This window comes from Carcharhinus amblyrhynchos, chromosome 1 (assembly GCF_965287045.1).
Source record: "Carcharhinus amblyrhynchos chromosome 1, sCarAmb.v2.hapA, whole genome shotgun sequence".
Classification (NCBI taxonomy): Eukaryota; Metazoa; Chordata; class Chondrichthyes; order Carcharhiniformes; family Carcharhinidae; genus Carcharhinus; species Carcharhinus amblyrhynchos.
Window position 1 is genome coordinate 94,863,585 of NC_137324.1, and position 72,089 is coordinate 94,935,673.

Consider the following 72,089-nt stretch of genomic DNA (forward strand, 5'->3'; position numbering starts at 1 on the left):
AGCAGAAGATTGATGAAGTTTTAAAACCAGCAAAGAACACTAAAAAAAGGGAAAAATTGAAGAATGAGAAAAAACTAGCAAGATATATAAAAATAATCAATGAAAGCATCTGTAAGATTACAAAAAAAGAAGAGTATCTGAAGTGAACATTTCTACCGTAGGGAGTTAATAATAGAAAATGAAGAAATGAGAGAAGCTTTGAACAAATCTTTTGTATCTGTCTTCACAGTGGACTACACACAAATCATAAAAAATCATGATGCAAAAGGGAGGGAGGAACTTAAACCAATTATTATCACTAGAGAGGAAATAATGTGAATATTCATGGAACTTAAAGCTGACAAGTCCCTTGGATCTGTTGGTTTGCATGCCAGGGTCTTAAAAGAAGTAGCTGCAGAGATAGTAGATGCAATGGTTGTGAAGGTAAATTGGATTGGAAAAGAAAGGAGGGAGACAGAAAGCAAGGAACTAGAGGCCATTAGCCTAACGTACGCTATTGAGGAAATGCTAAAATCCATTATTAAAGATATAAAAACAGGGCATTTGAGAAAATAATATTACTATCAGGCAAGTCAATGTGGTTTTATAAAAATGAAACGATATTTGACATATGTATTTGAGTTCTTTGAGGATGTAATGAGCAGGTGGATAAAAGGGAACCAGAAGAGTTGGATTTTTGAAAGACATTCAAAAATATACCACATAAAAGGTAAGAGCTTATAGCGCTGGGGGTGATATATTCGCATGGATAGAGGACTGGTTAACTAACAGTGTGCAGAGAATCAAGATAAGTGGGTTATTTTCAGAATGGAGAAGTGTAACAAGCGGAGCTTCACATGGATCAGTGCTCTACTATTTATGATGGATATCAATGAAGTTGATGAAGGGACTGACTATTGTAGCCAAATTTGCTATTGACACGGAGATAGGTAGGAAGGCAAGTTCTGAGGAGAATGCAAAGAGTTTGCAAAGGAATATAGATAGTTCAGGAGAATGGTCAAAAGAATTGGCAGATGGTGTATTATGTGGGAAAATATGGGATTTTCAACTTTGGTAAGACTATAGAAAACCAAATATCTCAATGGAGAACAACAGCAGAATGTTACAGTATGGTGAATCACAAAACATTGGCATGGAGGTACAGCAAGTAATTAGGACAGCAAATTGAACGTTGGCCTTTATTGCAAGGGGGATAGAGTATAAAAGTGAAAAAGTCTGTTAAAATTTGTAAGACCACTTTTTGAGTACTCAATGTTTTGGTCATCTTACTTAAGGAGGGACGTAAGTTAATTGGAAGCAATTCAGAGAAGGTTCATTACACCAATTTCTGCATGAATAGTTTGTCTTATGAGGAAAGATAGAGCAGGTTGGACTTGTATTCATTAGAGTTAAGAAGGATGAGAGGTGATCATTTTGAAACATATAAGATTCTGAGAGGGCTGAACAAGGTAGATGCTGAGAGGTTGTTGTCCCTCATGGGAAAATCCAGAGCAAGGGAGCACAGTTTCAAAATATGGGCCAAGATGTTCATAAAGTTGTGGAGAGTCCCATATCCTTTCAAAATGTCGGTGGGACCCGGATCCAGAAGTCACACTCTCATTTCTGACTGATCCAACTTTCACCTGGACTGAGGGCAAAGGGGAAGGGACGTGACTCACACAAACAAACCAGAACTCAGCAGGGCCATTTGAACCCAGTGATGGAACTGGAGGCCTCAGGAGAAAGGTCAGTTGTAGGGGATGCCAAATTGTGAAAGCTGCTGAGTAATTGGATCCAGAGGTTGACGTAAATAAAATCACTCATAACCTGAATACATTAAACACTTGTCTTGAAGGCACTGCTGGGTTTTCCAATGCTCAAGGATCCCAGCAATCCAGAGTTAAAATAGGAAAAAAGTGACAAAGTGATTCACAGTCTCATTATTGTATTTAAAGTTCCAAACTGCTGGAATGGATTGGCCAGTCATTGAACTTCCAGTCCCTGATAAAGCTGAAAGCTGGTGGGTTAGAACTGCATTTGGGTTTTCATATTTCAACCCCACAAATCATCCCTTTCATGTTATTTCCCCCTTGTGTTCACAGGACACGTTCTGAGAATTTGTTCTGCTGCTTTACAGCTCATTCACTTAGATCTGCATTTCCCTGCTCTCAGACTTCACAGCATGGAAGCAACTCTACCTTACATCCCTGAGGAGAAACAAGAGAACAACAACATCAACATCAAAAGCACCAGGAACAGCAGGAATAGGACCAACAGCAGTTGCCTTCTCCACAGCTATAGGCCGCTTCTCAGGACATGGGGCTGGACATTGAGCTTCAGCTGGAAGGAAACAATAACCCCAACGCAGGATATGCAGGCAAAGGATCAGCTTACCTAATATAATGAGACTTCAGTGCCTCAGGAGGCTCAGACTTACACCACAGGTCATTGCTGACATCTTCAATCTTATTTATGGCTATGCAGTATCCTTAAACTTTTCAAAGTTTCTGAGATGAGATATCAAATACGATTACCTGCTTTAAAAACAATGACTACAACAGACATGTAATAATAGAATTTCCCTGGAATTCACAGCTGGCAAGGTGACTTAAAAGGTTGTTACCAAGAGAGAGATATGATCAGAGTGCTGAACTGAAAGCAGGCTGCTAAGGGCTGTTTTGTCCTGTCTCTCTCTCTCTCTCTCTCTCACACTTTCTCAAAGGTTTTGTACCCAGATTTGCAAAGTAATCATCCTGAGAAGAACAATCAACTGTAAACCAAGACCTGTTCAAATAAAATATAGAAATCCATCTGCTCCATACAATTACATCCAGGAAGACATGGACAAAATGGCTGCAAAGTAACAAATTGAGAGTAGCCAAAGGACAGCTAACTATATACCACCTTCATCTAATCTTCACGAATTGTAAAAAATCCTTAACCTGTACTCTTATTCTGCCATCTGTACTAGTGCATGTATTGGCCACAGAAATGTGAGTGACAGCTGAATGGTGTTGCAATTACCCAGTTTTTTTCAAAATTCAGAGTTTCAATAAATACATCTTGTCCTGTATTTAACATTAGAAAACATATCAAATTGTTTGTAAGCTGAAAATGTAAATAATGCACCTCCTGAAGTATTAGCAAAACACATCTTCTCTAAATTCCATTATGGTCAGATCTGGAGTTGGAGAATAGGTGAGTCATTTTTACCCCTCCTCGTCTGGTTATAAAATTTCTCAGTGTTTGATCGAAAGAAATTTCTGCTCATCTAGAACTGATAATTTTGCAACAGTGGAGGAGTTAGAAGAAGTGGGAGTGAGGTAGAGCTGCCAGCCCTCAGCGTAAATGTGAGCTCAGATGCTGTATTCACAGATGATGCTGCTGAAGGTGAGAAATAAGAAGGAGCCAAGGATTGATCCTTGGGGGGAACATCAGAGGTAAAGGTGCTAAAGAGGGAAGAGAAGCCATTGCAAGTAATACCTTGAACTACAACTGGATAGATAAGAATGGAACCAGGTGAATGCAGTCCCATCCAGATAAATGAACCAGGACGAATGCAGTCCCATCCAGATAAATGAACCAGGACGAATGCAGTCCCATCCAGATAAATGGCAGTGAAGAGGTGTTGGAGACTGATGCTGTGGTCAACCATGCCAAAGGCTGAAGACTGGTTGGGAAGGGGTAGTTTTTCTTTGTCACAATCATGTAAAATGTCACCTTTGACTTTAATAAGAGCCATCATGGTACTTTTGTGGGGGTGGAAATCTGATTGAAGGGATTCAAACAAGACATTTTGGGAAAGATGGTTAGAGATTTGGGAGGCAACAACATGGTTCAGGGCTTTGGGGAAGAAAGGGAGGTTGGAGATGGGGTCATAGTTTTGGGAACTTGCAGTAGGCAATGTTCCAGTGCATCTGCTGCCCTTGTTCTTCTAGGTGGTAGAGGTTGGAAGGTGCCGTTGAAGGAACTTTGGTGAGTTGCTGCAGTGTACCTTGTACATAGAAGACAAATTGCTGTCACTATGCATCAATATGGAAGGAGAGAATGAATGTTGAAAGTGATAAGAACATAAGAACATAAGAAATAGGAGCAGGTGTAGGCCATCTAGCCCTTCGAGCCTGCCCCGCCATTCAATAAGATCATGGCTGATCTGAAGTGGATCAATTCCACTTACACGCCTGCTCCCCATAACCCTTAATTCCCTTGACTATCAGAAATCTATCAACCTGTGACTTAAACATATTCAACGAGGCAGCCTCCACCACTTCAATGGGCAGGGAATTCCAAAGATTCACCACCCTCTGAGAGAAGTTCCTCCTCCACTCTGTTCCAAACTGTGCCCCCTCCCCCCTTATTTTGAGGCTGTAGCCTCTAGTTCTGGTTTCCTTTCTAAGTGAAAAGAATGTCTCTACCTCTACCCTATCTAGCCCCTTCTTTATCTTGTTATTTTGTATAAGGTCCCCCCTCAGCCTTCTAAACTCCAACGAGTGCAGGCCCAGTCTATTTAATCCCTTCTTATAAGCTAATCCCCTCATCTCCGGTATCAGCCTGGTGAACCTTCTCTGTACTCCCTCCAAGGCCAATATATCTTTTTGCAAATAAAGGGACCAAAACTGCACACAGTGCTCCAGCTGCGGCCTCACCAGTGCCCTGTACAGTTGCAGCAAGACCTCCCTGATTTTATATTCTATCCCCCTCGCTATAAAGGCCAGCATTCCATTCACCTTCTTGATCACCTGCTGCACCTGCAGACTGAGTTTTTGCGATTCATGCACAAGGACCCCCAGGTCCCTTTGCACAGTAGCATGCTGCAACTTTTCACCATTTAAATAATATTCCCTCCTACTATTATTTCTACCAAAGTGGATAACCTCACATCTGCTAACGTTATAGTCCATCTGCCAGGTCCTTGCCCACTCACTCAGCCTATCCAAATCTCTCTGCAGACTTTCCACGTCCTCCATGCAATTTGCTTTTCCACTCATCTTCATGTCATCAGCAAATTTTGTTACCCTACACTCAGTCCCTCCTCCAGATCGTCTCTGTAAATGGTAAACAGTTGAGGCCCCAGCACAGATCCCTGTGACATGCCACTAGTCACCAACTGCCAACCAGAAAAGCACCCATTTATTCCAAATGGATGGACGGTGCGCTGATCAAACAAGTTGCTTTCTCCTGGATGGTATTGATCTTCTTAAGTTTTGTTGGAGATATACTCATCTAGGCAAATGGAGATTATTCCATTACACTCCTTACTTGTGTCTTGTATGTAGTGAATAGGCTTTGGGGAGTCAGGAGATGAGCTACGCATTACAGAATTCCTAGTCTCTGGCCTGTTCTTGTTGCCACAATATTTATAATGCAAGTCCAGTTCAATTTCTATCAATGATAATCCATTGGTAGAGGAGGATTCAGCAGTAGTAATGCATTTGAATGTCAAGGGGCAATGGTTAAATCGTCTCTTGCTGGAGATGATTATTGCCTGGCGCTTGCGTAGCATGAATGTTACTTGCCACTTATCAGCTCAAGCCTAAATGTTCAGGGCTCAGGCAGGAGGAACTTTAGAGAATCATAGAACACTACAGTGCAGAAAGAGGCCCTTCAGCCCATCGAGTCTGCACCGAACACAATCCTACCCAGGCCCTACCCCCGTATCCCTACATATTGTACCCACTAATCCCTCTAATTTACGCATCCCTGGACACTAAGGGGCAATTTCTTAGCATGGCTAATCAACCTAACCCACACATCTTTGGACTATGGGAGGAAACTGGAGTAAATCCACACAGACACGAGGAGAATGTGCAAACTCCACACAGACAGTGACCCGAGCTGAGAATCGAACCCAGGACCCTGGAGCTATGAAGCAGCAGTGTTAACCACTGTGCTACTGTGCCGCCCAGTATGTTTAGCATGGTGGGTTAGAGAAAGGGAGGGACGTGGCAGATTTAGCTGACTGGCTGGTGTCAATCTTAGTGACAAAAGAGCCCATAAATTTCTCACATTTATTATTACAAGTGTGGTTAAAGGAATAGTGGAGTTAGGTTTAAGAGGATGATTTATGGCTGAGAAAAGATGCCAGGGGTGATTTTTGCATTTTGGAATGATCCTGGAATAGTAAGCTGGTTTAGCAGAGGAGAACAGCACCCAATTAGTGTTTATTATGGCCCAGCCACATTCGATGAATCATTGACCCTGTTGACGTTATACCTGTTCACGCCTGCATTAATGGAGCAGAGATGAGAACAGGGATAAATGAGCAGAGTGAGCAAGAATGTTTTCATGGGGACTAGTACCTCAAAAGTAGAACTTAGTATATGGCTGAGCAAATCACTTGCTGCAGAATTATCACATCAAATGGAAGGTCAAACAACTAGGTAGTTGGGATTTTGAAAGTGGAGCCAGAAGACTCATCTACGCACGGTGCAGGTAACATGAATGTATAAAGCCTGAAGAGACACAATGTATGACCCCTCCCACAACACAAATCATTCCCAGAGTCAATAATCCCTGCATCTCATTCACAGACTTTGCTTATCCTCTAGACTGGTCACACCGTCCTGCTCAAGGTTAATGTCCATTTGGAAGGCAGAGAGCAGTAATGAAGATGAATGTGTAAAGGAGATTTACAATAGATTTCCTGACTCATTTACATTTTACAATGTATTAACACAGTGACAATCATATAAAACACAAATGAATCCTTTGTGGAACTAAACTTTTTCTCTTTTGTTATGTCTAGTTGGTGCCACCCGTGTGACTTTAGCAGAACTAGAAACAGGCTGCTTGAATCCCTACTCTAACAGATGACATGCTTATGCCTATGATGTCCTCTGTGTTTTTGGGCTGGCTCAGGTATTGAGGCAGGAGGCAGCATGTGGAGCTCCGACTGAAGGAGGGCCAGGTGTAGAGGCAAGGGATGAGAATGATAAAACCTTAAGTAGAGCTCCTTTTTCACGTGTTCTACCTTCATCTTGGTTAACCCACAGTCCCCTTCTATACAAAAGCTGGAGAGCACTTTGCTGCACCTCAGTAAACACTGGATGGCCAAAGTGAGATTTTCCTGCGCCCTATTTAAACTGACAGACTGTATTTGCAGGCCACTGGTAGGGGCAGGATGCCGTTATTTGTCTGCCACATTTGACGCTCTTTGCAGGTTGGCATCAAAGTAAGCTCCTGAGACATCACGGCACTCACGTTTGAGGTGAACTCCTCTGACCTCTTTCCAATGTGCATATTGCCTCTGGAAATGCTGACAGAATGTCTCCCATTTTCAATAGTGTCTACAAGTCAAAATGAAAGTCCTTGATTGTCTGTAAAACACTTTAGGTATTCATATGTCACGAAAAGTGCTACAGAATTGGAAGTCTTTCTTTTTATTTGATGTTGCTGCTTCAGAATAGAGCTTCTTGTGGATGATCTATGAGATTCAGGACCTGTTGCCCTGCTGAGTAACGCTTCGAGTGATTACACATCCCAACAGAGATTCTCCATTGTTGGCTCTGTCCACAACACATGTTTGCTCATGATGTGGCTCAGCATGTGAGAACCTAGTTATTCCCTTAGAGACCCCACTGAGGGTAAGGTATTTGGGCTAATGAAAAGTGTGCATAAGTCATGTGAAGGTGCTTTAAAAATCACTATTTTGCAGCTGCTCACATTTCGGTTAGCACTAACAGTAAATTAACATTAATGTTGCTATGCCCCAAGTGACAATGTAATCTCTAATTCAGCCGCCAGATAACTGGGAGACCACCATCTCTCCATTCACACACTCCAGCTGCTAGCTGCTCGTTGAAGTCTCCTCTTTTGCAGCGTCAGGATTGTTCCCAATGCTGGATTCCTTCTCTCTCCTTTGTTCTCAGCACTCTCTTCATCTGCAAGGCAATAAAGCAGAGAGTTACGTGTGCGAGGAATGGACTGTGTGGAGAGGACAGAATAGTAACATTTATGAAGAGTGACTGTGAGACATGTGTATGAGATGGCAATGAGATGAGGGTAAATGTGGGTGTCGGTTATTCGGATGGGGATATGAGGAGTTGCCTTGAGCTGCAAGGTCCGTTGGTCTGAGGAGTACTGTATAGGACAGAGTGTGAGGGTTGGCATCTGATGGTATCAGGCCATTCACATTTCCTACTCTGAAGGGCTCCTTGAACCTTTTGCAGCTCTGAAATCTGGTTCGAGGGAGACACTTCTTCAGCCACTACTATCCATTCCCGTTTGGTTGTATTGTGCACAGTTAATTCTAACTGTATGCTATGCCAATTAGACACAGTGTACATCATCATAAGACGTGATACAATGTCTCATGATCTTGCTCTTTCTTGTGAATTTCACGGTGGTATGATGGCACAATGCTTAGCATTGCTGCCCCACAGCATCAGGGGACCGAATTCGATTCCCAGCTTGGGTCACTGTCTGTGTGAAGTTTGCACATTCTCCCTGTGTCTGCATGGGTTTCCTCCCACAGTTCAAAGGTGTGCAGGTTAGGTTGATTGACCATGCTAAATTGCCCCTAGTTTCAGGGGGGATCATTAGGGTAAATATGTAGGGTTACGGGGATAGGGTGGGATTGTTGTCGGTGTAGGTTCGATGGGCTGAATGGCCTCCTTCTGGACTGTAGGGATTCTAGTATGCGGCAAGGAAGTCTGCAGTAAGAGATGTTCCAATAAAGTTGATATTTCCTTGCCTCAGCAGACCCTGTAAATATTCCGGGCAGGATTTTCCAGCTACGCTCGCCCCAAAGCCGGAAACTCTCACCTGAGGTCAACAGACCTTTGCAATGGTCTGCCAAATTTTCTCCCCCACCCACTATGATTTCCATGGCGGGTGAGATGGTAAAATTCTTCCCTTTGTGTTAGTCCAATGAGACCAAGAATGCCACAGGCTTGCAAGGCTGGCCTTTTCTGTCGGTCTGTGGGAAACTGCAGACCCTCACATTAGCCAACACTGGTGTAACGTGTGGGTCATTCCACACCCAATTTACACACTAATTTTCCCTATTGAATTATTTTTATTAATTACCCATTAAGTGAACAATAGATGTGGCATCACTTTGATGAAAGAAAACAGCAAGCCTCTCTGCTGTTAGAATGCAGTGTTATTAATTCTATTCTCCTGTAGCATATTAAAGTTTCATCTATGATAAGAAGTGATAGATGTGCAATGAAGTCAAGGATACCTAGAGAGATCTTATAACAGAAAATTAATAAAAGCTTGCCACACACCAGGGCCTCCACATTTATTCACACGTTCCGTCAATTAGTTACAGAACTAGCAAATTAGTTTGTGAGACAATGATTCTTTTTCTCTTCCCCTTACCTGCCTGCCTTGTAATGTCTCTGCTACTGCAATTTATATTTTTTTTCAATTTTAAATTAAAATTTATGCTCCTGCAAGGAAAGTTGCACCAATGTTTTTCAGCAGGTGCAGTTCAGTAATCCTTTAGTCCTAAGAACAATTTGACATCTCTCTTCACTTAGCTTCCGAGAACAAATAGAGAATGCAGGTTACCAGCCGTGTTACGAGATTTTAAAAGAAATAAAATGCTATAAAAGGCCATGCTCTACAGCCAACTTTGACTTTGCAGCTCACTGGTCAGGACCAATGTAACAAACATAAGTCAATTGTCTTTCCAGCTGAGCTCATATTCTTTGTTCTTTTGGTTTTGCACAACAAAGCTATTACTTTCACTATTCTTTCCCCATTATCCTAATCCCGATATTTCAGCACTAAATATTTCCTCTATGATCATTCCATCATAAATTTGGAGCTTTGCATACTAGCTATTTATAGATTTTTAAAAAACTCATCTGCCTTTTACCTCTGACAGCAATGGCTGGATTATGGAAAGGTGGTACAGAAGGTATTCGGGAGGCATTGGATGGTGCTTGGGAATGAACCGAGAGATCAGGGGATGGGGTGGTTATGGATTAGCTGCTTGGGTCCATTCGGAACAGTCCTGCTCCCCCCGTCCCAGAAGCAGTGCTAGAAAAGAATTTAGCTCATGGATCAGTCCTCTCTTGCCTCCTTTTATTGTTGGGTTTCCCAAACCAAGTCGTGCGATTATAAATATTACACTGAAGGCACACAACATATTTATAATGTTTAAATGACCAACTCAGTGAGAAGATCGGTCAGCCCACAACTCCATTAAAACCCAAAGTGAACTGGTCCGAGAGGGTTTCGGTTCCTCTCCCAGATAATTTGTCTTGCAAACCAAACAGGTGTGGATGGAAGTCGTCAAAGCAGTGAACAGGGAAATTATGGTTAATTATGGTTATCTAACAGGGTTAGATAGGGTAGATTCAGAAAGAATGTCCCCAATGGTGAGGAAGTCCAGAATTAGGGGTCATAGTTTGAGGATAAGGGGTAAACCTTCCAGAATTGAGGTGAGGAGAAATTTCTTCACCCAGAGGGTGGTGAATGTGTGGAATTTACTACCACAGAAAGTAGTTGAGGCCAAAAGATTGTGTGATTTCAAGAAGAAATTAGATATAGCTCTTGGGGCTACAGGACTAAGGGGGGAAAGGGAACAAGATGCTGAATTCGGTGATCAGCCATGATCAGGATGGATGGTGGAGCAGGCTCAAAGGGCTGAATGGCCACCTCCTATTTCTAGTTTCTATGAAACATTCTTTTCAGTTCCATCTTAGCAATGCTGTTCAGGATTTTACATACTTTAATCACACATCTGAACTCGAGTGGAAACAGACCAAGTGTCAAACCTATGCTTGTAAGACATTCCAGATGTCAATCTAGTAAGCCTCCTCTGAACTGCCTCCAATGTATTTACATTCTTCCTTAACTAAGGAGACTAGCAGTTCAGCAATTGTTCAAAATATTACTGAAGTGCCACTATCCCCACTACCCCGGCCATCCCACCCCAGCAGAGCGGCAATGGCTTTGTCAAGCACATGCCTATTGTTCCCTTTCAGAGTCACAATGTTTATTATCCCGCCACTGCAATCCCATCAGTCCCTTGCTGTTGCATGGAATTGAGGCTGGCAGTTTGGTCGGGCAAAGTGAATTATTTGGATGTTAAGCATGAATCCTGAGTGTCAGTGATTATTGATGGTGAGTGATGATGAGCACCATGAGAGGCTGGTGTGGTAGTGGGTTGTTGTTGTCATGTGAAGGTGATTTTCCTGACATTAACAATCTGGATGAGGTCATTAGATTTCTTTTGATATTGATGTCAGGTCCTTGAAACTAGACTCTGGTAAATTGTCTCCCAGGCCTAATTCATTATGAGGGTAGCCCTTGATTGTCCTCAGAACCATAGTGTTGCGCCATCTCTCCATGCCATAAGTATGTCAACTGTGGTCAGTTGGCAGAATTCTTGCCTCTGAATTACAAGGTTCTGGGTTCAAGTTCCATTCCAGGGCTACAGTAGCAAAATGAAGGCTGACACTTCAGTGCAGTATCAAGCGAATTGTTATGTCTGGGATAGGGCAGGTGGTGTAGCCTACTGTTCCACGGGTTGTACCATTTCTATGTTCTATGTTCTATTAGTTTAAAAATTTGATTCACTCAGCAAAATGGCCGATTGTTCACCTTTGCTACTGTTACTCAAAATAAATGAGACTTTAACCAGGCTTGGTATTTGTTTATTATAACACAGATCGTGGCAGGTTACACATCTGGTCTCCGAGTTGATCTGTGAAAGAATTGATGACTCTTGCATTGTTTTTCTGGCAGGACTGAGGCACATTTGCAGGTAGCCTACCCAGCATATACAGCAACATAGAAGCAGCTTCTGTGGACTGGCTGTGGACTTTGCTTTGAAAAAGCTTCTTTTCAAAGCAAAACCAAAACTAACTTTTAAACACAGTTTAACAGGCATGGCTTTTTTCATGGTGGCCCCCAATTCACCTAGGTCAGGAGGTTTCCAGCCTCTTTATAACAGCTCAATGACCTTTTCTTATAGAAGATCTCTTTTTAAGGAACAGCGAACAGAGTCCTGTATTAACCCTTTAAGACAGTCAGTGTAGGACTTTTAAAACACAAATATTGCCTTTTAAAACACAAATATTGCCTTTTAAAACACAAATATTTCCAGAATATTTTTGGTCCTTGAACATGAACCATTTTCTGTGAATAAAGTGTTCATGACAGAATATTGTATTTTTGGAGGTGCTGTCTTAGATGAGATGTTAATGTCATGCTATCTTCTTGGGTGGTTGTAGCAAATCATCAGCATTGTGTTGAGGGTGAACAGTGGAGTTACAACTGATGTCCTGGCCAATATTAATGCCTCAATTCACATCACAATAGCAAATTATCTGCCCCTTTTCACATTGCTGCATGTGTGAGTTTGCTGTGTACAATTTGGCTGTCTGGTTTGCTACATTATAACATTATTACACTTGAGAAACACTTCTTTGGCTGTAAAGTGTTTTGAGATGTCCAGTGGCAGTGAAAAACACAATGTAAATTGAGTCTTTATTTTTCTGAAGCCATGAGCATTCACGGCGAAAAAGTGCTCCACGATGACCATCCCCAACAAGAGAAAATCTTAGTACCATTTTAACTTAATGTTCAATAGCATTGCCATTATTGAATCCCCCACTATCAACATTCTGAGGAATTCCCATTGACCAGAAACTTAACTGCACTAACCATATAAATACTGTGGCTCCAACAACAGATCAAAGACATGGAACTTAGGAGTGAGTAACTCGCCTACTGACTTGCCAAAGTCTTCCTATCATCTATAGATACCAGTCAGGAGTATGCTGAATACACTCTAATTGCCTAGATGAGATGTGGCTCAGATAACACTCAAAAAGTTTGGTCCCATCCAGGACAAAGCAGCCCATTTGATGGACTATCCATCACCTTAAATATTCATTAATTCCACCACTAACGTGGGATTTGCAGCCTCTATCAGCTAGAAGAAGATGTGTGCTAAATTCATCACCTGCAAGATCCCCAACAAGTCAGGTACTATCTTAATTTGGAAATATATTATAGTTTCTTCATCTTTGGATCAAAAATCTGGAATGCTGTGTCTAACAGCACTTTGGGTGTAAATTTACCATACGTATTGCAATGGTTCAGGTAGGTCATTCATCATTACTTTCTCAAAGGCATCTTGGAATTGGAAATAAAAGGTGAACTTGCAGGCAATTATATAGGATAACTTAGGATATGCAGCACAAAAACAGGCTATTCTTCCCAATCAATCCAGGCCCATTATTTTATGCTCCACTCGGGGCTCCTCCCATCCCAAATCAACAACTGTAACCATCTATTCCCTTCTCTTTCAAATGCTTTTCTAGCTTTTCCTCAAATGCATATGATTCACTTCAAACACTTCCTGTGAAAATGGGTTGCACATTCTCAGGAACATATCAGCTCAGAGCACACCCTTTGAGCCTGCACCACCATTCTATAAGATTATGGCAGATCTGATTGTGGTTTCAACTCAACTTTTTCATCTCCGCACCCATCAATGCCGCACCCCTCTCTGCCCTCACTTCCCCAACCCTGGCCCCATTACCCTTGACTCCCTTGTCTGTCAAACATCTACCTCACTCACTTTTTGAATATATTCAATGAGCCAGTACCCACTAATCACTAGGAAATCAAAGGGAATTCCATAACCTGATGACCCTTTAAGAGAAGAAAATTTTCCTTATCTTCATCTAAAAGGGGACCTCTTATTCGAACAACTAAGGGTGAGGGGGGAGATGTATAATTTAGAAGTGAGAGGAAGGTTGTTTACGCAGAGAGTTGTGGGGGTATGGAACGTGCTACCGAGGAGGGTGATGGAGGCAGGAACGTTGCACTCGTTTAAGGTTCAGTTAAACAGACACATGAGTGAAACGAGGATGGAGGGTTATAGTAGGGGCTATTAAATAAGGTCAGAACCTCAGGAGACACCGGAAATGCAGGCTTGTAAGTTAACGTTTTTGTCTTTTTATTCCGCAGGTGGAGGTCCACCTCGTTGTCAAACGAGGGGCATGCACACGGTGGGTCGTGCGTGGGCTGCTCTTGGAGGTTCTGGGAGTGGCCTAGTACTTCGTGTCGGTGTGTGTGCTTGATCGTGGACTGGTAGACGGGCGCCGCAAAAGCTCGGTGACTAGCACTGCTAGCTGTGCAGATACATGGATTTGGGCCTGTGTCTGTGGGAGTTTGCGCATTCTCCCTGTGGTTGCGTGGGTTTCCTCCGGGCGCTCCGGTTTCCTCCCACACCCCAAAGATGTGCTCTTAGGCTGATTGGTTTACTAAATTGACACTATTCTCCCCTGAATCTGGCTAAGTTAGGGGTTCCATTCGTAGACACGCAGGGTAGAATAGGTGTAGGGTGATGCGGCGGCGCGGGCTTGTTGGGCCGAAGGGCCTGTTTCCCGTGCTGGGTTGTTCTTTGTTCTTTGTAACTCTTTATGTAAAGAGGTTTCTTCTGAATTCTGTATTGGATTTCTTGGTGACTGTTTTATATTGATGGCCTCTAGCTGTGCTCACCCCAACAAGTTGAAATACTCGATCAAAACATTTCACAATTTTAAATCTCTATACTAAGTTACCTTTCAGCCTTCCTGTCTCAAGGGGAGAGAAGCTCAACCTGTCAATCCTTTCCTGATATGTGTATCCATGCAGTTCGCAAGTTTTTAAAAATCCTCTCAGCACTTTCCAGTTCTTCCCTTTTTTTTTGTTGCAATTATATAAAGCCACATCTGGAGTTTTGTGTGCAGTTTTGGTTTCCTTATCCGAGAAAGGATATTCTTGCTGTGGAAAGGGTGCAGCAGAGGTTTACCAGGCTGAATCCTAGGATGGCTGAACTGATATTTTAAGGAAGGTTGAGTCAGTTAGGATTATATTCACTGGAGTTTAGAATGAGGGGGGACTTCTAGAAACCAATGAAATTCTAACAGGATAATCAGGGTAGATGCAGGGAGGATGTTCCTGAAGGTGGGAGCATCCAAAACCAGAGGCCATTGTCTAAGACTGTAGAATAAACTTTTTAGGACTGAGATGAAGAAAACTTTCTTGAGCCAGAGTGTAGAATTAGCTACCACAGAAGGTACGTGAGACCAAGACATTGTCGTCGGAATTCTACTGCCCCACCCATCAAGGAATCGGAGCGGGCGAGGGACAGACAATGGAAATGTCCATTAACCTCGGGCAGGATTTTTCAGCCTCGGGTCAAGAATCCCGCCCTGTATGGTTTTAAGAAGGAGTTGCAACAAAGGAGATCAAACAATATTGGGGGGAAGGCAGGATCAGGCAATTGAGTTGAATAATCAGCCATGACCATAATGAATGGTGGAACAGGCTCAAAGGGCTGAATTGTCTACTGCTGTTCCTAGTTTCTACAGTAATCTCTCCTTGTACGTCAGGAATCAGTCTGGTAAACCACTCCCTCTATAGCAAGAGCATCCTTCCTCAGCTAAGCAGGCCAAAATTGCACACAGTATTCTAGGTGTGGTCTCACCAAGGCCCTGTATACTTGCAACAATACATTACCTGCCCCTGTATTTGAATCCTCTCACAATGAAGACCAACATATCATTTGCATTCTTTACTGTCTGCTGCACCTGCATGTTTACTTTCAATGACTGGTGCACGAGGACACCAGGTCTCATTGTGCATTCTCTTTTCTTAATGTAAAGCCTTTTGATTACCATCTGCTTTCCTGTTTTTGCTAGCAAAGTGGATAACCTCACATTTATCCACATTACACTGCATCAGCCATGTCTCACTCACTCAGTTTGTCCACAAATTAAATGACGATGGGCAATTTAACTGGCTCAGCCCCTGGCCTTCCCAAGAATAGAACCCCAGGATGGAAATTCTGCCTGGGGAGTTGTCAGCTGATCTATTAAAGGGAATGGTAGCTACTCTTGATAATACTCCCATAGGGGCCTAGAATCTACAAGGGCATAGATCATAGTTGAGTGAGGAAAAGATGGTGGTCTTGGGGAAATGGTCAATGAGAGGGAGACAGGGAGTTAGAAAGGGCAGACTGTGGATTTCAGTGGACTCCCACCTCTAATGCTTTGTTCTTGGATCAGGCACGAAGTATCTTTGAGCAACAAACTGCCATTCCCTCTCCCACCCACTCCCCCTTTCCATTCCAGAAGTCTGCAGATAGAGCCGATAGAATTCACTCTTCTGGGTCACTCCCCTGCCCATTGCTAGTCAAATGCCAGCAGTGACTGGAAAAAGCTCCTTGTGGCTTCAAATCTCCACTGGGGGTGCAGTAAATTCTTACCTTGATGTAAATGCAATCCTCTTGTTCTCAACTGAAAATACTTTCAATGTAAATTATTCTAATCTATATTATTCTGACATTAGATTATGGAACATTTGCTCTTCCTTAAATTATTTGGAATTAGGTGAAAATACAAAATATGATAAAAACCATTATAAATTTACTTTTGAGGGATTTTACCCGACAACTATTGTTGAATGTTTCTAACTTTCATGCTGGAGCTTCTCAGGTTGAATTTTATGTATTTCACATACTCAATAGCACATCAATGAGAAATTTAATTTTCAGTATCAAAAGTATAATGTTATCTAAAATATAGGTTAATTCCTTTGGGATGCTGTTTGCTAAAAGCTAAATATAAATTTTGCCAGTTGAAATGCTAATACTGCGCTGTGAAGTATGTTCTAAAATAAGCTCAACATTTGTGGCAGGCATTCATAGTCGAAGACAATACTGCAATACTGATACTAATGTACTATTAATGATCTGTCATATGGCTCACGTTGCCAGATGATGTGTAACTAAAATTATAATGGAACTGTCATCTCATTATATGGACAGAATTGTTACAATGCAAAGATATATCAAGAAGTTTAAGTGATGCTTTTAACCATGAGGGTGTGATGAACTCTCCCTCACTTGAACAATGTTTTATAACGTTGAAAGAATGGGCTGGATTTAATGCACGATAGGAACAAGGTGGCCAAACCCACTTAATCACAAGAAGTGCCCCACATCATGAGAGGCAGTATTACATCCCCTTATTAAGACAGTGGGTAGAACGGTTCGATTCAGGGTTCCTGGTCACCACTAACAGGGTGTCAATTAGACTCATTAATGAGCTCATTATCCCTGTGGCCACCACAATTCAGTGGTGGGTGGTGCAAGGATTAAATATAAGTAGCATGACTTTCACACACCTCCCAAAGGTCATCCAGCAAATGCTGTTGGAAGCTCTTGTAGCGTAAGGGTGTCTGGCAGAGCAAAGGTTAATAAAGGACTGGGCACAGGGTGATGTAAAGAGATACATGAGTAGAGGGAGTTGTGGATTAGACAGAAATCTATGAAGAAGTTGACGTGGAGTTAGCTCCTAGCTTGGATGATACTCTTTATCTCAGTAAATAGTTAAGTGCTATCAATAAACATTTAAACAGTGATTTTGCACCCACGTTCACCATCAGCATGAACAGTGACGTGGATGCAAAATCTTGCAAGAATCAGAAAATGAGATACTTGCTGGTGAGATCTTGTTTCCTGATTATTCAAGCTCTTCACCGGTGATATAACAAGCTTCCTGCCTACAATTGGAGAGAACTTGATTGTGATACATTTTAATACACTATGATACAGTTAACAAGCCACCCCTGCCAATGATACCCCCCCAATGAATATTCATACCTTGCTGATGTGATGTTACATTGGCTAAGTTTATAACAGGCCCAGTCACGGGGAATCCCCCTGGGGACACAAAGAGAAGAAAAACTCCCGGGGGAGAGGAACATGATGGGCAATGCCCTGGCACTGCCTCTGGCACAAGTGGCACTGCCTCATGACACAGGTTGGCAGGGGTGGATCCTCTGGGGAACCCCATTGTGTGGGGTGTTCCTGTTGTGTTTGTCGTATGGGATGGGAGAACCCAGTTGCCTGTGCTATGGAGGTGGGGGGAACCCACAATGCTTGTGAAGAACCCTCTATGTTCAGGGTGGGAGCTGGGGAGTGTTTACTTTCAGTATTTACTAAAGATGATGCCCTGTTGAGCTGCCATTTCCAGCTTTATCAGCCCCACCCAAGCAGACTAATGGCAAAAGCCACACTCATTGATTTTTTTTAAGAGTGGCTGAAGATCTGGAGTGAAAACTGGGCTGTGCAGCTGGCGAGGTGCACACTGATTTTCTTTAGTTTTAGTTTAGTTTATTTATTAGTGTCACAAGTAGGCTTACATTAACACTGTCGTGAAGTTACTGTGAACATCCCCTAGTCTCCACATTCCAGCGCCTGTTCAGGTACACTGAGGGAGAATTTAGCACAGCCATTGTACGTAATCAGCGTGTCTTTCAGATTGCAGGAGGAAACCGGAGCACCCGGAGGAAACCTACGCAGACAAGGGGAGAATATGCAAACTCCACAGGCAGTGAACCAAGCCAGGAATCAAACACAGGTCCCTGGTCTGACATTTTGAAAAAAATGTTTAACCATTTAAGACTTAGAACCACTTCATGAGGCTTACTGAATGTACAACAAAAATCTGGTGGCAACACTGGAAAAACCCCAGAACCTCAGGGACACTGGAGCAGAAATTCAAAAGTTGGAAAATTAACAGAGCAGCAACCTGATGTGACTGAAATCACCTGGAGTGGAGGCACAGGGAGATTAACTGAGAGGAGCTCTATGGCAGAAATGAAATAGAAGTCTGAACTAAAATAAAACTAAATGTACAGCTCTGGACTCCATAAGCTCTGGGTGTCCTGTTTGAATATTCACAGATTGCAGAGTCAAAGGGCCTGCCAGGGTTGAGCAGTGTGAGCTTGGGATTCAAAGTCAACAATCAGGGTAATAGAATCCTACAGTGCAGAAGGAGGCCATTTGGCCCATCGTGTCTTCACTGACCACAATCCCACCTAGGCGCTATCTCCGTTACCCCCTGCATTTACTCTAGCTAGTCCCTCTAACACTAAAGACAATTTAGTATGGCCAATCCACCTAAACCACACATTTTTGGATTGTGGGAGGAAATCGGAGCATCTGGGGGAAACCCACGCAGACATAGGGAGAACATGCAAACTCCACACAATGATACGAGCTGGGAATTGAACACAGGTCCCTGGCATGGTGAAGCAGCAGTGTTAACCACTGTGTAACCGTGCAGTTCAGAGTCAACACCATACTGCATGGTGACTAAGTTCATCGCAAAGAGAAACAAAAACAATCTGCATTTGAAAAACCTCAACCAAAGCCAGGAAATGAAGTCAAAATACTGGAAAATCCATGGATATTGTAGAGAAGGCCCAGAACAGCCAATTAAAATAATCGCGGCACAAAACAAAAGACAAAGAGATTGGGACCACCATCGCAGTGAGAATCCACCAAAAATCTGAGGGGTAACGGCAGGCTCTTGGGTGAAAATGCTCACTGTGTTGCCATCTTTCAAATCTGTGCACCATTTAAAGCTGCACTCACACAAAAAAAAAACAACCATGGTTAATAAATCAACTTTATCAGAGCAGCTTAGACAGATTGAAGGCTTGGGCCAAGCACAAAATTGGGGACTTTAGTCTAAGACATACTTTCAATATTTAATTGCTTCAGGGTTCGACAAAAAGATAGAGGCTGAACAAAGGGATGCACTATTTAATCCAGTAGGTCCGATAGCTGATGCTTTTAAAGGAAAGCAAGGAACAAACTAATCCCCAGCTAAATGGATGAAGTCTTAAAATCATTTGGTACATTTTTAATTTGTGAAGCAACAAAATCTTAGCGAGAGCAATGTTCAACAAACATGTCCACCATCTTTGAGAACCGGCTGACTCTTTTATGCATGGACTGTGCAGATTGGCTCAAGACTGTGACTACATAAGGGCAAAGTTGTCCTTGGAGTGACTGATGATGGCCTTCAGGCATGCTTCAGGCCAACAAAAATCTGACTCTAGAGAAAGTTACCCAATAGTCAGATAATCTCAAATTCAACTACAACACCGATCCATTTTACATGACAAAAGCAAGCCATGGTATGCAACTGCCCCGCTGGTAAAACAGCAAAGGGACACTTTTAATCTATTGAACATACAATGTACAACAGCTCCCTGGTCATCAGGCATTCCATGTGTGTAGGACAGATAGACTGCAAGAACACTGAAAGCTATCCTCTTCTTTTCTCTCCAAACCCCCTCCCCTTCCTCCTCCAATCTGCACCCCTCGATCTGCATACACCCTGCCCTCACTCGCCTTTGGCCTCAGGTCCCTCACTGTCCCTAGGCTACTGGATGGGATGTTGTCAGCAGCTGCCACTGCTCTGGGTGGCACTGATGAACAACGGAGTGCTGCTGGTCTCTAATTAGTCGGCAACTGCCAGTGAGCAGGAATTCCACAACAAAGTCCTGAACCCCAGGACGGTGACCCTTTAAGGGACAGAAAGGCATTTACTACCATTGTGCCATGCCCCTGGAACTGACGAGGGTTCCCGTCACTTCATTGACCTGTGGGCAATATCCACATCAGGCCAACCAAATCCTGTCAAATTAAACTGAAAGAAACTGAGCTGGTGGTCATACAGAATACACAAGGAAGACTGTCTTTGGATATACGTACAAAACTGAGCAAATAGGAATGTCCAAACAAAGTTACTGTGACAATATATCCTGCTTTCTTCTCATGTCCTAAGATACATTATTTGTCTTCTTCACTTTGGTAGGGTGAAGCATTAGGGGAGCTTGACTATAATTCAAATCCAGGCCTCCAGCACTTATTCTGCGACTCTGCTGATTGAGCTGTTTTGTGGCTTAATTCCTTCCATCAGGTGGGATTAGTCATTTATTACTGGATATAGTGAAACTCACAAATACTTATGTCCTAAGATTATTATTAATATGATTACAATTAGGGGATAATCTAATTTGAATGAAAATGCTACCTGTTACGTTCACCGAACAAGTATATGCAGTGACAACTTAAAGAAGATGACTTGGACCTTTAGTTTATCAATGCAAGGATATTGGAGATATCAGTTGGACAGTGTGGAACAAGGCATTGTCAGAAAAAGGCCTGCGCCAACGCACATTGCTTGAGCTGGATTTTACACCCCCTACAGGCATATTTTCAGCAGAGGGGCACAGACAGTAGGGCAGGTGCCCAGCCCACCATCTTTCCACCAATCACCAAGCTCAGCGTCACAACACGGTACGTGGGCAATGTTAAAATCATATGTAAAATAATTAACAGCCAATTGAATTTGTTAATAAGTCCAAGTACAATGGACAAATGCTGTCCACGCCATAGGACAGTTGGTGTGGGCAGGTGGATGGCCCATCTTTGAAAAAAAGTTAAAGGGCGGGATGGAAGAGTTGAGGGTATTATCTTCAGGGGTTGCCCTTTGCGCTTTTGGGCAGCCCTCCTGCAATATAACCTGTTCTCCTTCCTACCACCCATTCACCAAAACTCACTACCTCCCACACCTCTACACTCTCCTAAAGCTAGTCATACTCTCCTAACACAATATTCCTGACTTAACTCACTCTGGGGTCCATTGAGTCTTCTTCATTGGACTGGTTAATTTATGAATTCTGGGGAATAAAATCCTTCTGTGCTGATAGATGAACAATTCTAGTGAACACTGGCCAAACTGGATGCAGTTGGGCACAGTTGAGCCTGACCTGGGAATGGATAAGAAATGAACTGAAGCACAGGTAATAACTGGCGCTTGTTACAGGCATCATGTCAAGATGAAGGAAGTGCTGAGGAGGACACCCAGAGATTAATGATAAGTTCAAAAGATCAGTGCAAATTAGTCAAATTTACAGATAAAATCAAGATAAAATGAATTGTTGATTCAGAAGAAGCAGCCTGGGACAACAAACATGAACAAGAGAACGTCTGACTATAACAGAATGAATGCAAGAAAAAATGTAAAAAAAAGTCGCCACATTGGAAGCATGTTTCAGAAATGTTTTACTCCATTTTGAAATAACTAAAGATAAAGTTGAAGAGGTCTTTTATTTTTAGTAGATTAGTTGGCCAATATGCCAATCATTGTAGATCAACAATCGAAAAAGTGAGTAGAATGCTGAAGTGTAAATCCATAGCAGAGAAACTCATGATCAATCTGTGCAGTACTCTGATCAGAACACACCAGCAGTACTCTGCTGTGTTTCAGTCACTAAAACAAAAGAGAAACTTTCAAAACTAGAGGAGGTCCCGACAAGAGCTATTAGACAAATGGCTAATTTCAAAATGCTACTAAGACAAACTGGAAGACATTAAAGGGTAATAGTGGCTGAGAGGACATCCCAGAGTGGTAAATAAAACAGCAAACATTGCTTTAAAAATGTAGATCCAAAATATTACTTCAGAATGGAACAGGAAAACAGGTGCAAATACAAAAAAGCAAATTCAGGTTTGATATGCGGAAGCTTTTTTTATCACCAGCAAGTGTTAAATATATGGAATGATCTTCCGATAGAGTAGTGCGGGTGAAAACTGGAATCATTCAAATGTCATGATGGTGGATGTGCAGGAGAGAATTCTAACACCTTCTGGGTGGACAAGCTAAGATGCATTTCAATATTTATATCTAACAAGCCACCTGAGCAGAGTTTTCGAAGGCTTGTATCAAGTGAAAACTATCTAAGCATCTATTTAATTTAGTTTCTATGCTGACTATGTCTGAAATATTTTCCAACCTTTTGAATGTGAAATCATCTTGTTCTCCTGCTCTTTCTGATAGTCACATTTCAAAGCTGTTACTTTTATTTGCAGCATACTACGTAAATTCAGGTATCAAAATAGCATGTATTGATATTAATGACTGACTTTATCTAATTATTGTGCATAAGGCATATTTTTGTTGTAGTCACAAGGGAGAATTGCACTGAGGAGACTGGTGTTACTATTTGTATTGAGGGTGATTATGGATTGTTTTCTTCCTGATGAGTCTTATTGTTAATTGGAGAGATTATTGCCATTTGGGGAAACAGCTCGTCTTTATATTTTTTAAGCGTTGACTTGAAGTTGGTAGGCTAGACAGTTAAATAGATTGCAATAATCAATCCTTGAATACCTAGTTATGTACATATTTAATAAAGTTATCTAAATTAGTGGTATTTTTGTCAGTACGAAATGCTGCAGAATGCACGTTATGCTGTTGAAGTATAAACAATTTCTGCAGCACTGACAACAATAGAGGTAGACTCTCAACTTTGCTCTCCAAGGTTTGAAACTGTAATGTTGATGGTCCTCAACCTTTGTGGTTCGTTGTCAGATTAATTGTTTTATTTCCCAATCTAAAGATTTGAAAGATCGACCATCCCCGCAGTAAATGAAAATTAATCTACTCTTCAGCAGGAAGCATGTAGCTAATGTTCATAATTGATGGTAAGCTCTAAGTTTAGTGGCTATAACATTAAGTTAATGAATTCCGAGTAGAAACTCATAATTGAAATCTCTCACTAATGCAGGAGACCGCAATAAAGTGAAGCTGAGAAGGGTTTTGCAGTTTGCTGAGACAACCTTTGCCATTGTATCAGTTTAGACACGGGTATGTAAGAATAAGAAAAGAAAGAACAATGGGTTAGAAAGATTGGGCCATCTCACTAAATTAGAGATTCATTTTTATTGCTTTACCTGAGAAATAAGTTCAAGACTTGAAGTTGGTGCTGATATTGAATTTCACTGCATGTGATGAGCTGCTGCACTGTTGTGATCATATATCCTGCTTGAAATTGATTTCTGCCTAGACATAACACTTCAGTGCTGCAGGGCAGCTAAGTGATTTATCTGTGACCTTATAAACGTGACTTTTAGCCAAGGAAGGCTTCATAGGATCATAGAATTTTATAACAGAGCAGGAGGATGCTCAGTCTATTTGTTTGTGTTAGCTCTCTGAAAAATATAACGAATTAATTCCATTCACTTGTCCTTTCCCTGCACCTTTTAATTTTCCTTCCTCAGATATTTATCCACTTCTCTTGTAAAAGCAGGAATTAATTCTATTTTCACTGTTATTCCTGACATGTTCAGATTTCTGTTTGCGTAAAGAAACTCTTCTAATCTAAAGTAATTTTGGGCGGCACGGTGGCACAGTGACCAGCACTGCTGCCTCACAGTGCCAGGGACCTGGGTTCCATTTCTGGCTTGGGTCACTGTCTGTGTGGAGTCTGCATGTTCTCCCCATATTTGCGTGGGTTTCCTCTGGGTGCTCCAGTTTCCCCCCACAGTCCAAAAATGTGCAGGTTAGATGGATTGGCCATGCTAAATTGCCCCTTAGTGTCAGGGGGACTAGCTAGGGTAAATGCATGGGGCTATGGGGAGAGGGCCTGGGTGAGATTGTGGTTGGTGCAGACTCAATGGGCCAAATGGCCTCCTTCTGCACTGTTGGATTCAATGATAGACTTTAATTTGGGTCCTCTAGATATCAATTTAACAATTAGTGGAAATACCTTTTCCTTTCCCACTGGGAATTTCCTGGAAATGAGAAGGCTTTCCAATTAGCCACCATAACTTAGGTGAAAGATCAATGGAAACCCGAATAGATGCATAAACGGGATTCCATCAAAGTTACGGTAGCACCAAGAAAGATCCAGTGACTGCTGATCTTATCCAAATTTCACATTGTTTTACCTCGATGACAGAGAAGGATGTTTCATTCGTGGTGACCATTCAAATCAGTTCTGGAGTGGGGCATCTCAAAATGCACACTGTTAGTTTCACATTTTCTGCATGCTTAGTTTGACATTTAGTTGTGTTGTATTTTGCTGGAAGTGTGAACTGACAATGACGTGATTATGATCAATGGGATTTTTAAATTCATTCTCAGGATCTGGATGCCTGTTGGCAAAGTCAACATTTATCATTCATCACTAACTGCCCTTGAGAAAGTGGCGGTGGTGTTGTATGGTGAAAGTAACTGGGTGTTACAATTATGAGATTTATGAAACTACGATGATTTGGACTATGTCTTTGAAATTAAGGTAAGGTGAAGTTGTGGGAGGGAAGGTATGTGGCCTTTCTGAAGTCTACCTGACAGTACGCTTATGCTGCTGGCTTGTTAGAGATCAAAAGAAGGTTTGGATTGTTTTACTGGGAAGGTGCAAGGTACTTATGCTTGGAGAAAATGGCAACAATCTCTGACCTCATAATGGGTAACCTCTAAAGCTCCCAAAGCTCCAGAAAAGTGTTGAAGGCTTGGGATAATAAACAGTCATGATGTAAATTGCCCATTTACTTTTAAAATGAAAGGGAGTTGGGGTCAAGTATCAGCATTTCTACCTGAAAGTGAGGTTTCACACTGATATAGCAAAGAAGGCAGAGAAAGTAGTTTTTGAGGTCAGGTTACAGGTCGGCTACAAATCGATGAATATCACAAACTGACACTTGTTCTGTGTGGGCAGTGGAAAAAAGAGGCTGTTTTAGCTTTGCCACAGCCAATTGTGGGAGTGAGGTAGTCGCTAGTAGAAGAGATTTATCATGCAACCATCTAAGGATTCCAAAAGGTTAATCCTGGCATAACCAAGTGTGAGAAAAATCATCACAACTGGCTACTCAAGAATTTAGGAAAGGCTGTGAAAACTAAGGAAAGCACCTGGAGATAGAGGTATGGAGATATGGGCACCAACTGGAAGCTACAGGCAAATATGGACAATTTGTGGAGGGCTGCAGTTCTGTGGAGAATGTGAAGGGTGATAAATATAAACGGAGAATTTTCCTCTCTGTAGTTTAAATGATAAATTGACTACCAAAAGAAAATAATGTTTATTCTAAGTGTTATATATGATTTGTTGCAGTAAGAGTTTTAAAATATGAAATCTTGTGTGTAATTCTTTTAACTATCAATTGGAAGTTCAAATCTCTTTTTTAAAAGTTAAAGGTCTCTACAGAGATTATAAAACTGAGACCTTAATGTGTGGTTAAGGAGATGCAATTTTGGTCACATCAATGAGATGCTAGGATTGATAAAGAAATAAAAGAACAATGAAGAAGAAAGATAAATTATAATGGGTAAATTAGAATAAAAATTAGCCTGAAAAAAGCAATGGAGAGAGTAAAAGAAAGATTGCATTAAGAGAGAGAGAAGTAAAAAGGCAGAAAGCAAAAACATGTTAAATATCTCGAATAATTGAGACATGTAACATTCAGATTGATCTGTTTAGATTGTTCCCTTCTTGATGAACAAGTACCACATTGTTAACCAAGTACTGAGGCTGTAACTTTCTGCTGTGAGTTTAAGGAGCACTTAATGTGCAAATGCAGAAAGTTATTTAACGTAAGAGTAAAGCCAGGAATGGGATTCCATTTATGTGAAGTAAACATGAGTGGCATAAATCAACTAGCAAGTTCTGGACCCTCACACTTAAAACATATCTCTTAATCCTTGAACTGACTGGCTGATTTGCATATTAATAACAGTGTCCATCATTAACATGCTGTGACTTTGCTAACAAACTCTGTCATTCTTGTGCTATTTATTGTATATGTGTGCGTCTGACAGTTTCTCTTTGAATTTGAATGGGGAGTTATTTCATCCCAGTAACTGTTTTCAGGGTTGTTTAAATTGCTGACAGATTTAATTTGAGCTGTTGAAGTTAAGTGGTAAATAAATGTACTCAGTTTTGTCAATTACATTTGCTTAGTAATTTAAGCTTAAAACAAGCTCTAATGTTGTCATCTCTAACATTTATCAAAGACTGATAATTCCAATCGCTCACTGCCTACCATCCAATTTATTCTATTTGGTACAGCTTCCATTTTCTGTTTTCCAGGTCTGAGTAGTATTTGATGCATATCATTAATTTGCTGATCTGGTTTAATTGCACCAAGCAATTGTGTACTTTGTTCTCTTCAGTTAAAAATATACGCAATTCAAGAATCAGCAGAGAACATAAAAATAATCCGGGGTCCAATTTTCTGTAACATAATTTAAGCGGTTTTCGTAATGTAGCTGTTATCTTATTGAACTTGCTTATGTGTTGAAATTCACTGAGGTAGTTTAAGAGTTTGAATTTGGCTTGTAAGTAGTTGGACTGAAATCTCTTGGATTGAAAAGCATTTAATCTTTACGGAAACTGATGAACTATTATTAAAGTTTAATGGATTATTAATGTCCTATTGGGAAGGAAACTTGCCACTTTATCTGACCTGACCAATATGTAACTCCAGTTCCAGGCCTACACCAGTATGGTTATATCTGAACTGCTCTCTGCTGTATCCTTCTTCAATGTTTCAAGAAGTCCTTTTCCCTAGCTCGTAGGTCTGGGACTATATGTCATAGTCTTAAGGTAATATGTTGGCCATTTATAATAGAAATTAAATTAGATTTTGTCCAGTCCAGTCAAGTATCTTTACCTTTGACTATTATTTCTCTTTTTTTAAATTTTATATTGAACTTTAATAATGTCACAGTGGCTGGTTGCAGATCATTATCTTATCTTATCTTACAACCTTGTCCTGACATTATCTACTTATCCCAATTTGTTTCCTGGAATTAGGGAACTAGAAAAATGTATTTGCTTCTTGAGCTACAAACGTAATGATCTAGAACACATTACCGTTCACCTTGTGCAGTGATGCAATTTTGTCTCTCGCTCAACTGCATGTCACAGCTACATTTCATATAGAGCTGAATTCAACACATTATTGCCCCTTTGAGCTTCATTAGTCTCTTGCCACTCAAGATGGAACTGGGCATGAAATTCCACGGACCCTTTTATGGTGATAGAATTGTGGAAGACTGGGCATTGACACTGTTCCAAAATGTGGGTTGGGTAACTGGACTTGCAGAGGTGCAACTTGTTTCACAGTAAACTTGAGTGCTGGAGTAACTTCCTACTGCTTGGTAAATGGAGAATGAAACCTAGTCAAGGTTAGCACTGCTGCCTCATAGCGACAAGGGTCAGAGTTTGATTCCCAATTGAGGTCACTTTCTGTGCAGAGTCTGCACATTCAACCCATGTCTGCGTAGTTTCCTCTGGATGCTCTGGTTTCCTCTCACTGTCCAAAAGGTGTGCATTGGCCATGCTAAACTCTTTCTCAGTGTATCCGAACAGGCGCCGGAATGTGGTAATTAGGAGATTTTCTCAGTAACTTCATTGAAGCATTAATGTAAACCTACTTGTGCCACTAATAAATAAACAGACTTAAGAAAGGATTGCAAGTACAAAAACATCTTTCTCCCCACAAATATATACTCCTAATTGCGATTTCCTGGACAGGGTAAATGAAGCAAAAAATCACCAGCTCCAGATTCAATCCCAAATTACAATCCTTCACTGTGCAGGAAACTCCCCTGAGCTCCAGGAATTTAGGACCTTTATGTGTTTTTATATCAGTAGCAACAGAAATATTTTAAAACATTATGGTCCAAAAATTATTGTGGCAGGCCAAACGACAGCATTCATTGTTTGTTAGGCTTGCCCTTGCTTGTTTAATCACCATGATATTTTGTATGTAGCTGGAAGTGTGGCAAGTAAATATGTAACAGCCTATACTGGATATCTGGGAGCTAACTGAGCAAACAACTCCTTAGCCAATTAGATTGAAGGATTGTGAAATTAACAATGGCCAGTCAGGACAATGAAGTGTAAGTTACAGTAAGTGAATTCACTGTCAAGCCAGGACAGAAAGAGAAAGAAAGAAGGGAAAAGCAAATTGTATTAAGAGAGGGAAACAAAACAAAAACAGAAAAAAAAAGTGGGAACAGAAACCCATATCGCATCATTCTTTGCAAGTACAGCAATTTCAAGCCCTTCAATGCATTTTAGTGGGAATCCAAACAGCATGAAACATCTTTTACAAATTTAAGGCACACCTCAGACAGCAATGAGCTTTGTCATTATTTTAGCAGCATTGTTTGGCCCATTATGTATTTATTTTGAGGTAAGAAAGGAATAGAATTAGTTCCATAGCCTACTTTTGTGTGACCAGTAATTGTGTATTGTCAAATATTAATCACAGGGGAATGGTGGTGCTGTGGTGGTGGGCTTGGCTTTGTGGAGTTGGAATTTGTGTTGTATTGATAAAACTGGTGAACTGAACAAAATAACTGAGGCATAAACTGTTTGCCTATATTTTTATTCCTGATGACTGTCTATGCTGGCAGAGGATTTAATGTATTGTTTGTAAATCATTCATTACCAGGTTACTGGTGCAAGAAAATATCAGGAAATATCCAGACTCATATATTCGTACTTTATTTGAGACACCCTTGTATCAATAATGATTGTAGCAGTTAATTAATAGTAATGCATTGCTACGTATTCCTAATTCAGGAGCTACACGCTGTTATTGTGAATTTACATGATAAATGAGTGGTCAGTCATTAGTGATCAGAATTCTTAAAATGCCAGATGCATTGTCAAGTTGGAACACTTTTTTTAATCAATTATCATTTTTGTTCTTCAATCGATCAGTCATTAAATAAAATAATGATGGTTCTATTTTGTGCTTGATTTATGTTTTCATCCCTCTCACTTCGACATTACTTGGGCTATCATTTCACAAGAACATGTTATGTTGGCAAGCGTAGTGAATCACTGGAATTATAAATTAAAGAGAAATGCTAAATGTTCCCAGAAATGTTCAATGTCTGATCTATTTTGAACTGGGTTAGGATTGTCAAACAATAAAAGATGTCAAAAAGACGTTATTTATTACCATAATTTCAACATTCTGGCAAAGTACAGGATTTCATACAGAAATAAAAATGGTAATATCATCAGACATTTTTCTGTGAACCCATTGGGATGAATTTGGACATTTTCCAACAGAACCCATCTAAGCTGCAGCTGATTCGATAATAACCTGATCATGGTTCAACTGTTCATTGTTGGCAATCGTTGTGGATGCTTTTTGGTACAAGTCTTCCCATACGAGTGCTAACAAGCAAATGAACGACCTGGCACGTTTCTAGGTTGCTGCTTACCTGGTCCAAGCCTTGTCGAGTTATCTGCACTGATACTCTGGTTATCTTTAATCTGACACAGTAGCTGGGTTATGGCCAGACTACTTGGTTCTCTGAATGCACATATAAGTATTGCTAATCCATATAGCTCTTCTGCCATCATAACTAACTATCTTCATCATTGGATTTAGGTAAACAACATCCTCCAAATTGCCAATCACAATTGTTGAGACAACACAGCTATGATAGGCCAGGGTAATTTTCCTCTTGACGTAAGGTTGGCTATCGGCAACACAAAGTCAGAGATGATAAAAACAATTACCTCCATTCAAATATATTTTGCTTTTACCATCTATGTTTCTTTGCTGAACTAATTGTAATATTCACTTAAATAAGGGTGGAAAATTACTTTTCTTTAAGGAGAACGAGGAAACATATGTATTATAGGAACCAATAATTAAAACAGCTTGTGTTTCATACATTTGGTTCTCTTAAGTCCCACTAATTCAAGTAGACTTAAGACAAAGAAAGGTGCCCTGGAGATCAGAGCTCAAGCAGAGCCAGAATTCAAAGGATTGGTTCACTCAAAGCCTTCTGCAATTGTTGACCAGAGCAGCATGTTGGTGTATTACTTGCAACCATTCTTTGATCTCATTCATAATGCAGTAAGCTACATTCCTTCAAGTGCAATGTCAAAACTGTTACATGCAAATGTCTAGCTTCCAGCTCCCATATTAACTTCTAGCTGTGTTCTCTTCCCCCTCCACTCCTTTCAGCAGCCTGAACTCCCTTGAAGACAATGCCCTTGAGCATGAAACATTAAGCATTTGGATCCTTTAAATAATCCATCGAGGTCAGATTGCTCAGCGGCTGACAAAATGTAGCAATCTGTGGCTGGGCTTTATAGACTCAAGCACCCATTAACATCAGACAGAAAAAACTGATGGGTCCCAGCATGGTTAACCACAACTTTCCACCAGCTCTGCTGATGGTACTGGAGAAGTTCCCCATAAGGAGACTTGACATAAGAAGCCATTTTTTTAAGGAAAGAAGCATGGATTGAGGACCAGTTAGTTCAGTTGGTTAAAGCTTCTTTGCATGGTGATACTTTAATGCTGAGTGAGATAGCTCTTGGGGCCTACCCCATTGTGATAATCATGACATCCTGCAGCTATGATAAAGAACCCTACATAATGAGAGAGACTATGGATTGAATACATGTGTGAGAGATGAATGCAAGGCAATTCCTATGTTTGTTGCTAAGTTCATTATATTTGGGGCTTTTGTCAACAGATTGGTTTAGTAGCAGCTTCTTAGCTTCAGAAACCAAGCCCATGTAATCCTATTTTGGGCCCGCAAAATCCGGCCCTTTGAGTCTATTACGGAAGGAACTTCTGGCTGACTGCATGCCACTCAGTTCAAGCTTCTGAGTTTGCATTGTTAAATTTTGTTTATTATTCATTCATGGGAAATGGACTTCACCAGCTGGGACAGCATTTATTGCCCATCTCTAACTACCCTTGAACTTAATGGCTTGCTAGGCCACTTCAGGGGTCATTTATGAGTCAACCGCATTGCTGTGGGTCTGTAATCACATTCAGGCCAGAACACGATGGCAGATTTCCTTTCCTAAAGGACATTGGTATAGAAAATTACTGCCTAATTTGAATGCTTTTCAATGCAGAATGAATGGGGTGATGAAGATTGAGTCCCAATAGATTCAAAGGGCTGGATTCTGCGAGATCACAATAGGATCTCCTGGGGATGAGATCTGAAAACATGGCTGTCAAGTAGTGACTCTGCAAATACTGTCTGTATTTCCAGCAGCAATCTTTTCAATGATACAGGCAAGGGGGTGGGCTGTGAAACCATCACGCTCCTATTTAGAAGCTGACAGTGCCATGTTAGAAGTACTCATTTTAGAACTTCTGAAATAATCACAGAGGCAGCCATGAGTTGGAAACTTGCCTAATGAGGAATATGAGCTTGATGGCTTTGACATATCTATGAGCTTCTGCAGAGGCTAATGTCTTTTCAAGCGATGTTTGTTTATTCTGACAGATGTATGAGCTTTCTAATGACTCCCAAACGTTGGAAAAGGGCCATGAAGATATTAAGCAGGGGTAGAGAAATGCAGTAGTGAGGATGACAACAACTTTACACTGATCTGTAAGTTTCACATCCACTAGATTAATTGCAGTTCCAAACAAAAACACAGGTCTTCTTCAAGCTCAATACAGGTCAGGCGGTTTCTTGAAAGAAGCCTTCTTATTGAACTTCTGGCCCAAGGTGAACTTATGGCTCTTAAAAAAACATTCCAAGTCAGTATTCAAATGTCCAGATAATGCAATATTCATCCATATTTTAAAGGAAAAATTTGGTCTTGAAATATATGATTCTAACAAGTGCTCCTCTATGTTAAAAAAGGTGAGCCTTACTATATAAAGCCTGTGTCCTGTGCATAGCTTCCTACACATAGCCAATCTAAAACTGACGTATTTTGAGGTCCATGTGCATATAGTGGATGATAAGACTTCAGTTGTTGCTCCTTTTCCTTATCCCATCCAAAAGAAAGATACAAGAAAGTATTATCCTTTAAAGTGGATTTGTTGTATTATTGACTGCTACCTTGATCGGAATTTTCCGGCTGTCCACACCAATGGGATCTTCTTGTCGCAGTGATGTGGTTTCCCGGTGGCGTGAACTGTTTATTGGGAAATCCCACTGACAGTGGTAGGACCAGAAAATCTGCTACCAGCAAACAGCCATGAGAAACATGCCACGGGGAGGCCACAATAACCCCTTGTGTTATTGTGCAATAGGTATTTAACCTCTTCTGGTTTTGTTTTCTAGGGCTTGTTGCCTCTTTACTCAACTTCAGCATTCCAGCAGGACTGATGACACAACATGCTGTAGTCTAAGTTTTTGATGCATGAATAGTCCTTGCTGCTGAGTGGGCACACTTGAGTGTTCCATACTTTGGTTGCCTTCTGCCCATAAAGCTATTTGCCATTTGCTGCCATTGGTGATGTATAAGGAGGCATCATTGACACAATTGGTTGACTTGTGTTATGCTAAACTAGAATTGTTCTCTTTGGAGCATCCCCCTTGACCTCTAAAATTGTCATTTTTCCTCAGCGTTACTACATCTATCTTGGCTTTCTTTGCTGAAGAAGGTAGAATGAATTGACATGCTGGGAACATATTTGTCCCCCAGCTTTGGAACTAACCCCACCACATCCTCACACAATAAAAAATGAAACAAATGTGAAAGGTTTTGCCAGTGACCTAATAGTGGAAAATTGTAACAGAAAACATGTATTGAAATCTAAATGGTAGTGAATTTCTCCTATAACAGTGTGTATCAACACTATCACTGGAGTACATTGCAGGAAATCAATCAACATTTTCTTGCTAAATTGCACAATGGAGCGTGCTTATGATTTCATCAGAAATATCAAACATAACAGGCCCAACACTTCCTAGGTTGGAGAAGACGAAACATCTGCCCAGGGTAGAGTAGCAAGTGGGGACCTGGGATGGAACCGACTTACGCTTGGATCCTGCCACTCTTTGCAACAGCATAGCAGATATCCAAACTTTTTGACACCAAGAGGACCATACATAAATCCACTTCCTGTTTTGGCCAAGGGAAGTCATCTTCAGGGATGATCTGTTTACATGAGATGGAGACATAATTCAATTGAAAGGAGGCGAAAATAATTTGTCCAGGAGACGATGGCCTACTGGTATTGTCACTTGGCTATTAATTCAGAAACTCAGCTAATGTCCTGAGGACCCAGGTTCTAATCCTGCCACAGGTGATGGAATTTGAATTCAATAAAATACATCTGGAATTAAGAACTTACTGATGACCCTGAAATCATTGCTGATTGTCAGAAAAACCCATCTGGCCCACTACTGTTCTTTAGGGGATGAAATCTGCCACCCTTGCCTGGTCTGGCCTACACGTGACTCCAGACCCACAGCAATGTGGTTGACTCTCAACTATCCTCCAAGGGCAACAAAGGATGGGCAATAAATGCCGGCCAGCCAGTCACACCATGTCCCACGAACTAATAAAAGAAAACATCAAGCAATGCTTTGCAGATGTATCTGCTGATTTTCTGAAGCAGGATACACTACAGGTCGTGACCAGTAAGCTGCTCTGATTTTCTTATTGATATTATTACAACCTCCACAGTCCGGGTGCTAACTCTCCCTGGGTAGTCACTAAAGTCCCTCAAATTGCCTTTAACCTGCAAGGAGCTGCCACAGTTGCAGGTCTCGATGTTGGCAGCAAATATTCAAATGAGAACTTTGAAGTATCAAGTGGAGAAGGTTTCCACATGAACAGCAGTTGAACCTGTATCAGTAGGTCATAAGGGTTAAGAAGAAAAAGAACAATGAACAGTACAGCAGAGGAATGGGACCTTGGCCCACCAAGTTTGTGTCTCTCTAATCTAATATTTTCTTGTCTCAATGTGGTCCGTATCTCTCTAAACCCTGCCTATTCATGTATCTATCCAGGTGCCTCATGAATGTTGTGATAGAATCTGCTTCCACCACTCCTCCGACAGTACTTTCCAAGCATTCACCACCCTCTATGGGAAAAACCTGCCCCTGGCATCTTTTTTAAATTTTCCCTCCTCTCACTTCCAACGTATACCCCCGAGTAATTGACCCTTCAATCCTGGGAAAAAGACTCTGACTACCCCTCTATCAAGCCTGTCGTAATCTTCTAAAGCTCTATCAGGTTCTCTCCTTATCCTCTGACACTTAAATGAAAACAATCTAAGTTTGTTCAACTTTTCTTCATTGTTCATATCCTCCAAATCAGGCGACATCCTGGTAAATCTCTTCTGCACCCTTTCCAATGCATCAACATCCTTCTGGAATTGTACACAATACACCAAATGCAGCCTAACCAAAGGCTTATACAGCTGCAACATGATTTTCTAATCAGTACACTCAAAGTTTAAAAGTTTATTTATTAGTGTGACAAATAGGCTTACAGTAACACTTTAATGAAGTTACAGTGAAAATCCCCAAGTTTCCACACTCTGTTCGGGTACACTGAGGGAGAATTTAGCATGGGCAATGCATCTAACCAATACATCTTTCGGACTGTGGGAGGAAACCAGAGCACCCGGAGGAAACCCACACAGACACAGGAAAACGTGTATACTCCACACAGACAATGATCCAAGTCAGGAATGGAACCCAGATCCCTGGCGCTGTGAGGCAACAGTGCTAAACACTGAGTCACCATGTCACCTCTGAACAAAGAAGGCCAGCATGCCATATGTCTTCTTGACTACCTTGTCCACCTGAGTTGTCATCTTCAGGGAAGAGTGGATCTGCACGTCTAGATCCCTCTATATGCTAATATTTCTAAGGGCTCTTCAATTTACTTTCCTTCCAAATCGCATCACCTCACCTTTGTCCAAGTTAAATTCCATCTCCCATGTTTTGGCCCATGTCCCAAACCGATTTACATCCTGCTGTATCCTCTGACAATCCTCCTCACTATCCACTACTCCCCTCAATTTTTGTATCACCTGCAAATTTACTAATCGATCTATCTACATTTTCCTCCAAATCATTTATATATATTACAAACAACAGAGGTCCCAGCTGATCTTTTGGAACACAGCTTGTCACAGATCTCCAGTTAGAAAAGTACCCTTCCACTGCTACTCTCTGCTTTCTATGCACAAGCCAGTTTTGTATACATCTTACCAGCTCACTCTACCTTTTTTATCAGCCTGCCATGAGGAACCTTATCGAAGGCTTTACTAAAGTCCATGTGTACAACAGCTACTGCCTTGCCTGGTCAATTTTTTTGTCACTTTCCCAAAGGCTCAATGAATTTTGTGAGACACAACCTCCCCTTCACGAAACCATGCTGTCTGAAGTTAAGAAGCCTATTCTCTTCCAGATGTAAGCACATTCTGTCCCTAAAAAATTTTCACCAATAATTTCCCCACCATTGATGTAAGGCTCAACGACCTGGAATTTCCCAGCTTGTCGCTTCTGCCCTTCTTAAACAGAGGAAAAATGTTAACTATTCTCCAATCCTCTGGAACCTCATCCATGGCTAAAGAGGATACAACGATTTTGGCCAAAGCCTCAGCAATTTCTTCCCTTGCCTCTCGTAGTCTTCTGGGATAGACCCTATCTGGCCCTGGGGACTTGTCCAACTTAATGTTTTTCAAAACCTCCAATATCTCCACCGTTTTTATCTCAACATGTCCTAGACGTGAACATTCTCCTTTCTACACTCACCATCCACCACAGCCTTCTCCTTTGCAAATACTGATGCAAAGTACTCATTAAGGACCTCACCCACCTCATCTGGCCTCACACATACATTCCCTCCACTGCCCTTAAGTGGACCTACCCTTTCCTTAGTTACCCTCTTCTTCCATATATATGCATAAAAAGCCCTGGCTTTTCCCAAATGCAGAGAGTCTATAGAAACACTCTATCCAGAACGTGGCTTCACAAGAATGTAAACTTAATTTGGCAACGGAAACTATTTTCTTGAAAAGGTTAACTGTCAGCTATGCTGCTTTTTGGTACATAAAGAATACGTTAAATGTTGAAGGTCTTTTTTCTATATTATAATAAATTATTGCATATAATCTCTCACAATTTTTTTTAAGTTCAACTCCATTTGTTAGTAATTTAAAAAAAATTAAACCAAAATAGATTAAAATAGATTTTACTGCAGTGACCTTTTCCTCACACCTACTGACAAATTTCACACAAAAATGCCAGAGCCAAGAAAGTATATTCGACATAATTGTAGCTGTTTCTTTTCTCGTGACAGCTTAAAAAGAATTCAGCGCTCAATGTTCTTATTCTGCTGATGCTGCCTTTGAGTCACTGAAGCTTCAATGTCATGCTATCATTTGGCTTTTATAGTTTCTTAGATAATGTAAAGCAATATGCATATGAAAATGTCTTAGCTAAACAACCTTGATGAACTATTACTTTTAACTTTCAATACTACCTTTAAAGTTAATTCTCCCTCATCCCTTAGAAGTGTGATGAAAACTGACACGGATTTTATGGGCAACACTTTCGACACTGACTTCTGCACTTCGCTTATATCGTGATTGATGGTATAAATAGAATTGCAGGTGCCAACAAACTTACAGTCCTCCAGCTCTTTTTAAAACCTATTACTGCCAAAATGAAACTAGCCTTGAAAACAAAATCCATTTGGTCCACAAATATTGATATTTTCAGATGTTCCAATTTTTCTCTTGCCGATCCCTATTCTACAAATATTTTTAAGTAGCTCGTCCAAGTGAAGATGACCTCAGCTTTGAGCTGACTGCTTCATCTTGTTTTAAATGTAATACGGTACATGAACAACAGTCCATGTCGCTGTTTATCACAGAAGCAATTTCCCTCAAGCTGTGACCAATTTTCATTAGCGTTCACAATAATGGTTTAACAGCTAAAATAAGCGCCTAACAACATGTCCATCGCAATTGTGAAATGCATATCAAATGTGTGCACAAAACAAATCAATTAACTATGATAGCCACACTGAAAAAGGAGATTACTTCCTGTCGCGTGAAGTAGAACTCATTCTTTCCATATTAGAGCATACTTAAGTTGAGCAAGGACAGTAATGCATTGTTGGATAGCCTGTGGGGTAATGGACATTTTTCGAGTCATAAAATCATAAGATAATGCAATGTTGAGAAAGTTTATATTCTCTTGGTTGTAAGTTTATTTATTAATATCACAAGTGGGCTTACATTAACACTGCAATGAAGTTATTGTGAACATAAGAACATAAGAAATAGGAGCAGGAATAGGCCATCTAGCCCTTCGAGCCTGCCCCGCCATTCAATAAGATCATGGCTGATCTGAAGTGGCTCAGTTCCACTTTCCCGCTTTCTCCCCATAACCCTTAATTCCCTTGTCTATCAGAAACCTATCTACCCGTGTCTTAAATATATTTAGCAAGGTAGCCTCCACCACATCAACGGGCAGAGAGTTCCAGAGATTCACCACCCTTTGAGTGAAGAAGTTCCTCCTCAACTCCGTTCTAAACTGCCACCCCCCCCCCCACCCCCTTATCTTGAGGCTCTGCCCTCTAGTCCTGCTGTCCTTTCTAAGCGAAAATTCCCTAGCTGCCATATTCTAGCACCCATTCAGGTACACTGAGGGAGAATTTAGCATGATCAATGCATCTAACCAAGGCATCATTCAGACTATAAAAAAAGAAGCAGAACCCAGGTATCACAAATGCAAACTTATTTAATAAATAGTTCTGGTTAGTACATACATACATAAATATCTTTAGTAAAAAGTGAATGAATTTCAAAATAAATTTGTTGGGAAGAGGATGATGAATATTCCTCATACATTAAGCTAAATTTATTTTCTGATATATATATCTATACACACACACACACACACACACAAACTCACAAGTTACTTGAATGTAAATTTTATACAATATTAGAAATTAAAATACCTTTGAAACGGGATAAAATTCCATTAACAAGCAACGTTTTGTGGGAAAGCATAATCTAGCTATACCTGGAGAGAAACAAGTGATGGAACAAAAGAATGTATTCAAGCAAACTGAAAATTCTTCTTCTTAAGTCAAATCTACCGTAAGCCAACAGATATTTTCTGTAAGAAAATTAAAAAAGAAAAATAATTTTAAAAATACAAAGACTGAAAATCTGTAACAAAGAAGGAACATTCAGCAAATATACAGCAGATCTGTCAAGAGGAGGAGGATTTTCTTCAGTCAGAGGGTGATGAATCATTGCCACAGAAGGCTGTGAAGGCCAAGTCACTGAGCATATTTAAGACAAGAGATAGATAGGTTCTTGATTGGTAAAGTTATGGGGAAAAGGCAGGAGAATGGGGTTGAGAAACCTATCAGCCGTGATTGAATGGCAGAGCAGACTCGATGGACCGAATGGCCTAATTCTACTCCTAGATCTGATGGTCTGAGCTGTAGAGACAATTGTGAAATCTAATGTTTCACGTCTAGATTTTGCTTTAGATATGTTTGAGAAAAGTCAATCAAACATAAATATAAATCCAAATAAAGCCTAGGCCTTCATTTATTTGAATTGAATGGCTTGGGGTCTCCCTTGGATACCTGAAGAGAAACAATCAGGTAAAAACATCATCACTGTGAATCCCTCATTTCCAATAGAAACTGTTATTTTTTGTTTCTGGAATTTTTGCACAAATTGATCATGTCCTAGGGACGTTGGGGTAATTGTTCTAAGTCCAGCACCCAAAGTGAAACTTCTCCCAACAGAAGCACCAGTCAAAATATTGGGCAAATACTGCCCACTATTTTCAGAGCATTTGATAATGGTTGAAGGAACCATAGGCATTATTTACCTAAATCCCAATGGCCATTGTACGCAAACAAGATTATCTGTAAAAACAAGCTTTGACAAAGGGTCATCTGGACTCAAATCATCAGCTCTTAACTCTCCTTAGAGATGCTACCAAACCTGTTGAGATTTTCCAGCATTTTCTCTTTCGTTTTAAGATTATCTGTAAGTTGCTTGGATCAATAAAATGATCATCATGGGATTAAAACAAAAACAGCCATTTTTGTTGTCAGTAAATACCTATTTTTAATCCAGTTGATATTATGCCATAAATAAATCAATCAATAGCATCATACCTTATAGATAAAAGTTTGTTTCTTTTGTCATGGACACCACTTCAGACTGAAAATTGAAAGGTAATTGAGCTCACATGAAGCTATTTCCCAGGTTTAAATGATTGGCCAGGCTGTCAACATAATTTATAAAGTAAAGGACAGTATTTATAATATGCCACCGATGTCATTGGTTTATTTATTGCAACATTGTAACATATTTGCGAAACAAGGCAAAGGATATTACAGAACATTAATGTAACCCGATATTTTTTCTGAAAGCAATACTGGATATAAAAAATACTAAAATAAAAGCAAAACATTGTGGATGCTGAAATAAAAACAGAAAATGCTGGAAAAGCTCAGCAGATCTGGCAGCGATTTATGGAGAGAGAAAATAGAGTTAATGTTTCAAGTCCATTTGACTCTTCTTCAGAGGCCTGGGTGAAAGGTTGACTTTCAGGTGTCACAGTGTCACCTTGTTCTGCCTGCTGCCCAGGAAATGCACAGGTGTAAAGAGGGGTGGATTCAGAAGGACAGGAGATTGCCAGAGTGTCCTTGGTGGAAGGCCCTAAGGCTGGGCTCCAGCACTTTCTCCTCCCTTTGGATGCTCACTCCCCCTCGACTACTCCATGGGATTGAGGGGCATCTGGAATGAGCTTCTAAAGCCTCTGAGTCACCTGGTGGTGCCAGTTCTGGAGGTCCGCCTGTACCTGAATCATGGTGCTAAAGCCCGCAGCAATGTCCATCTGCATCTGGGCTGTACTGTCGTGGGCCTCTGCCATTGACATCATAGAGTAAACTAAGCTTTGGATGTCATCAGCCATGTCTTGGACATCTTGCCCCAGGCTTTCTATTGCCAGTCCTCCTGGTGAGGCTGTGGCACTCACAGCCACTGCATCTCAGGCTGCAGTCATCACATTGGCTGGAGCTCTACTGCCAACCCTAGGGAATAGGGTGACTTGTCTCTCTCTCATCCACTGCAACCAACATGCTGTCAAGGTCAGAGTCCAGGAACCCTGGGGCACTCTTCTGGTGACCATCATCTTGGCTGGAGTGACAGTTGGTGCTGCAGGAAACATAGAACATAGAACACTACAGCACAAACAGGCCCTTCGGCCCACAAGTTGTGCCGATCACATCTATACCTACCAAGCCATAGAACTATCTGTAACTTCCAATGCTATTAGATCCCATATACTCACCCAGAAGTCTTTTAAAAGACCCCAGCGAGTTCGTCTCTACCACCACCGATGGCAGCCGATTCCACTCACTCACCACCCTCAGAGTGAAAAACATACCACTAACATCTTCTCTGTACTTGCTTCCCAGCACCTTAAACCTGTGTCCTCTCGTAGTGACCATTTCAGTCCTGGGAAATAGCCTCCGAGAATCCACCCTATCTATTCCTCTCAACATTTTATAAACCTCTATCAGGTCACCTCTCAACCTTCATCTCTCCAGGGAGAAGAGACCTAACTCCCTCAACCTATCTTCATAAGGCATGCCTCCCAATCCAGACAACATCCTTGTAAATCTCCTCTGCACCCTCTCAATAGCTTCCACATCTTTCCTGTAGTGAGGCAACCAGAACTGCGCACAGTACTCCAAGTGGGGTCTGACAAGGGTCCTATAAAGTTCCAGCATTACCTCCCGACTGCTAAACTCAATCCCTCGATTAATGAAGGCCAGTACACCACATCCTCCACCTGCAAGGCCGATTTTAGAGTCCTATGAACCCGGACCCCAAGATCCTTCTGCTCTTCAACCCAGCTAAGACTCCTACCCTTGATATTGTACTCCTGCATCCCGTTGGTCCTGCCAAAATGAACCACTACACATTTATCTGCATTGAAGTCCATCTGCCACTTCTCCGCCCAGTCTTGCATCCTATCTATGTCACACTGCAACTTCTGACATCCCTCCAGACTATCCACAACACCACCAACTTTCGTATCATCGGCAAACTTACTAACCTATCCCTCCACTTCCTCATCTAGGTCATTTATGAAAATGACAAATAGCAAGGGTCCTAGAACAGATCCCTGGGGCAGTCCACTGGTGGCCGACCTCCATGCAGAAAAAGACCCATCCACAACCACTCTCTGCCTTCTGCAGGCAAGCCAGTTCTGGATCCACAAGGCCAAAGCCCCTTGGATCCCATGCCCTCTGACCTTCTCAAGAAGTCTTGAATGGGGGACCTTATCAAACGCCTTGCTGAAGTCCACGTAAACCGCATCCATTGCTCTTCCTTCGTCAATGTGTTCAGTCACATTTTCAAAGAGCTCAACTAGGTTCATAAGGCACGACCTGCCCTTGACAAAGCCATGCTGACTATTCCTGATCATTCTAAACTTCTCTAAATGCTCATAAATCTTGTCCCTCAGAATTCTCTCCATCAACTTACCAACCACTGAGATCAGACTCACTGGTCCGTAATTTCCCAGACTATCCCTGTTCCCTTTCTTGAAAATAGGAACATTTAAATGGTGCTCCCATTTGTCATCTTCCAGCCAATCAACTGTCTGGGCAACTTGCTGCAGTGTTTATCTCATGGAAGGAAGATGAGCTCTTTAGCTGGAGTACTGTGTGCAGTTTTGGTCGCCGCACTTACGCAAGGATATTTTGGCCTTGGAGGGAGTGCAAAGGAGGTTTACTAGGCTGACACCGGAGTTGAGGGGGTTGAACTATGAGGAGAGGCTGAATAAACTAGGCTTGTACTCGTTAGAGTTTAGAGGAATGAGGGGAGATCTCATTGAGACATATAAGATGTTGAATGGGATGGATAGGATAGAGGTGGAGAGGCTCTTCCCGCTCAGAAAGGACAGTAGGACTAGAGGGCACAGCCTCAGGATAAAGGGGGGGCAGTTTAGAACAGAGTTGAGGAAGAACTTCTTCACTCAAAGGGTGGTGAATCTCTGGAATTCTCTGCCCATTGAAGTGGTGGAGGCTGCCTTGCTAAATACATTTAAGACGCGGGTTGATAGGTTTTTGATAGGCAAGGGGATTAAGGGTTATGGGGAGAGGGCGAGAATGTGGAACTGAGCCACGACAGATCAGCCATGATCTTACTGAATGGCGGGGCAGGCTCGAGGGGCTAGATGGCCTACTCCTGCTCCTATTTCTTATGTTCTTATTAAAATACAGTGTGGATCACACTGCCAAATCCAGCAGGAAACACTCAGATTTTCCCACTGGTGTCAGCACTTAGATTTAATTTGGGAGAATCACACTCATAATTTGGGATCTATCAATCCAGGTTTCATTCTGGTATCTGCCTTGCCCAGTATTAACACCAGCTGGGACCATGACACTGTGAAACCCATTTTGTGCTCATGTGTTGCTTGCAGAGGCTTCCACTGCTGGGAGAATGTGTTGTGTTTATCTATGCAAAGCCACTTTGAGTGACCCCAGGTTGTTATAACACAGCAATGTCCACATTGAACCTTAAGTTTTTTATCGATCACAGGTTTACTGGCTGTTCACTCCATTCGGATCATCTGGTCCCACGGATGGTGATGCCCCCCCACCCGCCCCCCACCCCGAGTTCTGTTCCTCCCCCACCCGACCACAGGTCCCCTGGTGTTGGGTAGTGCAACTAACAGCGGTGGCAGCAGTGGGACTGTAACATCTGGTCGCTGGTCAATAATGGCACCTAACTGACTGGGGGCTGCCCAGCTTGAGATAAAAGATAACTAACTGATGGGAAGTGATGATCCCTCCCAGTGCTGGAAGTAACCCCAGCGCTTGGGCTTTATGACAAACAAGAGAAAGGTTATAACCGGTAACATTTTCATAAGAACATAAGAACTAGGAGCAGGACTAGGCCATCTGGCCCCTTGAACCTGCTCTGTCATTCAATAAGATCATGGCTGATCTTTTTGTAGACTTACCCAATCCACTTACCCGCCCACTCACCATAACCCTTAATTCCTTTACTGTTCAAAAATTTATCTATCTTTGCCTTAAAAACATTCAATGAGGGGCCTCAACTGCTTCACTGTGCAGGGAATTCCACAGATTCACAACCCTTTGTGTGAAGAAGTTCCTCCTCAATACACTCCTAATTCTGTTCCCCCTTATTTTGAGGCCACGCCTCCTAGTTCTAGTTTCACCCACTAGTGGAAACAGCTTCCCTGCTTCTATCTTATCTATTCCCTTCCTAATCTTATATGTTTCTATAAGATCTCCCCTCAGTCTTCTGAATTCCAACGAGTATAGCCCCAGTCTATTCAGTCTCTCCAGTGCCGGAACGTCCTTTTTCAAGTAAGAAGATGAAAACTGTGCACAGTACTCCAGGTGTGGCCTCACCAGCATCTTATACAGCTGCCACATAATCTCACTGTTTTTAAACTCCATCCTTCTTGCAATGAAGGACAGAATTCCAACTGCTTTCTTAATTATCTGCTGCACCTTCTGGGCTTGGCAAGATGATCTATGCTGTATTTTGAAGAGTTCACCCTCCCTCCACAAGATAAATACTGCAGCAAGCTCCCTGGACACGTGATTGGCTGGAATCAGGAATCAGCTGACAAGCGGAAGCACCATTTAAATGCTCCCGGCAGCAGTAACTGTTAGTCGAGCCAAGAAGATGGCCACCAGAAGAGCTGCCCCAGGGTTCCTGGACTCTTCCCCTGTTATGTTAATAGAAACACAAAGCTGGATGTCCTATCCGGAGTGCACGCCTGGGTAAAGTGTATGGAGATTTGGACATGTCAGGTGATTCCCCCAGCACTGATCAATCACTGCCAAGTTGCTGCCCCTGGTACTGCCTGATCTATGGTACATGCCCCAGCACTGCCAAGGCATTGCCTCAGCACTAGCCGGCCACTGCTTCCTGGCACTAGCTAGGCAATGTCCTGATACAGCTGGGCCCTGCCCCAGCACTAGCCGGGTGCTGCCCCCTGGCAATGGTTGGTCACTTCTGGTTAACATTTGTATACTGGTGTAGCCTTTAAAATTGGGGCCCCAATCTTCTAAAAACTAATTGCTGGCAGTGTGGACTTTGACAGTGTGAGGTCAGCAACTTCATGTTTTTTGCACTAAGCCCAGAATGATAGGATGGTGAAAGTTGCAGTTGGTGCTGGCAGCTTCAATGCCAATTTTTCTGCCCCCTATCAATCTTTGTTGATATTCAGGAGTATTCCATTCCCTGACTTGCCAAGCATCAGAATCCTCCTCTTGGTATTTCTAATATTGTCAAATAGAAAGGATGGAAGCAGTTTGGTAACAGCTCTGCTGGAGTTCCTGGAAAGCTGCCTGATAGATTACCGCCTACTGGACTTCACTCTATACTATAGCTCACTGACTAGAAATAGCAGTTGGAAGTTTAGTTCCCTGACTTCTTCCCATGATAAACTGTGCCAGAGGTGATCTAATGTCCTCTAATGGAGTATGCCTGAAATCCAGCAGAGGTCTCTTCCATACATCTTTGCCTTCTTCAGCAGGTGTCTTAGGCCCACTTGGCACATTCCACTATTCCACTCAATGTGGCAAAACTTCCCAGTCCTGTGCAAATTTGGGGAACTCAATGCCTGAGAATTGTGGACCTTCATTTGAGATGAACACTTCAGGTGTGCCATGGTGAACAAAAATTGATTTCAAATAATTTATTACAGTGATGCTCTAATTATCCTTTCTCAGCAACACTGACTCAAAAAACCTGGAGTAATAATCCACTGCTGGTAAATACTCACTGTTGCCAAATGTGAACAAGTCAACTTCAATTTTCTGTCAGGGCCTCTCTGGAACTCAGTGTGCTGAAGTGTTTTTGTTATGATTTACTGTATTTTTGACACACTGCATATGAATCCACCATTTCTCCTGATTTGTGCTGCCATTCCAACTCAATACATTAAATCTCAAGCTCTTCTGCATGTTTCTATACGGCATTGACTTTAGACCACAAGACCATAAGACATAGGAGCAGAATTAGGCCACTTGGCCCATCGAGTCTGCTCTGCCATTCAATCATGGCTGATTTTTTTCTCATCCCCATTCTCCTGTCTTTTCCCCATAATGCCTGATCCCCTTATTAATCAAAAACCTATCTATCTCTTTCGTAAAGACACTCAATGACCTGGCCTCCACAGTCTTCTGTGGGCAAAGAGTTCCACAGGTTCACCATTCTCTGGCTGAAGAAATTCCTCCTCATCTCTTTCATGGCATGTGTTGCAGCCTTTCTTTACTCAGTGTTTCAGGAACTAATTTGCTTTCTGCCATTCCCTCTGCAACACTCACTTCCTCAAGAAAGTTCCAATATTTTTGTACAGCAGAAGTGGGCCAGTCATTTTGCACAATTTGATGCAGTTTTCACAGGGTGGCATTGTTTTTGGTCACTTCACTGATCTCATTCAGTTTGGTTACAGCCACAGCTAAGTTTGTGGTCAGCATGTGAACGAGTACTTCTGTTTCTTTGCCCTCTTCTTCTGTGGTGGGGGCGGGCATGCATGTGGTAGAGTATCTGTGATATATATTTCTTTCCCTGGTTGGTATTTAACTCTGACCACTGCAAATGACGTAGTACTCTTTGGATTCTTGGTGGTGCACAGTTCATGGGCTTTTTAAGTACAACTTCCAAAGGCATATGATTAGCCCCTACATTCACATCTTTGCCACAGACATGCTGGTGCAAGTGTTCTAAGCCAAGCACAATCTATTGGGGCACAATGTTTCTGTGTTTCAGTCTGTAGTGACTCAGGAAGCCCGACTGGAAAGAAATATAATTTATCACAGAATGCAAAATAAAATCAGTATTACGGTGTACACACAATAGTGCCTGCTTGGGACTACAGATTGGCAGGCCCAACCGCGGGCCTGCCTTATAAAAGGCTCAGGTAATGAGTTCTAACTGGACAGGCAGTAAGTAGCCTGTTACCAGGGGAACTCATACTCAATGAGCCCCACAGGGAGATCAGTGATTCCCCATGGACCTCGTGGAGATTATCACACAGTCATTGCCTTTGAAACGTACACCACCGATGCCTCATGTTGCAAGAGGACAGTTTTCCAGCTAGTTTTTGTAGTGTCCACTGATATCTTGATTGGCTGACTGATATCATAACACCTTAACATGTGTGTCTGAGTTGGTGTTCTCTTTAGACTGGTCAAAACTTCTTGGTGACTTTTCTCACAGTGCCATTCTACATCATTTAGTTGAGGTTCTCTCAGAGGTGCTGTCAGGTCTGACATGTACAGAATGAATTTCCCACGAGAGCTCATCATGCCCAAAAACCTCTCCAAATTTGTCTTACATTCCGGAGGTGACGTATTCACAACTGCTTCAATTTTACTCACATCAGTCTCTCACTTGTTAGCACATGTCCCAGATATTTGATTTCATGCAAACCTACTTTGTACCTTTCCTTCTTTAACTTGATGCTCCTTTTTTGAGCCCTTGCCAACACCTGCCTCAGTCTGTGGTTGTGTTCTTCTTACATGACTCCCCAGACAAGTACATTGTTGATAGAGGTTTCCACACCCCCAAACCCTGCAACCAGCTGCTTCACCATTCTGTAAAACACCTCAAGTGCTGAATTAATACCAAAAAGTAAGCATAAAAACTTGTAGCAACCAATAGTGTACTGAGGATACGAGATAGAGATGAGTAAAGTACAAAACATACTAATTAAAATGTAAAATAAATAGATATTGTGTCGTAGAGTGCTTGCATGGTCTATTGTGTTCTAACAGAAACAAGATTGGATTTTCTTATTTGAGAAAGGGAAATGTCATTATAATGAGGTGATTGTTGTGATGGACTCAATATTAGGTAGAGTCTAAACTATGTGGGACAATCTGACTTGGCATTGAATGTCAGATAATATATGTAAGAGAGGATTGTAACAAGGCTGCAGACATATTCTGGATGAGTGTTCATATACTGAAAATGTGCTAATAATACAGCTAGTTTACAGTAATGGTGTCAGCCATCCAGCATCATCAAAACAAGACAAAATCTGCCAGCCATTCTGACTAATCAGCAGCTTTGTAGTCTCAGCAGTGCCAGGATTGAGTAGTGGCCACTGCTGAGACTACAAGCAGGAGTATCATGGATCCCAGATTTCAGGTAAGTGTGGGGATTACACATCAGGCTCTTTGGCTGACCCTAGTGGGCAGATGGAAGTGGGGTTTAGAGGCCAGATGTGGAGGATGAAGGATTGTGATGGACGCACCTTAGAAGAAAGTAATCCCTTTTTCTACCTGACAACATCCCTCTTAAAGTTGGCAGGCTGCTTTGCTTCTGTCTTTTCCTGTGGCAGAGGTGGAATTTGGCCTTACATTGCCATTTAGGGGCCTCAATTGGCCCAAGGGAAGGCGGGCTGCCAGATGCCCTCCTTGTCCGCTATAACATGGGAGACAGGTTGAGGGTGAATGGGAAAAGAGCAGGCAATCTACCCACTTTGTTTTACAACAGGGAGTTTAAAATTCAGCCCTGAGGTTATATCAACAACAATTCCCCTCCCTTGTGATCTCTGTCTTGAAGAAAGACAAGAACAGCGATACTGTGGGAATACTTATCATCTCCCCATACCACTCCAGGATACATGCCATCCTGATTTTGATTTATATCTCTGCTCCAACATTGCAATTGGGTCAATATCCTGGAAGTTGCTATCTAATACCTTTACAGAATTACCAATAATAGATCGGACTGCAATGATTCAAGATGAAATCCGACCACAATCTTTTCAGGACAGTTTGGAATGAATAATAAATGTAGCCTTACCATCATTGCTCACACCTGAGGGCAAGTAAAAAAAAAACACTGGACAGAATTATACGAGAATGATTGTAAGTATCCAGCTAGCGTAAAAATGGGAGAGTTCCTAATCTGTTCTTTGGGAGAATTTTCACACCCAATCTTACATACTTAATCATTGCAAAAATGGTGTAGACTGTTTATAATTGCTGCAAGCAATGGGCTGGGCTTAATTCACCAGCCAGCCTATAGAGGGAGCTACTGCACTTGTGCAGAACTCTGATGCTGCACATACGCAATTGCAACTGCAGGGGTCTAACAGACAGAAAGAGAGCCATCAGGCCCCAATTGCTGAAACTCCTCCCCCACAGTCTATTGTGAGCCCCACAATGCATGGACATCTAGCCCCTGCCATCATCCACGTCCCGCCACCCAGGCCGGTCACACTCCACCTCCCCAATCTGTTCATATCTGGAGAGTGCACAACAGCGCCCCCCCCCCCCCCCCCACCACCCCCCCCCCCCCCCCCCCCCCCAGCAATCGCCATGGATTGGAGTGCCCCTTTCAGGTTCTGCCCTGCCCAGTGCATTGGTACCTATTGGATATTACCCAGGTTCCAGTCTGGCAGTGCCAGGGTGACACTGTGATGCTGGCACTCGGCCTCCTCAGAGGGCCTTAATGGCCTCAAAGGCCAACACGACTGTTCCTCGTTCATGGGGAGCAGGTGTTTTCCTCACTGGAGAGAACCTCTCTCAGCAAGGCCATGAAAGCTAGTGAGCCTGGACGATTGAGCACCGGGCTCACTAAATAGAGGCAAATCTTCATTTAAATAAATTATTCAGCCTCTCGTCTGTTTCCAGCGAGAGGCTGACCACTCCAGAAATCTGGCCTTCTAAAATTGAGAGCACAGAAATTGGCATGATCCTGATTTATAGAATCATAGAATTATACAATTCCTACAGTGCAGAAGGAGGCCATTTAGCCCACCAAGCCTGCACCATAAGAATCCCATCCAGGCCCTATCCGCGTAACTCCATCAATTTCCCCTGCTAATCCCCTTGGCACTAAGGGCAATTTATCAAGGCCAATCAACCTAACCTGCACATCTTTGGACTGTGGGAGGAAACCAGAGCACTCCCCGAAGAAACCTGCCCAGGCATGGGGTGAATGTGCAACTCCACACAGTCACCTGGGACCAGAATTGAACCCAGGTCCCTGCATGTGTGAGGCTGCAGCGCTAATCACTGCGCCACCAGTGATTTCTCTGCTCTCACGCAATTTTATTGGCTCGCTCCGCCTATCGATGGGTGGGGCGAGCCAGTAAAATCCTTGCCACTATCTGTTAAGATTTGTGAAAACACTGGTTCAATAAAGGGAAATAAAATAAATAAGTGGCCACTGCAATCTTCATTATTTCCACAATATTTTTATGCAACATTAACCGCTTTTAAATGGTTGCATAAGTTGCAGTTTAGATCTTGTTTTTTTTTTCTCTTTGTACCTTTATTTGGCTTGACAGGAAATCATAGCAGTGTGAAAATGGGCATGTGCTGCTCGCAATAGTGAAATGTGTAAACAAAAAGGTGGCATCGCACTAAGTTATCACAGCCAGTGCCACAGCTGTTGTATAAAATGTTTTTTTTAAGCACCTTTGGTGCCTTGTTTCTGAGGGTGATGCATCAAACAGCATCTTGTTAGCTCTCACAACCCCAACCCTCACCAGCTTATTATCTTCATATCAGATTAGAGCGTTTGCCCTCTAAATATTATTTCTCAGCAATTATGAGCCAACTCCTTCATCCCACTCTTTAGTGCATCTTTAGGATGTCCCTGGAAACATTCCACTCCATACTTTGTTTGTAAAATAGGTCTATTTCTGAATGTGCTGAATTGGTCAGATATTCCAGCCCATAATTTATATACGTCATCATGAAACTGTTTGCCTAACTGCAGCCCTGATCCTTCCAGAAAATGCCCAAAATATTCCATACAATCAATACTTCTGCCTACATGTGACAGAAACATGGGAAAAATAATTGGGAATTGAAGAAAATAATTTTGAGATAAAAGGCAGTAGAAAATGCCACACAACTGCAAAGACTAACTATGAAATGACAGAAATATAAATAGACCACTGAGCAAATGCTTTATCAACAGAATTTCAACGCCTCAATGTATTCTGTACTTGAAATAAACTTTCATCTATGTTCAAATCTGCAATACAGTATGCACATGTACAACAGGGAGTGATTTTGAATTTGCTGATACTGTAAATCAGATCTGCCACATTGACTTTAAGAGGGAAAAAATGGGAACATTGCTAATCCAAAATTATCGGTCTTTCACTAGTGTCTGAAAGCAAAACTATCTTCATAGAGTACGGGTATCTTTTTTTTCCATGGCTACATATGGAAATTCCTGCCAAATTCTTGTGATCAAGTCAGATGTGTTATGCCTATCACAGGCTGGAGAAGGTCAATACCTATGCTATCAAATCAGCATCTATTTAGAGTGTAGACATTTATAGTGAAAATCAAACAATATCACACTGAAGAACTTTCATTTTTTTAACCACGTTCTCTATCATGGAAGTTAGTGTTACTAAAATCCTTTGTTAACATTAATGGGTAAATTCAGGACTTATGTTCAGGAAGTCCCTCCAAAGTTGAATGTTGGTCCAGTTCTTCCAATATCTGCCAGAAGAATCGATCACATTTTTCTGCTATGTCTTGTTGTGTTACTTCTCAGGAATGCAGAAATGTGTCAGGTGTCTTTGCCTTATCAGGTTCTGCTATTATAGCACATACTTGAACACCAAGACATTGACAACGTGGCCCTAAATTGTCACATCAAATGCAACACTACATCCCCCCCACCCTCCTCCTTGCCCATTCCCACGAGGAGGATCAGTATATCATTCCTCCGGTGGAAAACTTCAATCAGGTCCCTAGTGCAGTACCTGACAATTTGGGAGCCCTCACAGCAGCTATGTCATGGTAATATACAAACGTAGAAAAATGGAGCAGGAGTAGGTCATTCAGTCCTTCGAGCCTGCTCTGCCATTTATTATGATCATGGCTGATCATCCAACTCGATAGCCTGATGCTGTCTTTCCCCCATATGATAATGTGGTAAATTGGATCAGCAAGTTTACTGATGATACAAAGATTGGAGGTATAGTGGACAGTGAGGAAGGTTTTCAAAGCTTGCAGAGGGATTTGGACCAACTAGAAAAATGGGCTGAAAAATGGCAAATGGAATTTAATGCAGACAAGTGTGAGGTATTGCATTTTGGAGGGACAAACCAAAGTGGAACGTACAGGGTAAATGATAAGACTCTGAAGAGTGCAGTTGAACTGAGGGATCTGGGAATACAGGTACAGAATTCCCTAAAAGTGACGTCATGGGTGGATAGGGTCGTGAAGAGTGCTTTATAAATCGGAGTATTGAGTATAAAAGTTGGAGTGTTATGGTAAGGTTGTATAAGGCATTGGTGAGGCCGAATTTAGAGTATTGTGTACAGTTTTGGTCACCTAGTTACAGGAAGGATGTAAAGAAGGTTGAAAGAGTGCAGAGAAGGTTCACAAAGATGTTGCCTGGACTTGAGAAGCTGAGTTACAGAGAGAGATTGAATAGGTTAGGACTTTATTCCCTGGAGCGTAGAAGAATGAGGGAAGATTTAATAGAGATGTATAAGATTTTGATGGGTATAGATAGAGTGAATGCAAGCAGGCTTTTCCCACTAAGGCTCGGGGAGAAAAAAACCAGAGAGCATGGGTTAAGGGTGAAAGGAGAAAAGTTTAAAGGGAATATTAGGTGGGGTTTCTTCACACAGAGAGTGGTGGGAGTGTGGAATGAGCTGCCGGATAAAGTGGTAAATGTGGGGTCACTTTTAACATTTCAGAAAAACTTGGACGGGTTCATGGGTGAGAGGGGTGTGGAGGGATGTGGTTCAAGTGCAGGTCAGTGGGACTAGGCAAAAAATGGTTCGGCACAGACAAGAAGGGCCAAAAGGCCTGTTTCTGAGCTGTAATTTTCTATGGTTCTATGATTCATATCCTTTGATCCCCTTTGAGCCATGAGCTCCTTCTTGAAAACATCCAACATTTTGGCCTAAACAGCTTTCTGTGGTAGCAAATTCCACAGATCACTACTCACCAGGTGAAGACATTTCTCCTCCTCACAGTCCTAAAAGATTTACCACATATCCTCAGGGCGTGATCCTGCTTTTGAACATCCCTACCATCAGGAACATCCTTCCTGCATCTACTCTGTGCGGTCCTGTTAAAATTTTCTAGGTTTCCATGAGATTTCCCCACAGCCCCCTCATACTTCAGAACTCCAACTAATATAATCCTAACCAATCTCTCCTGATATATCAATTATGCCATCCCAGGAATCAGTCTGGTAAAACTTCCACTGCACTCTTGCCATCACAAGAACATCCTTCCTCAGGTAAGGACAGCAAAACTGCTCAATATATTCTGAATGTGGTCTCACCAAGGCCCTGTATAATTGCAGCAAGACATCTCTGCTGCTGTACCTGAATTCTCTCATTATGAAGAGCAACATACCATTTTCCTTCTTTATTGCCTGCTGCACCTGCACGCTTACCTTTAGACACTAGTGTACAAGGACTGCCAGGTCTCATTGTATATTCCCCTCTCTCAATTTATAGCCATATAAATAGCAATTTCCTTTCTGTTTGTGCTACCAAAGGGGATAAAATCACATTTAATCACATTTTGCTGCATTTGCCATGCATTTGCCCACTTACCCAGCCAGTCCAAATCACACGGAAATCTAATCCCCCTCACAGCTCAACCACCCACTCAACTTCGTGCCACCTGCAAATTTGGACATATTACATTTAGTTCCCTCATTTAAATTATTGATACATATTGCAAATAGCTGGGGTTCTAGCACCAATTCCTGTGATACTCCACTGGTCACTGCCTGCAATTCGACAAAAGGCTGTGGGCGCGATCTTACCAGCTGTTCACATCCCATTCCCACTGCAGCAAGGATGGAGAATTTGGCGCCCAGCCAAATCTTCATTCACTGCAGTGGGACAAGAAAACCCCACCAGCATCAAGGGAGGTAAGATTCTGGCCTTTGGTTTTTGTCTGTCAACCAGTTTTCTATCCATCGCAATGCATGACCCCCAATCCCACGCACTTTAATTTTACACACTTAGCTCTTATGTGGGAATTTGTCAATGGCCTCCTGAAAGTCCAAATCATCATGGAATCCTTACAGAAGGAGTCCATTCAGCCCATTGAACCTGCACTGACAACAATTCCACCCAAGCCCTATCCCCATAACCCACATATTTACCCTGCTAATCCCTTTAATCTACACATCCTGGGACACTAAAGGGCAATTCAGCATGGCCAATCAACTTAACCTGCATATTTTTGGACCACATCCATTGGCTCCTGCTCGTCATCTCTACTAGCTATATCCTCGGAGAATTCCAATAGATTTGTCTAGCATGATTTCCCTTTCATAAATTCATGCTAACTCTATCACTGTTTTCTAAGTGTTCTGCTATAAAATCTTTGATAATGGACTCTGGAATTTTCCCCACTATCGGCATCATTCATACCTGAATTGTTTTTTTAAGATTTCAGTGTTCAGTAACTGAAATGCACTTCCTTGAGCAGGAATGCAGACCACCTTTAAATGGTGTGATGAAGGAGTCATTTTCAGGCCAACAAAAAGGCAAGCTATCAGAGGACAATGTGAGTAGCATTGGTAGCTCGCTTGTTCAAGGTTAATAAGTCAAGGAGACCAATTTACAATTTAACAGCACCCGTGTATTCAAATGTCAGTTCCATGCACAGCACCAATTAAACCTCCTACCTTAAGAGCCAGAGGAGGGAGAAGGATAAGGTTTGTACCATTTCCTATGACTTAGCTGCATTGCAAAGGTAGGAGGAATAGATCTCATGTTTGTTATTTCTATCAGAACTGTTAAGAGATTCCAAAAGAAGGTTCCTAATGATGTTTGGAAACAATTATCAGAAAATATGTTGCTCGTATGTTTCATCAGGACTAGCTCTCATTACTTTCTAGAGAAAATCTGGATTGTGGTTTTCCTGTCATTATAAAATGGCAGAAACTATTCAATCCTCCCTTTCCCAATGTCGATAAAAATCTATGTATTAAACAAAATAAAGACTTATTTGTTAAAATTAACACCTTTCAGTATTTTTTAAGTGCAAGGTACTAAAAAATAGAATCATTTAAGCTACACATAATGATTGCAATATAAATCATACAGTCCTGATATGTTGCAATCTAAAACAAAATTCATCACAATACTGAACAATTTATTCATTTCTTTTAAGATGTATGCCTGCTATATTAGCTGAAGGAAATATCCTTGAAGGTGAATGGTTTAACACTGAAGGTTTAAAAAGGCAGTCAAGCAAAACACAATATAAGTACATTTAATAGCTTGCATATCACTCACCATTATGTGAAAAGGATTAATACTTGGAGCACGATGCCAGGAGAATGTATGGATGTCAATCTGAGGTCATATGTGATGGTTAAAATGAAAGAGTGCACTGAATAACAGACCTTCAAAGTTTTGTTTTGTTCACAATGAATTGATTTTTCATTTTGTTTGAATACCAAGAATAATTCAAACTACAATTAGTGTGGATTATCGATGTTCATTGAAATGATGCATTTTGTTTAACAGAATTTAAGGTTAACAGTGAAATTCTTTAATCTTGCTGCATGACTTTTGCCTACACAATGCAATGAGATGACATTGCTGGTTTAAGATAGATTTTGTGCACAAATACGGCATGCAAACAACCTTATGCACTTGATAAAATAGCTACTTGATAAAATCCTTCAAATCACTATTCTTGACAAAAGTTATTTAATGAATTGGAAAATTCACCTCTTGGTTGTGTGATCAGAAATGCATTGCCAAAGGAAAATAACTATTTAATATAAACAACAGACGCATGCTTATTCCAAATTTTTAAATATAAATGTAAAGCATATAGGGAATCATATAATGAATTATTCATAATAAATTTAATCATCAAGATCAAGCGTACATGCCTGGAAAGCTGTAGCGATGAGGAAGTATCTTACTATACAGACAAAGGCCAAACACAATAATAGGTATTAAAATGTAACAAATAGTTAGTCAGTGTAGAATAACTGCTGTTGAAAGAATCAATCACATTTGCCTCTTCCAACACCTCATATGGCCCTCAGTCGCATATTTCTCTGACTGTTAAATGATAATATGATATTTGTTCCAGTTACACAGAAGTTATATCAAATTGAAAGTTGATTTAATCAATCCACTGTAGATTAGCTTCATTTCAACATAATCATTTTTGTCATGGTAGACATCTTAGTTCAATTTATATTTAACAGCAGTGTTGTTAAATAAAAAGATTGTGCAAGCTATTCTGTCATTGCAATTGTTGAAGAGCCCAGTTGTAAACACGATTATAAAAGATTGCCAATCATCTCAGCCTTTATACCTTGTGGCAGGTGTGAACTTATTAAGCAGAGTCTTCAACAATTTAGAATACTAAATTAGATACGTTTCCTAACACCATGAGTGTGTTCCAGGCTATCAATCTGCACAAAAAATAATAACAGAAGGCAGGTTTTTCCTGCTCTTCCCACTGACAGGATATTCCAGTCCCACCTAGACAATTCCCATGGCAATTCCCTGGTGGCAGGATGGGCAAACTATGCAGAATGCCGTAGACAATGGCTGGATCAGAAAATCCTGCTAGCAGCCAATAGCAGGTTGCCTCAATGGCCAGAATATGCCATGGTTGGGGCTGGAAAATCCCACCCATAGTATTTAGACCTCAGAAACAGGCCAATAAATACAACAGAGTTGTTGCTGCTTCTGTTCAATCAGCCCTTTTCCACCATGGTCGCAATTCTCCCAAAAGCGCTGAATGGTGGGAAAACTGTTTTAAATCCCAACTGTTTTGTCAGTTCAGCTTCTCACCCATATCTCTGCAGTTTGTGCACTGCGGAGATCCCAGTCATGAATAGGTGGGGCCTATTTGTGCCAAACAGCCTGAAATCAGCAGGGTGATGGGAACCCGTGCATGTGCACACCATTGGGAGATCGCTGAAAAGCATCTAGATCACTGCCATCCAACCTTCACAGGCATCACTGGCCTCATCACTGGCCTCCACCCACCACCTCCCATCTCCCTTCCACACACAAACATGGCTGCCCACTCACCTCTTGCCCCCATAGATCTGGATAATGCGGGCACACAATCCCTCCATCTCTTGAACATACTCTCCTCACTGCTGCCCTACAGAGAATTAGCATTGTGCTGATATGCACAACCCCAACTTGTGTTCATTCCCTCTCTTGAATGGGAGCCCTGAGTAGTGCACTCCCCACCGCCCTGGATATAGCAGCCTAATGGATAGCGGCCAATCAGCACCCTGAGGGATGAATGACACTCAACTGAATGCAGCCTTCAAAATCTCTCACAAATATTTGTTGCCAGCGGGCCTTGACTGACCACACTCACTGCACCTGCACTCCCCTAATAAGCCAGAGCTGTATATAAGCTGCAGGAATGGACACACAGCCAGTCACGCCACAAAATATCTACTCATAAACCTGCATCCAGATTTTCAGAGGCCAACCAGCACCATCTGCTAGATGCCATGGAGAAGAGGTATCTTCCTCAGCCAGGGCCCTCACCCAAAGAGTGCATCTGCCACAGCATTGTGGAAGAGGTGGCAGCATTGTCAGAAAAAAATGAATGACCTTCTGTGGGCAGCAAGGGTGAGTGAGCAACCGACTGGGAACACCTCACATGCTTGGCACAATCTCCAACCCTCCTTAGATACCTGAAGGGCATGTAACAAATAACCCTTCCCCCCAGGAATAGAATCTAACCCCTTCCCCTCACCCTTCAATGAGCATCCTTCAGCGGTGACCACTTTCCCCAAAACTGTCAGCGCAACACCCGAGACACAGGCACGCATTGCGCACCATGCACTGCAATATATTAATACTTGCCTTCCATCTTATGTTCCCACAGGAAAAGAACATCCACAATGCACGGGAAACCATACAGACTGGTGGGAGTGTGCCTGACCTGCGGCAGCCGATTAGCACGGAGGAGAGTGTCATGGAGTTGGCAGGGGGTGATGGACCGTACCGATTGGTCACTGACAGCCAAGTCGACATATAGCTTGCAAGGAGCAAAAGCTCACCTTCAACCTGGGTCCTCCTCTAAATAAGTGTGATGCTGCATGGAATGTTTTGCTTCCCTCCCCCTAATGTGTGTTCTTTTTTACAGCTCTGGACCCAGAGGAACCCGGCCCTTTAGGTATTGCCGCCGCCCCTGTGGCTCTGGTGTAAAGTGCCCATGACCCCTGGATGGCATCTCAAGGGAGGCACTAACGAATCCTCTGAGGGCAGCACCACTTAAGTGTCACTGGCATATACCACACAACCCACCAACACAGAGATGAGCACCACGGTGGGTACCTTTAGTGTTGAAGCTTATGGGTCAGAATCTAGTGAGCACATCACAGCCGCTGATGCACATCGGGTGGAGGCGGGAACATTCGAGGGCTCGGGCACACTGAGGTCTGCCGGAGGTTGGGATTCAGCTTCCCTAAGCCAGTTGCTGGGCCTCTGGGTTAGTTCCTTCCAAGGCTGGTGGAGATGCTTCAGAAAACCCAGGGCGTTGTGGAAGGGCTGATAGCAACCATGCTGTGACTGCAAGGCTGTTTAGGGGAGTCAGACAGAGTGCTGTTGCAGGAGGTGGTGCTGACACAGCGTGAGACCCAGACCAACACTGCAAATATGGTGACCACAGTGGAAAGTCTGGTTCAGGGGTCTGCTCTCATGGGTGACAGGGTCCAGGCCATCCTGGAGACACTACGGGACAGGGGCGAATGTGTTTCCAGCATTCATGAGGCACAGTGTTCAACGGCCATGGGTGTCGGGGGCGTGTGGGAGACACTGCTGGCCACGGCTGGGACTCTTGCTGACATTCTGGAGACACAGCAGGCTGTGACTGTGAGTTTTGACAACTTAGCCCAGTCTCAGAGGGTTACTGCCAACAGTCTCCAGAGCCTGGCTCGCTCACAGAATGCTCTAGCGGGAGGCTCTGGAGCTTGGCTGGGTCTCAGAGGGCCAGGGCTGAGGGATCACACATCACGGGGCAGACACATTTAGGCCTCCACGACTGGCAGAGCCGGAGCTTCTGGAGCTCAGTCCAGCTACCCTGGCGTCCCATGGAGTGCCCTTGGGGTCTTTGGGCACGTTAAGGGAGGAGCAATGATGTGAGCCCATGCTGGGCTCTTCCACGTAGGAGATCCCACACATCCCGAGACCTTCCGATTCACCCCCTTCCTCACACCAAGGCATCTCAGGCAAGATGAACAGGATGGCATTGAAACAGTGCCATCCGCAAGTCAGCCGGGGCCCTCCAGGTCCCGGTCATTCAGAGGTCGTCCGCTAAGGGCATTACAGGCAATGGGGCGTGCGTCACAGCTGGACACCTCCATCTCCGATGTGCATCCTGGGGTAGTGCCGAGAAGAAGCTGTAGAGAACACAAAGTTAGAAAGTTGTAATTCACTAGAGGGCACGGGTGAAGATCAGCATTAGTCAGGATTTGGTAATCATTTATGTTAAGAGCATAATAAACTGTTAATTGCACATAAAGCTGTGACTAATGTGTCTCTGATTCACTCTCCCCTCCCAACCCCCACTCCACCATAGCTCAGTGTTCCTGACTCCTAAACATAGAGGTGCTGTCTGTTGAGCCTTGCAGACTCAGCCCATGTTTCAGAGTGCCTGCCCTACCTTCCCCAACATCCACCAGACCCTTGGTGCAAGTGTTCCTCTACCCAATCCCCCACCTTTGACCGAAACACGTGTATCCCCAACCCTTACAGCTCCATGGGCCAGGGTGGCAGCATGCATTTAGAACACAGGTAGGAGTCAGAATTGAATTGCACCAGGGGCAGGATCCTAGTGTGCACAACAGCGAGTCTTCATCATCCTCCAGCCTTCAACCAAGACTTGCAACCATTGCCAGCCCAGGCACATGAATAGGGTTGGATGTTTCTGGGAGAAAGGGTGGTGGGATGACAGAAGCAGGGGAAAGGTGATGTGGCGGTTTGAGGACACAGGTCGGTGTGGAGGGGGAATAGCGGCTGCACTTGCTCCTGGGGTGTGGTGGATGTGTGTTGGTTCTACCCCCTTTACTGCATAGCACCAGCTAGGTGAAGCGAGCTGCAACTGAGGTGTCCATCACTGCCCTTCCCTGCCAGACACCTGACATCACCACCAGCTCTTCATATGGCAGGATGCCCACCTTGCTTCCTCACCCCTCCTCCTGCTCCAGCTGGTCTCCCCGCTGCTGGGCGATGCTGTGCAGAGCACAGTTAACAATGTGTGAAGCATGCACAGGGTCATACTGGAGGGCCACCCCCCCCAGAACGCCCCAAGCAGCGGAACAGCATCTTCAACAGGCCAATGCACTGCTCAACGATGGGCCGGGTGGCTGCATGGGCCTCGTTGTAGCGGGTTTCGGCACTTCACACAAGCATATCAACCACGGCCTTAGCGGGTAACCCTTGTCACCCAGTAGCCATCCCGGGAAGCTGGGCTGGTCTTCAAAGAGCCAAGGGATGTTTGACAGCTGGATCACAAAGCTGTCATGGACACTCCCTGGGTGGTATGCATCGACCTGCATGATCTTCAGCTGACGGTTACAGACAATCTGGACGTTCAGGGAATGAAATTCCTTTCGGTTTAAAAATTGCTGTGGCCCTGCAGGGGGGCCTGCAAAGTGATGTGCGTGCCATCCACTGCTCCCTGCCCATTCGGAACCCCGGCGATGGATGCAAAGCTGAGAGCCTGGGCCTCCCGTTCTGCACGGCCCACATCAAACTTAACGAACAGCCCTGCCCAAACATACAGTGCATCTGTGAGCTGTCACACACATCGAGGCCTGGGAGATCCCAGCTAGGTCGCCACTGGGAGCCTGGAATGACCCGGAGGCTTAGAAATTGAGGGCTGCCTTCACCTTCATGTCCACAGGGAGCGGGTGGCCACCGTTCCCCCAAGGTGCCAGGTGTGAGAGCACCTCACTAATGTGTCGCACTGTAGTCTTGGGCAGATGCAGCCGGTGACACCACATCTCCTCCTAGAGGGCCTCGAAGAAACTGCGGGCTTATACCCCCTTGCCCTCAGCACCCTCCACCTTCTGTGCATCCTCTCAGGAGCCTGCTCACCCACCTTCTGGCCCTCAGCAGCAGCCCCCTGCTCTCCTTCTTGAGGGCCTGGTGGTGACTGCTCTTATGATGGTTTCTCCATGCCGCCACCTCCTGAGCCACTGCCTCCCCTTCCTCCTCCGTCCCTGCTGTCACCAACATGGCCACCTCCAGATTCAGCAAACTGAGATCCATCTGCACAGTGGGGTTTGGGAAGAGCATAGAATGACAGATTATTCTCATTGGCTACATAGATCCAGCACCACCCCAATCCCTCACTTGGGCAAGAATTCCCACTTGTGGGAGCTGGCAACCCCACACAACCTATGGTGCCATGCGTGGCCCAAGTAAGGTTGTGTGAGATTCCCATTGTGACAAATGCTGGTACAGATTATGCAGGTCAGTGTGCAGACATGGGCAATGTGCACCCTGGAGCGTTGCAATGTATGCAACTGCAGCATCCATTACAAGCATGTGTTATTGGTCCGTGTAAGAAGTCTGACATGTAAGAAGTAAGAAGAAGACTGTGTTTACCCCAGTTGAACGCCTGCATATCCACATCATGACTATTGGTCCGTGTCACAGGGCAGGGCCAGACTGCAAATCAGTACCAGATATGTGCCCAATGATTGCAGATTCCACGCAGTCCATGTCTGGATCTCTGCACCCTGGCTTGGTTAGGCCTCAGGCAGCACATGGCGCACTACTCCCCCACCCTGGAACACTAGCACTCAGTCAAGCCCCTGAGGACACCCTGTAGCAAGACAATACCACTGCAAATTGCTGTGGAGGGTGAGGGTGAGCTGGAGCCCTGAAGGCTGCTTCCCACATTGCACTAGAGCGCTACCTGGCGAGGGGGTCGTGGGAGGGGTGGGTGGGGTGTGTGTGGGGGGGGTGGGGGGGGGGGGGGGTAGCGGTTGGGGTGGGGAGGGGTGGGGAGCAGGACTCCCTGATAGAACCTCACCCAGTGAGCTGTGAGGAAGAAGAAGCCCCGTGACCCACCACCCCCCACCCAAGATATCACTGGTCCATGGGCCAACATCTGAAGATAGCAGGAGGAAGGCCACCAGGCATCTCCAGTGCTTGCCTGCAACATCTCCCATGCTCCGCTAGCAGCACTTACCTCCTCACGCCGATTCAAGGTGTGAGACTTTTAAATAGCTGGTCTGAATCACACCAAAGTTACATCACGCCAAAGAGGTGGAAGACACAGAGGTGGGCGGAGATTGTCGTGCGGATCCCGATAACGGCATGAGGAGATATGTAAACTCGTGCTTATCAGCGGCCTACCAGTTTTCAGTGGGTTCGCGGTGATGCATTTTTCTCCAGCTGGGAGATGCATGCGGATTGTAAAAGCTGGCGAAATGGCTATCCCTACCTGACCTACCAGAAAAGTTGCGGTTCACAATGAGAGAATCGCGGCCCATATTTCATCTAACCCCATCAGCAAATCCTTCTGTTCATTTCTCCTCCCTATGATTATTAAAGTCTCACTTCAGTGTATCTATGCTCATTGAGGCAGTTTAACATTCTACCTACTCCCTGTGTAAACTCCTTCTCCTGAATTCCTCATTGGATTAATTAGTGACCATCTTCATTTATAGCCCTGGCTCTTAAACCATCAAGTCACCCACCTCTCAGTCATATCTTTTGTTGAGAGAAGTGTCCCAATCTCTTCAGTTTTTCCTGATTGGTATGTCCTCTGCGGTCTGATATCACTCTGGTGATGTTCAGTTCATAGAATCATAGAATTGCTACAGTACAGATGGAAGCCATTTGGCCCATTGAGTCTGCACTGACCACAATCCCACCAGATCCTATCCCCAAGCATTTACCCTAGCGAGCCCCCTGACACAAAGGGACAATTTAGCATTGCCAATCCACCTAACTCGCACGTCTTTGAACAACAGGAAGAAACCGGAGCATCTGGAGGAAACCCACAGGGAGAATGTGCAAACTCCATGCAGACAGTGACCCAAGCCAGGAATTGAACCTGAGTTCCTGGCACTGTGAGGCAGCAGTGCTAACCCACTGTTCCACCGTTCTGACCTCACTATTACTAGAAGGATAGAGGAGAGACTGCAGAGAATTTTTTCCAAGACTTTAACAGGAGAGTGTTGCAGTACATTTCAGGAAGGAATTGGGCCTAATCTCTCTTGACCTCAGAGGTTTTTAAAATTATAAAGACTCCAATCAAGTGGGGCAGAACATCACTCAATGCCATCAATATAATATAGTCTTCACATCTTCACTCAAAGCGTGGTGAGAATGTGAAACAGGGACTGAGTTAAGTGAAATGTCTAGAAGATCAGCAGATGAGGGAGAAGGGATAAATGAATGATGGTAGATTTAGATGAGAATAGATGGGAGGAGGCTCGAGTGGAGCATAAACATCAGTATGCTTCTGTGCCATGTATCCCATGTAATCCTTTTTGTGAAATCTCTAGTGTTTCTAGTCTTTTTTATAATCGAGATCAGAACTGTTCACAGAATCCCAAGTGCTCAACACTGCTTTGATATAACAGTATATATCTACAAATTGTGTGGAAACAAAGAAGAAGGAATTCACTGGGCCAAATATAGGTTCAAACACACAGCTCATAAAGTTTGAACAGAGGGTCAATGAAACGCCTGAGTAGAAACAAATCTGTGAAGGCAAAACATAATAGTCAACATTCTTTCAAGCTTAAAATAGCAGAAGAGCAGTCAGAGAACAGGTGAGAACATTGTAAAGGGCCTGAAATTAGTGATTTTGCTTTTGATTTTGGGGATTAAGGGTTTTGATAAGGCAAGGAAGATGAAATTGTTCGCACTGGCAGATGGACCAGACACAGATGTAAGATAATTGGCAAATTATCCAGTAGTCAATTAGGAAAATATTTTTATGTGATGAGTTATTAGGATCTGGAATGTTGGTCTGAAAGGATGATGAAAGCAGATTGAGTATTGCTTTTTAAAGGGGAATTGGATAAATAGGTGAAAGGGACAAAATTGCAGGGCTGTAGGCAAGGAACAGAGAAATGGTTCTAATCGGATAACCCTTGTAAGGAGCTGATACAAACATTGAAGTCTGAATGATCTCCTTCTATGCTGTAAGACTCTATTCAATGGCCAAGATTCTCCAATCTCATTTGCCCCATCATCGCTGCCAGCAAGAATGGAGAACTTGGCACTCAGCCAAAACTCCATTCACTGCAGAGGGCCTGGAGAATCCCAGCATGGGTGAGTCAGAGAATTCTGATTCTATGAACATAAGATAGAAAATATTCTGATGATTGTTTTCTCATTGTGTTCACAAGAAAAGATCGGGATAATATGCTCTTTACAACCCCACCCCTCCCAAAAGAGAAAAGAAATACAGACAAATTTCAGGTCATTGATATAAAAAAGATGGAACTCATTGTCAAGTTGAAAGGTCTTAAAAGAAAAAACGCAAATTTTGGAATTTTCCCTTCCCGTCCGGCACATGATTTGTAGCAAGTGGGACATGACCATGCAAAGGTTGGTTGAGCTCAGGCAGGACTTTCTGATCTTGGAGTGAGAGCAGCCAGAAAATTTTACCCAGAGTTACGTACCATCTATCCCAGAATACTGCAAGAAATAAGCAAAGATATTTAGGAGACCCCATTGCCTTTGGCATGATCATAATCGATTAATAAGGTGCATGTATTTAAAAAAAAAGCCAACAAATCAGACACTGGCAACTGAAGACCGAATAGTCTATTCAATTCAATATAGTATCATGTAATTAATTTTAAACATTAAACTTACTAATCTGGATCCTGCAATAAGCAGCAAAATGATAGTACTCGCCATTGACTTAAAAGGAAGTTCCCCACAAAAATCGAGCAGAAATCTAGGAAGTAAAATGCACTGATCATCCTTCAGCTTTATTTAAATTTTACATAGAAAGGAATAAATGATTGGCACAAAGATATCATTATTTGATGTTTGAAATATGTGAATATTTTTTAATGGATGCAGAAATTTAACATTCCACAAATACAAATTTAGCTTTTCAGCATTAGTGAAGCTGCTCAGTCTCATTCACACCTCATTCAATCAGGGAATGTTTATCAAGGGTTTTAACAGTGAGCATAATATAGCATAAAAGGAAAGACTCTCATAGTTCAGTGAGTTCTATTTGATTGTAACCTGGGAGGACTTCAGTACAGCCCCGCATGAAAAAGTGCAGAATCTCAGACAGTATTTTCTGGATTTCCACATTTTAACTATCTATATCCTGACTCGTGCAATTGCCCTCAAATTCCGAGGAATAATGATGGCAAACACTGACAGTTTCACTGTCATTACCACTACAAATTCTGGGTCAATAATTACCTGTACAGTAATAACTAGTAAACAGTTGGCATCATTTTAGATGGTTAAAAAGTTACTGGGGTGGCATAGTGGTTAGCACTGCTGCCTCACAGCGCCAGGGATCTGTGTTCAAATTCCAGCTTGGGACACTGTCCTTGTGGAGTCTGCACATTCTCCTCATGTCTGTGTGGGTTTCCGCCAGGTGCTCCAGTTTCCTCCCACAGTCCAAAGATGTGCTGGTTTGGTGTATTGGCCGTGATAAATTCTCCCTCAGTGTACCCGAACAGGTGCTAGAGTGTGACGACGAGGGGATTTCCACAGTAACCTCATTGCAGTATTAATGTAAGCCTACTTGTGACTAATAAATAAACTTTACTGTAATCAGCCCGCCAACAACGTAAACTAAGTGTTACATCATGGGCTGATAGTGCTATCATGGAATTGGCCACCATTTCTATGGAGGAAAGGATAGACTCCAAATTCTGCATGATGCTTCATCCAACTTTTAGCTCAGAGTGTGACTAGTAATAACCTTCATGAATTTTTGCTGGGGTTTCAGCTATTTACGATGCTTACTATTGATTTGGATAATGCCGCAGAGAGTCACATGCACAAGTTTCTGGTCGCCTCATTACAGGAAGGATGTGGAAGCCATTGAAACGGTACAGAGGAGATTTCAAGGATGTTGACTGGATTGGGTGGCATGCCTTACAAGGATAGGTTGAGAGAGCTTGGTCTTTTCTCCTTGGAGAGACGAAAGATGAGGGGTGACCTGATAGATGTTATAAGATGTTGAGAGGTATTGATCGGGTGGATTCTCAGAGGCTTTTTCCCAGGGCTGAAATGGCTGCCACAAAAGGACACATGTTTAAGGTGCTGGGGAGTAGGTACAGAGGGGCTGTCAGGGGTAAGTTTTTCACTCAGAGGGTGGTGGGTGCATGGAATCGGCTGCCGGCGGTGGTGGTGGAGGTGGATTCGATAGGGTCGTCTAAGAGACTTCCGGATGAGTACATGGGACTTAGTAAGATTGAGGGTTATAGGTAAGCCTAGTAGGTAGAGATATGTTCGGGGCAACTTGTGGGCCAAAGGGCCTGTTTGTGCTGTAGTTTTTCCATGTTCTATGTTCTATGTTTGCAGATGACGCAGACTGTTACTTCAGTAAGTAATATAAAAGAACATAAGAACATAAGAAATAGGAGCGGGAGTAGGCCATCTAGCCCTTCGAGCCTGCCCCGCCATTCAATAAGATCATGGCTGATCTGAAGTGGCTCAGTTCCACTTTCCCGCTTTCTCCCCATAACCCTTAATTCCCTTGCCTACCAAAAACCTATCTACCCGTGAAAGAGAGCAGAAAATTGCAAAGAGGCATTGGACGGGATTTTCCGGCCATGCTCACCCCAAATCCCACCCGAGGTCAATGGTCCTTTGTGCACACCTGCCACTACAATTCCCAGGGTGGGCGGGATGGGAAAATATCACCCCATTGGATCAACTTGGACCTCCTTGGACCAAAAAAAGGAGAGATGAGTATAGAGCCAAGATGGAGTTAAGATATTGATCAGTCATGTTCTCACTGAAAGATGGAACAAAGTTCTGAATGCCATACTAAGATCCCACGCATAATAAAACCATTAGTAATATCATTGTTTTCAGTCAGCAGTTGACAGCATGGTAAGGTGGCTATTATTCTTTTAATATTTTCTGCACATTTAGGCTCATCAGTGTGAAGAATGATGACAGGGTTAGAAAATGAAGCACTGCTCTGTACCACTTAGAACTGTGCCACTTAACATCCAGTAATAGCATAAAATAATTTTAGGCCACAACAATGTAGAGCTCTCCACATATTGCCATGACACTATGCATAAATCACCACTTGAGTAGAATAACCCCTTGTCTCCCGACACAGGTATTCATGCATACAATGTTCATGTATGATTCCTCCAACCTCAACACTGTATATGCTGTCATCTTTGAGTGAGATGGTGCCAAATTTGACAAATTTGTGCTGTCAATTTCTGTACCTAAAATAACCATCAGCTTTCTACAGCTTTAAAATTTGTTTTCAGATTCAAAGCGCAGACCTAACCAACATCAATACTTAGTTCTCAAGGTGTCCGCTATTTTTTATTGGAAACAGTCACATCAGAAGCTTCTAGTTTACAAATGAAACAGGCTCTGAAAAATATCTTGCTGCTTTTAATATATCTCATACTCTCAGCCTCAGTAAATAGCATGTAAATGATTAGTACGTTTTGTCTCTCAATACTTACTAAAAAAATGTTTGATCCCTCTTACCACTGTCGGCATTTAAAATGAGTTTGATTACTTTGCATATTTTCTTCACTGCTATTCAGATGAAAGAACTGTCCCCTCTTAAAATATGTAACTTTTTTGAGTGGCTTGAACTCTCTTATTGTGTAGACCTGTAGCCAATCATGCATTCTGATTATCTCTTTTATTCACAGTCCAGTAAAGACACTTATTAATACTAAAGATTCTGAACCATTATTGAAGATTTATTTTAAGGTGTAGCATTGCTCCTATCACCATATTTTGTTTTTTTCATAAGAAGAATTTGGCAGTATTAAAATTCCTTCAATTAAGAGGGTTCTTTACCCCAGCAGGTTGAATAGCTGCATTATATATCATATCCATGCTGTGGTAGAACATTAGAGTCTGGCTAGTGTGTTTGAAAGTAATAAGTTTTCAGCAATGATTGTTTGAACACTCCTATCCCTGCTTCCTTCATAACCTAGTGTGAACAAGTAGGAGGTCTATAGTTAGAAGAAGCAGTTTCCAGAAGTGGCCCTGAGGGAATCTACAAAGGCATACCATCAAAATATGAACATATAATTATCTTAAATACAATGCAGTTCCAATATGTCCTATATTCAAAAGATTCATAGAATCATAGAATCCATACAGTACAGAAGGAGGCCACTCGGCTCATTGAGCTTGCACTGACCACAATCCCACCCAGGCCCTATTTACGCAACCCACACACCTTCTCTGCTAATCCCCTTAACTCTGGGGTCAATTTAACATGGCCAGTCAACCTAATCCACACACCTTTGGACTGTGGAAGGAAACTGGAACACCTGGAGGAAACTCACACAGACATCGGGAGAATGTGCAAACTCCACACAAACATTGACACGAAACTGGAATTGATCCCAGGTCCTTGGTGTTGTGAGGCAGTGGTGCTAACCAGTGTGCCGCCCCAGATTATAGTGCATCTCAGTGTGGGAGATTTTCTTAACCTAAGTGGAAGGCAAGCAGATTTCCCCAAACTTCTGATTCACCCTGCTTCTCAACTAAGTGTGATGGAATAAGGTTCAAATGGTTCTATTCTTCTGGCCAGAGCTAAATAATAGGTTTACAAAATCGACTCGAGTGCAGAATTGCAATCTGGTCCACTTTGCCTTTTCTTTAATTAATTAAGGTGGCAATTTTGCCAGGCCATTTGGCAGTGTTAGGAACTCCCTCAGTGTTACTCCATCTTACAATAAATTTCAGACACAGGGAAACTAACCGTGATGTCAGAGCAGCCACCACTACAGATTGGACGAGGGAAGTAATAGTACATGTATTGTTACTATAATAACAGTAAAAAGAATACTTTCCAGTTGGTCTCTGTCATCAATATTTTATTCTTTTACATAAATCAATGATCTCATTCGATCAAAACCAATATTCCTTAGTGAATCAAAACCAGAATGATAGAGACACTGCAAGAGCAGGAAATGTTGGGTAGGATGGGTGGGGAAGAGATCGCAGGATGTTCACTAGGTGGGAGCCAGAGTCTCGGTTTCTGGATAATGGGTTGAAATTCAGAGATTAGGTCAGCAGCATGTTTAGGGCACCTCAAGACTTACACTGGCCCACCTGTAATATGTTTTCATGCCACAGATACTCTTAACATTGACATTTCTATTATTTACATTCAACCTTAACTGCACAAGGGAATCTCGTGGCACCCGTTCAAATTCATTAAAAGGTGATGTGCACCAATGGCTTTGTGTGGTTGTGCCTGAGGTCAGGAGTTTTCTTTGTTGAACTCTGAAGCACAAGAGAGGACAACAGTGAGGCCAACAAGGGTGAATTAAAGGTGATAGGGATGGTGGAGAATGGAGGATGAGGTTAAGGTGCAAGAAGGTGTGGAGGAGGGAAGGGCCAGGATTTTGACCTAGTGACAATGAAGAAGCAATGATATATTTCCAAGTTAGGATGGTGCATGGCTTGGAAAGGAACTTCCAGGTCGTGTTCCCAAGTGTCTGCAGCCCTTGTCCTTTCAGATAGTAGCTATTGTGGGTTTGGAAGCTCTCAGATGAGGAAATCCCCCAAAAAATGACAAATATACACGCATGAAAACGGCAAAAACAATATGTTGTGCAGTGTTTACAGCTGATAATTATAACATAAATATGCCACCTTTGTGCTGATAATATTTTAAGCTTTTCATCTTTGACTTCTATTTCTAGGTGCAACTTCGAGATCAGCAGCTGAGGTGAAGAAAGTCTGCCACTGTGATGCCTCTTTGCCTTAGGTGACTGTGGCAGGCCTCCTCTGGAGGCGTGGGGCCTTGTGGGCTCCATCGTATTTGGAATGCTGCATTGGTGCAGAGTTATTCCTCTTGGCCTCACCTGAGGCAGCTATTGGTATCAAAGTTGGAGGGATGTGGAAACATTGCTAACCCTTTGGCTGCCCTGAGAGAAAGGCCCTGGGGCAGCCTTCACATGCTCCTCCTCCATCTCAGTGTCCAATGGCAACTCTCTGTCACCAGAAGGCTTCTGACATGAGGCATGACGTAAGAACATAAGAAATAGGAGCAGGAGTAGGCCATCTAGCCCCTCAAGCCCGCCCCGCCATTCAATAAGATCATGGCTGATCTGAAGTGGACCACTTTCCCGCTTTCTCCCCATAACCCTTAATCCCCTTGCCTACCAAAAACCTATCTACCCGTGTCTTAAATATTTTTAACGAGGCAGCCTCCACCACTTCAACGGGCAGAGAATTCCAGAGATTCACCACCCTTTGAGTGAAGAAGTTCCTCCTCAACTCTGATCTAACCTGCCCCCTCCTTATCTTGAGGATGTGCCCTCTAGTCCTGCTGTCGTTTCTGAACAGGAAGAACCTCTCAACCTCTACTCTATCCATCCCCTTCATCATCTTATACGTCTCAATAAGATCCCCCCTCATCCTTCTAAACTCCAACGAGTACAAGCCCAGTCTATTCAGCATCTCTTCATAGTTCAACCCCCTCAACTCTGGTATCATCCTAGTGAACCTCCTCTGCACTCCCTCCAAGGCCAAAATATCCTTGTGCAAGTGCGGTGACCAAAACTGCACACAGTACTCCAGCTGCGGCCTCACCAGTGCCCTGTACAGTTGCAGCAAGACCTCCCTACTTTTATATTCAATCCCCCTCGCTATGAAGGCCAGCATCCCATTTGCCTTCCTGACCACCTGCTGCACCTGTAGGCTGGGTTTTTGCGATTCATGCACAAGGACCCCCAGGTCCCTCTGCACCGTAGCATGCTGCAGCTTTTCGCCCTTTAAATAGTAGTCCCTCCTACTATTATTCCTGCCAAAGTGGTTAACCTCACACTTGCCAACATTGTATTCCATCCGCCAGGTCCTCGCCCACTCGCTTAGCCTATCTAGATCCCTCTGCAGACTTTCTACACCCTCCACACAATTTGCTTTTCCACTTATCTTTGTGTTATCAGCAAACTTCGACACGCTACACTCAGCTCCCTCCTCCAGATCATCTATATAAATGGTAAATAGCTGAGGCCCCAGCACCGATCCCTGGGGCACTCCACTAGTCACCAACCGCCAATCTGAATAGCACCTATTGACACCTACTCTCTGCCTCCTATTAGACAGCCAATCCTCTATCCACGCTAACACCTTATCCCCAACTCCATGCCCCCTAACCTTCTGTAACAACCTTTTGTGCGACACCTTATCAAACGCCTTCTGAAAATCGAGAAACACCACATCCACCAGTTCCCCTCTGTCCACCGCACTGGTCACATCCTCATAGAATTCCAATAAATTCATCAGACACGACTTCCCCTTAACAAATCCGTGCTGCGTCTGCTCTATCAAACAATTCTTTTCAAGGTGCCTCGCTATTTCTTCTTTGATGACGGATTCAAGCATTTTTCCTACAACAGACGTTAAACTAACCGGTCTATAATTCCCTGCCTTTTGCCTGCTACCCTTTTTAAACAGCGGCGTAACATTAGCCGTTTTCCAATCTTCCGGCACTTCCCCGGAATCCAGCGAGGTTTGGAAAATAATCACTAAGGCATCCACTATCACCTCTGCCATTTCCTTCAGAACCCTGGGATGCATTCCATCCGGTCCTGGGGACTTGTCCACCATCGGACCAAGTGTCCTGTGCCCCCCTCCCCTATCCATTGCTGCACTGAGTTTACAGCTAATGATGGAATGCAGGTCAGAGCACGTATGGATTGAATGCTCATGGAGGTGGGATGGGGGGGTGGGTGGTCACCAACTTCTCCACGGACCACATGCTCACAACATGGGACATGCAGAGCTCATGACTTTCATGGATTTCACCATACCCAGTGCAAAGCTGAGTGTAACCCAATATTTATGCCATGGGCTCAGCCTGGTTTCCACTTGCCCTCTGATTGTCGAGATACTCAGCTGTCCTAGTCTCCCTCAGCAGCTGGGATGGTGTGCGCAATGTGCTCACCAGATAGTGCTCCCCAGTCTAACTGACCTTATAGAAACATATAAGGGAATAGATAAGGTAGAAGCAGGGAAGTTGTTTCCACTGGCGGGTGAAACTAGAACTAGGGAGCAGAGCCTCAAAATAAGGGGAAGCAGATTTAGGACTGAGTTGAGGAGGAACTTCTTCAACAAAGAGTTGTGAATCTGTGAAATTCCTGCCCAGTGAAGCAGTCGAGGCTACCTCATTGGATGTTTTTAAGGCAAGGATAGATACATTTTTGAACAGTAAAGGAATTAAGGGTTATGGTGAGCAGGTGGTTAAGTGGACTGAGTCCACAAAAAGATCAACCGTGATCTTATTGAATGGAGGAACAGGCTCGAGGGGCCTACTCCTGCCCCTAGTTCTTATGTTCTTATTAAATGTGAATCCTCTGAGGGCCATGTGGATGTAGATGCTGGTGGAGGTTGAAGATACAAGTGATTATGCATCTTCTGCAGCATTGCTTTCACCCTCCCCAGTGCTGGAGACTACTCGCTCGGGATGGTTTGCAGCTTTGATCTTTCACAGACATGACCTGGAGAGAAGAACAAACAGAACCATGTAGATTAAGCATTATTACTGATTGA